Raw genomic sequence first — 68,874 nt, 5'->3', positions numbered from 1 at the left:
TGGCCTCAGCTTCCTTGGCCTGTCGTCCTAGACCCAGCCCCCTGTTGGAATCTGCTGGAATCTATCCCTCTCTGCAACCTGAAGTTGGCCTAGTGTTGTTAGGTACTCCTCCCCTCCAACCCCGCCCTCATCTTCTCTGAAGTCTGGCTGGTGACTGAATAGAAAACTCCCTCCCAGAACTAGCCAGACTCGCTTCTGCACCCTTCTATAAATGTCACAGCTGAGCAGCTAATCCTTTGGGTTTGGGCAGGTGGCTCTGTCATCCCATTCAGCTGCTGGTTGGGAATTTCCTGGGGGCCAGGAAGCCACGTCAGCTGCCTTTGCATTAGCTCCCTGTGAAAGAAAGGAGACTCAGAGCTCTACCAGATCCTTGTGGTCTTTCTCCAAAAGCTCTGGCGGCGCTGGGAGACAGACGGAATGTTGCTACTCTGCCCTGAGGCGCCAACCGAGGCCAAGGGATACAGCCCCCAGGATTCCTGGAGTCCCCTCCTGCTATGACTTTCATGCTTTAGTTTATGACAGCACACACTCTTTTTTTAGCCTATTGCTGCCATAAAACGTATCTTTGTACAGCTTGATGAATTTTTTTTTTTTTTTTTTTCAGATGAAACACACCCTGTGCCCTACACTACACTTGGGGCCTGGAACCTTACAGGTCCCTGGTAGTGATCATATGACCCACTGAGTTAAGTCAGTTGCTGACAGCAGAGGTTTCCTCTCATCTTGCCCTTGCATGGTTTTGGTTAATAAGTGCCCAGTAAGCCTATCATTTTAAGGCTAAATCCCATGCCTTGTGTCCACACAGAAGCTTGATGTTCTGGGCCACTTGAGATATTTGACAGTATATGTTGTGGAGGGAGGGGCAGGGGCTGGGGCTGAGTATTTAGAGTGGCATCTCACAGTCTCCCTTTGACAGCGGTGGTGGGCCCCATGGATTGGCCTCAGTGACAGTGTCACACTTCTAGCCCAGGCTTTGGAATAGAGGATATATGTTTTGGGTGAAGGAGGTGAGGTTAATTCTCTGCAGGCAGAGGCCACCACGGAAATCAAGGAAGGTACAAGCGGGTGACTCACCCTATGTATGCTGACCACCTGCCCCTCTTGCACCTTGGCAGGCGGATCTGATGGCTCCCGGTTGTATGATTGCGTGTGGAGGTACAATTCCAGTGTAAATGAGTGGACTGAGGTGGCGCCCATGTTGAAGGCTCGAGAGTACCACAGCTCCTCTGTGCTGGATGGGCTGCTGTACGTGGTGGCTGCTGACAGCACGGAACGCTACGATCACACCACCGACTCCTGGGAGGCCCTGCAGCCCATGACCTATCCCATGGACAACTGCTCCACCACCGCCTGCCGTGGCAGGCTGTACGCCATTGGCTCCCTGGCTGGCAAGGAGACCATGGTAATGCAGTGCTACCATCCAGACAATGACCTGTGGTCCCTGGTGGACTGTGGCCAACTCCCACCCTGGTCCTTTGCACCCAAGACTGTGACTCTGAATGGACTCATGTACTTTGTCAGGTGAGCCCCCTCATTCCCAGTGTACTATGTTTGGCACACCATCCCTATGGCCCTCCATTTCACAGACTTTAAGGCACGGTCTCACTGTACCTCCCCCCCCCCCCCATTCAGGCTGGCCTCTAACTAACTCACGGCAGTCTTTCTACCTTAGCATCCTGAGTACTGGAATTAAAGGCACCACCATGCCCAGATCCAGGTTTTCTTTCTTTCTTTCTTTTCTTTTTTTTTGGGGGGGGGGTGGGGAGGTCAGGTAGGGTCTCGCTCTAGTGCAGACTGACCTGGAATTCATTGTAGTCTCAGGGTAGCCTTGAACTCACAGTGATCCTCCTACCACCTGTGCCACCACACCTGGCTGCTCCAGGTTTTCTTAAGCCACCTTAAAGGTGATGGAGTTAAGTCCTGCTGGAGCCCTGACATGCATTCAGTGGCTATGTGTGTCCTTGAGAGAGAGAATACTAAGCTACATCCCTGTTTGTTGGTCTTGATGACCTATCTGGTCACAGTCAGGTATTCCCTCCTGACTGGCTCATGGATATCCAAGGAGGTCCTTGAAGCTCCCTTCTGGATGTGTGTGAGCATGAGCACATGTATGCGTGTACATGCGCTGAGTCTGAAGCTGCAGGACCAAGAGGAAAGGAGAGAGTGTGAATAACAATCTTTCTCAGTCTCCTTTTGGTCTGGGTCTTTGAACTGGGAGCCTCTAAGAGTGTGTGTACTTTGCTTCTGGGCCTGCAACTCTTTGCCTGAGCAGCACTGACTTGTCTGCCCCACCTCCTAGACAGGATATTCCTCTCCAGGGTGAGTCCTAAAGAGAACAGAAGCAAGGCCTGGCGTGGTAGAGCACACATTTAATCCCAGCACTCAGGAGACAGAAGTAGGCGAATCACCTTGAGTTTTAGGCCAGTGTGAGACTACATAGTGAATTTCAGGCCAGCTTGGAATAGAGCAAGACCCTACCTCAAAAAAAATTTAGTAAATAGGGCTGGAGAGATGGCTTAGCAGTAAAGCACTTGCCTGTGAAGCCTAAGGACCCCAGTTCGAGGCTCAATTCCCCAGGATCCACGTTAGCCAGATGCACAAGGGGGCGTAGGCGTCTGGAGTTCATTTGTGGTGGCTGGAGGCTCTGGTGTGCCCATTCTCTCTGTCTCTCTCTACCTTTCTCTCTCTCTCTCTCTCTCTCTGTCACTCTCAAACAAATAAAGCTGGGTGTGGTGGTGCACGCCTTCAATCCCAGCACTTGGGAGGCAGAGGTAGAAGGATCACTAGTTCCAGGCCACTCTGAAACTATATAATGAATTCTAGGTCAGCCGGGGCTACAGTGAGATGAGACCTTACCTCGAGAAACCAAAAACTAAATTTGTTAATCTCTCTCTCAAATAAATAAATTAATTTAAAATAATAATAATAAATAAAAGAGAGAACAGAAATGGCACTGCCTGTCATGTAAGTGATTGAGAGACCTGGTGTCCTCATATGCTAAAACCCAAAGGTCTGCTCTGAAAAAATCCTAGAACCTTGGCCAGCCCTAGCCCTGTTATAAAACTGCCTGGCTCTTTTATTGCTCCCCACCCCCCTGCTAGATGTATCTTCAAGGAGGGACGGGAGATGGGTATAAATAGAACTTATGAGCATGCCAAGCCTTCCCTTTAGCCCCTCTGTCCTGGCTGCAGTCGTGGGACCTTTAAGAACGTCCTCCCTGTCCTGTGGTCCTTGAGTGGGATGTGCCCTAAGGCTGTCCTGTCCTGACACCTGCTCACTCTGTTCCTCCAAATGGAAATCTGTTTCAGTTGCTTAACCTCCCAGGTGGAAGCAGGAGGGTGTTGCCCTGCCTGGGTTTGCTTGCTCACTGCACCTTAAGACAGGTGGGAAGAGGTGGCTTCGGCCCCACCTGAATGCCAAGAAAAAGGAAGGCTTTCCTGTCATATAGCCTGTGAGGGGGAGTGGGAGCTGCCGCAGCCTGACTGGACACTGTTGAGACAGAAGGTGCTGGGGAGGGGGTGGTCAAGACCTAGGGCCTGCACTCAACTCTGTGAATGGTGGTCCTACCTCCCTGTTTATGCACTTGAACTCTATGAGCCATGTAACCCTATGGCCAGAATGCTACCTTAGGCTAGAGTGAGACCCTGCCTCAAAACACAAAACAATACAGGAGGCATCAGTGTCTTTGAGGACACTCATCCCGTCCTTCATACACAAGGTACTTTTTTTTCACTCCCCAAGGTAGGGTCTCACTCTAGCCCAGGCTGACCTGGAAGTCATTATGCAGTCTCAGGGTGGCCTCGAACTCACAGCAATCCTCCTACCTCTGCCTCCCGAGTGCTGGGATTAAAGGCATGCGCCACCATACCAGGCTTTTTTTTTTTTTTTTTTTTTTTAATGCACGGTTTCACTCTAGTCCAGGCTGACCTCAAACCCAATGATCCTCCTATCTTAACCTCCTAAGTGTGAGGATCAAAGGCATGTGCCCCCACACTTGTCCCAAGGTGCTTCTTGTGGCTCTGACCCTGTGTCTTCCTCCACAGGGATGACTCTGCTGAAGTGGATGTATACAACCCCACAAAAAATGAATGGGACAAGATCCCATCTATGAACCAGGTAAGTTTCCTGGCCTGCTAGTGTTTTTAGGGCATGGGTGGGTCCTGATTTTGCAACTAGAGTGTCACAACTGAGTGTCTGGGAGACCATCACCATGAAGGGCGGGCCTCCTGTATTGGGCCCTCTCCAGGTGTGACCTCAGTTAATGAAAGGCCTCATTACACTTGCTGACACCAGCTTTCAAGTAGATCCCAAGAGCAGGGTTTATTGAGTTCATGCACTTGACTAACATCAGGCACTCACTACAAGCCAGAGCAGGAGGTGAGGGGCATCTTCTGCCAGTGCAAAAGGCAGTGGGGCTGGTGTGGTTGTGCAACTATCACAGCCCATTGTACTGGAGGGAATAAGCTTAGACAGGAGATCTCTGCAAGTGAACACTCCCTACTCCCCAAGCTGATTGACCTTGGAAACACACTTCTTGGACACCTGTTGCCACTTCCGTCTCTTGCTTATTGAGAAGAGCCGCTGGTCTCTCACACACACCTACCTGTAACTTGAGTTCCACAGGGAACAGAGACCCAAAAGTGGGAAGGCTCAGTGGTATCTGACTAGGGTTGAATCCCAGTTTTGCTGCTGTTGGCCTTACCAGCTTCAGTTTCCCTGTCTATAAGGAGAGAGCTGACAAGCCTGCCCTCGAGATTATGTATGGAGGTTGGGTGTGGAGAGAGACTATGTTGTGGCAGCTGCCCTGACCTCCATGGGGTTGGGGGGGTCACCTGCCACACCAGGTAAGCATGTGGCCCCAGGAGCCTTGTTGGCCTTCCTCCGAATTGAGCTGAGGATGGCTTCCTGTGCTGTATAGAGGAAGTGCTGGACCCTCCCCTGGAGGTTACCAGAGTGGAGCAATGAAGGGGATGCTGCTTGGTCATACCTTGCAGCCTCACTCACAACCTCTGCCTTGGCCCACAGGTGCATGTGGGGGGCAGCCTGGCCGTCCTGGGAGGAAAGCTCTATGTATCTGGAGGATATGACAATACATTTGAACTCTCGGACGTGGTGGAGGCATATGACCCTGAGACCCGGGCATGGAGTGTGGTAGGACGGCTTCCAGAACCCACCTTCTGGCATGGCAGTGTCAGCATCTTCCGCCAGTTCATGCCGCAGACACCTGCAGGGGGGCGTGGCTTTGAGCTGGACAGTGTCAGCAATGACATGGATGTAGGCCGACACCAGCCATCACAGAACCCTGAGGAGCTACACTAGCCCTGGCCTGGCCCAGGGAGGGCCTTGGTGCAGGGGGATCTGGTACCTGTGCACTGAATACCTGGGATCACCAAGCAGAACGCAGGCTCGTGGGTGCTGTGTGAGTCCCAGGATGCATCAATGTGGACATTTTTGTGCCTGTGAGTCTGAGTCACAGCTGCTGGGCTGGAGCCAGTGGTGACCACTCCTCCTGTGGACAAGGAAGAATGATGTCCCTGCTGACATCTCTGCCTCCCAGAGATCATTTCCAGCCTGTGGCATGCAGAAGTGACCTATGCAGTGCACCTCTCCCTGCTGCCACTACCTGGGCTTGCTGCTCCCATCTTTGGAGCAAAGGGCAAGGGTCCCCCTGATTGTTTGAAGACATCCTGGCCTGGAACACTGGGACCAGGTAGATGATGGCCACAATGGAATTCCAAACTCCACACATCCAGTACTGCAGGTCCCTGTGGCCAGCTCCCCAAGTAGAAGGGTATCTGCTCACCTACCTTCGCATCTCTACTAGGATCTCACCAACAGGGTGGGCTTCCCAGAATTGACAACAGGGCTGGGGAAACTGAGCCATGGTGGGAGCCCAAAGGGGGTTCTAGAGGGGCCCATTGAGCTTTCTGTTTATGGAGGACTTCGGTGTCTATGGTAGGTGCTGGCTATCTTCCCCAGGCAAGGAGACTTTTCATAGGGTCATCCCAGGCCAGCAGAGGGTGAAATTCTGCAATGCAAGGTCATGACTCCTTGGGTGTCTGTCACTGATGCCCAGCCAGGCAGGCAGTTGCTGGATCTGGAGTGAAGAATCCTCCTGTTTCTAAAGTAAGCCTTGGGGCAGTGATGGTCCCAGTGGTTGGTTCTGGGTTTGAAATGTTTCCAGTTTGGCCTATACAGAGCCAGAGTGATAGATCAGCTGGCTCTGTCTTTCAGATCCACAAAGCATCATTGCAGAACTCTGCCAAAATGAGTCCCTGGTTTTCACTGGAGGGTTTGTGGATTGGGAGGCTGGGGCCTCTTGAGGTACTGCTATCTCTCTTTGGCTTTGTTATCCCCATTTCTGAAAAAGAGGGTGTTACAACATTTTGTTGGGAGAGGTGACAGCAAATGCACAGAGTTGCCTTTTCCCAGTGAACTAACATGGGCAGTCCAGGGTCAGAATAGTCTCAATGGTGTCATGTCCCTCCAGCCCCTCTTGGACAGGTGTGAGAGGGTGGGTATGCCTTATTCCTCCCAAGTGCCTGCCTGCTCCTTGTTTCATGACTTGCTTTGTAGATGTCATTGTGTTGGGTGAGAAAATTAGGTTCTAAAATGTGTTGCTGGGTGCCTGGCACTAGGAAAAGGCTGGGCATGAAGGGGGTAGTACTATCCCAGCTCAGGCTCACTGTTATCTTTAGAGTCCTTGTGGGAATGAGCAGCAGTGTCCAAGGTATTGTGGCTTGTTCATGGGTACTGTCAGCCCAGCCCTTTCTCAGGCCCATCCTACCCACCTCCACAGCCAAGTGAACCCTTTTGGGGAGCTGCTGAGGCCAGCCAGGTGTGTTGGACTCCGGGGATCTTTTCCATCAGCAGCTGAGGCATGGTAAGGTGAGGTCCCTAGCATGTACCAGGCACCAAAGTTCAATGCTAGATGAAGTGTAATGTCCAGTCAACTTGGGGACAGGGCCACTGTTGTCATGACTTCTTAGGGATTGGCTGAGAGGCTTTAAGCTCTAGATTCCTATGTTGCTGTGATCCAAATACTGTGTTTTGGTGGCCACTTACATAGGGCCTGTGCAGGAAAAGCTTGGGTTTGCATCTCTCTGCGACTGCGCCTGAGCCCCCCAGGTCTCCACTATCACAACACCCTCCTTTTGGATTTAAAAGGCCAAGGATGGAAAAGAGCAGGCATCAGATTCTGCTGTTCCATGGGCTCCAGGCTGTAGTTCCCACCACATAGATGTTTGGGACTGATGCTGAGCCACCTGGGGATGTTGCTACATGTCACGTGTACAAAGCTTTTATCCTTTAAGGTGAAATTAAGTTATGAAAAGTTCCCTGGGTATTTAATGCTGATTCTGTATTTTATATTTATATGACTTCAGAGATGTAGGTAATAAAGGTCACCTTCCTCCAGTGACCACTGTCCAGTCAGGTTTGCATATTTATTTTTGATTATTCTACAGGCTTACATGTCCAGAATCCTAAAGCAGATGCCTTCAATTCCTTTTGAAATAAAAAGTATTTCCTGTACACTCAGTGTCATGTCTATCTTCCTGCTGTGGCTCTGAAAATCCTTCAGGCTAAGGCCAGCAATAGGGAATCAGAAGAAAGGGTCCTGGAGGCAGCAGGTGAAGGGGCAAACTTTGTGACCCTTTCTCTTTAGTTCATCAGGAGGTGGAGAAATGCTGAGAACAGGTGACATCTCAACCTCTGCTTAAAGTTTATGCTCTTCCCCCTTGTACTGCAGTGTGATCCTTGTGGGATCAGTCTTAGAACTGGAGTGGTGAAGCCCCTAAAGGAGGATCCCCAAATAAGCTGAGTTCCCAAGGCTCAGAGAAAAGGAAAATTGGATGGGTGGTCTGAGTCTGAAACAAACTTTCCTAAGCCTCCAACTCCAGGAGGAATTTTAGTGGGGGACGGCCTCCACGTGAGCCCAGCAATGGGATTATACAAGGCTGTGACCATCATTACCACTGATTCAGCCTACTGGGGGGCAATTTCAAAATGTGTCCACCCCTCCTACCAAGCAATCAGAGGTCTAATGTCTCCTCTGATCTGTGGAGGGCCTGGTGATGGTGTCATCCAAAAGGATATGGCAGTTACATGACTGCACGTGATTGCCAGAGCTAGGTCATGAAAGGACCTCATACTTTTGACCTCTGGGATATTTATGCCCAGCCACCAAGATATGGGGAAGCCTCAGCATCAGGTGGAGGGATTCCAGACCCCCAGTCCTCAACCATACCACCTGATAGGCATGAGAGCCATCTTTTTCTTGTTTGTTTTCTCAAGGTAGGATCTCATTCTGGCCTAGGTTGACCTGGGATTCACCATGTAGTCTCAGGGTGGCCTCAAACTCTCAGAGATCTTTACCTCTGCCTTCCAAGTGCTGGGATTAAAGGTGCATGCCACCATGGCCAGCTGAAAGCCATTTTAAGAGCAGACACCAGTTCTCAGATAAGTATTCAGTGGCTTCCTATCCAGCAAGCTTTGCTGCTTAATTTTTGCCTAAGAAGCAAGCAAATAGCACGTTCCTAATACCATGAAGTAGTAACTTTCTCAGGGTCCCAGGGCTAATAAAGAACTTGGGAAGAAATTTAAACAGGCAGTCCACTGTAGCACCCATGTGTATTTCTTTCCATTACTCACTGTACCCCACCACTGCAGAAGCTGAGCACCACCAAGGCTCCTTCACATTCAAAGGTGGGCCTTACCTTCTTGGACAGACCAAGCTAGGGCCCTCTCAATGGATGGGTCCCTTTGTGAATATGTGGCCAACTAGCTTAGCTTGCTTAACTGCTCTAGGAGTGTTCAGGTCCACTCAAGAATGGTTTTACTCTAGCCAGTGGGGCCGTCATCATGGACCCTAGCCACTTGTCTGACTTCAGAGGCTTAGTGGTGAATTCTATTCCACTGGCTGGCATCACCACTAGAACAAGAATGCTACCAGTTTAGCCAATGCTTCTGGTTCCAACATCCTGGAAGAACGAGGAATAGAAGATAACCAGAAAGCCAGAGGCTTGGCCCTCACAGCTGCTCAGATCTAGAGGACTGGGTGAGTACCACGAGGGCTCAGGTGGGAGGAAGGAAGCGATTCACTATAGTCTGCCGCTGATCTAGAATACCAAGCCAAAGACCATCCCACAAGCAAGTCTAAAGTCACATGATTTATTCAGGGATGGATCTAAGGGGTCAGGGTGGGCTATGTGTCACAGTCCTCAGGGACCGCAGCTGTGATGATGAGCGAGGGCTCTAGGACTCCAGGGCTGGCAAAGCTCTCCTCTGCACATAGCCTCTGGCCAGGGAGTTGGGAGGCCAGGCCACCCTGAGCCAGGGACTCCACAATGACCTCAGCCGAGCCCACCTCCAGGTCTGCCGGTGGCTGCAGTGCCACTACCACCACCTTCTCGTCCTCAATAATGAGGTTGCGGAGTTTGCGCTGCCTTGGGTTGTAGTTCTCCACACGATCGTGGATCTCCATATGCCTCCGCAGGTGAGCCTAGGGGGAAGAGCAAGCTCAGAGCTGGGGAGGAACCTGAAGGATAGGAAGGGGGCCCAGGGCTCAGTCCACCTACCTGCCGAGTGAACTTGTAGCCACATTCACTGCACTCGAACTTCCTCACCCCCTTGTGTCGCCTGACATGCACACGTAACTGTTCCACAGCTGCAAGAAGGATGGAGCCACTGGCATTAGGAGTGGGAAACATAGAGGGGATAGGGCCTTGAGATGGGAGATAGGAACCCCAGTGCCCAGGACACAGTCAAGATGCTCTTGACAGGAAGTTCTCCAATTCCAGGCTCTACAGCACCATGCTGAGGTCACAGGTACCAGGGCGGCGCTCCTGTATGACTTCCACTAAGCTTTTTTTCTTGGCACATGGAAAAGGGAAGAACTTTAACAGCTACTCAGAAGCATCTGGAAGCCACATTGCCCCTGATCTCTGTGTAGACTCCAACACCCTCCAACTCAGGTGAACAGAAAATGGAGATAGCCAAGTCTCCACTGTCTCCACAGCTTGCCCAGGTACCTTTGAAGGTCTTGCCACAGATTTGGCAGAAATGAGGCCGGCCTTCCTGGTGGCGGCTAGCCACATGTCTCAGAAGGGGTCCCTTCTCAGTGAAGCGTTGCTCACAGAACTCACAGCTGAAAGGCCTCTCACCAGTGTGGGTGCGGTTGTGTTTGTCCAGGCTGGCTGTGGGGGACAAGGCACGGCTCAGCCACTGGCTTCTGCCTTAGGGAAAAAAGGTGACAGGCCTGGCTCACCTTGGGTGCGGAAGGTCTTGCCACAGAGGTGGCACTGGAATGGCTTCTCGCCTGTGTGTGTGCGCAGGTGCATGTTGAGATTGGCCTTCTGAGTGAAAGCATGGCTGCAGAACTCACAGACATATGGCCTCTCATTCCTGTTCAAAGGGAGATAAGAGGCAGAGGCCATCACTGAGCAAAGTGGTCTCCTTTCACTCTGCTATAGCTGGGGCATGGCAAGCAAGGAGATTTGGGTGGTACCAAGAAAGGGGTACCACCTCTAATCAGGCAGTAGGAGGGAAATGTATGGAGTAGGGAGTCCCAGGAAGGTGAGAAAACCAAGAATTTGCCCAGGGAGGGAAAGCCTTGCCTCAGCCTCACTTTCCCCCTTGCCCCCCTCCAAGCCCAGCAAGCTTTTGTTAGGTTTAGGGTGGAGGCACACTCCTCCACAGGCCTGTGCCCAGCTGCTTCCTTTCTGACAATGCCATCAGCGGGGCCACACTCTGGGAAGGGAGGACAGACCCGCACCTGTGCTTGGCCTTGATATGCATCTGCAGCCCATTGCGACTCGAGGCACGGTGTCCACACTCTTCACACACGAATAGCTTTTCCCCACGGTGCTTGAAGGCCTCGTGCAGCTGCAGCTCTGTCCGGGACAGGAAGCACTTGGCACAGGTAGGGCACTGCAGGGCAGGCGGGATAGGCAGAGGGCCCAGCACCATATGAGGCCTGGGTTGGGCTGTGCAGGAGTCCCAGCATCCAGGCACACCCAGCCCCAGCTGTATGGCACTTACTGCGTGGGGCTTGGGGGCTCCGTGTAGCTTGATCATGTGGCTCTGCAAGTCCTTCTTCTGCATGAACTGCTGGGAGCAGGAGGAACACTGAAAAACAGGCCCAGGGTCACCTCCAGGACAGCCTACAATGGATAGAATGCTGCCATCTGGTGAGATGGTGAAGAGAGGGTGCAGCCCAGATGCAAAGAGGGTCCCTGGCTTCTGGAGGGAGAAGTGCTCAGCTTGCTCACACCATGCCCAGAGAACTGTTGTTACCCTACATGGAGAAGCTGCAGCCACTGGCCTATTGCAGATGCAGTGTCACTGGAAGGGCAAGGCAAGCTCCTGAGCACTATCAAAGGAGAGGCACTAGACACCACCCCAAGCCAAAGGGGACTCTGGGACTGCCACAACCTAGCCCCACCCGACCCATGGCCCTAGGGACAAACTGAGCCTGACCTTGTAGGGCATTTCTCCTGTGTGGGACACCATGTGCACCCTCAGCTCCATCCTCCGGCGGAAGGTCTCCTGGCACACAGAGCACGTGAAGACCTGGCAGTTGAGGAGCAAGCAGGGCCAGCATCAGGGAGGGCCTGTGCCTGTGATGGCAGCCTCGGCTGGGACTTCCACTTGCTGCTAGGAAGTGTCTGCCCGGGGTGGGGGATGCTATGGTGGGAGAGGGCAACATGTAACCCGCCTGCTCTGACCATCACAGAGCACTGCACATTACAAGCCAGGGCCTTTTCAGGCCCAGACAGACTGGGGACAGAGGCTCAGCTGCTACCAACCAGCCTCTGGGAAGAGGAAGGGGGTTAGCCAGATACTACCCACATGGCACAGCAGTGGGGTAGTTAAGGTGGCCCTTCCAGCAGCCATCCTTTACAGAGGATGTCCTGCTCCAAAGTCCAAGGTGGAGCTAGGCCAGGATGCTGAACAAGCAAACTCAATATATCTCCCATGTCCCTCCGAGATTGCCCCTTCTGTCCTTTGGACCTGTATTAGGATGTGGAGTTGATAGCATAGATGTGTGCTTATAGTCCCCACTGGGTAGCCTGGGGCCCTTCCCAGATGGTATGAAAACACAGGTCGGTGTGCTCCTGCCCACAAGTACCTGTTCTGAACGGTTCATGCAATTCCGGGCTTCGTGCTCTAAGAGGTTCTCCTTCCGAAAGTAACACTTCCCACATTTGGAACACTCGAAGGGTTTCTCCCCAGTGTGTTTCCTGCCAGGAAGAAAAGCCAGAGGGGTGTAGGAGCTGAGAGGGTCTAACTCTCCTGACCCAGGACGCCCTCCAGCTTCAGCCACAGAACTGTGCTGTGATGCACAGCAGGCAGGAAGAGGTGTCCTGAGGCCAGCCAGGGCTCAGCATGTGGGCTAATGACAGTCAAGCTGAGCATGCAGAGGAAAGCCCAGGAATCCCTACAGTATGGAGACCCTCAGCAAGGAAGGACATGATGCCCATAGGCCCCTAAGCCCTCTGCTAGAGGAGACATCTGAGAGCCAGGAGGCAACCCCACCTTTGCTAACCTCCCTAAATGGTCCATTAGAGCTCACTAGCACAAAGGCTGTTGGCGAAGCCTAGTGGCAGCCTCTTTCTATGGCTCCACCTTCAACACTGTGGTTAGTCTGCCCACTTCACCTTGGTACTACCAGAAAGTGTGGCTGCTGCAGCCCCTGGAGCCCCATGAGTTACCACTGCTCTCCTGGCTCCCAACCAGCCTTCCTGACAGGTCTGAAGAAAGTCAGAAAGCACAGGGGCCCTCCAAAGATGGGAAAGCCCTCATCCCATCACCTCCTGGTTCACAACCCTCCAGTGCTTCCCTTTTGGTTATTTATTTTGGTTTTTTGAGGTAGGGTTTCACTCTAGCCCAGGCTGATCTGGAATTCATTATGTTGTCTCAGGGTGCCTCCTAAGGGCTAGGATTAAAGGCATGTGCCACTTCGCCCAGCTCAGTGCTTCCCATTTGAACTTGAAAGGTAGGGACTCTCATGAGGGCGTGGGTGGCTTAGTAAGTCTGCCTCTCACTTCAACTGGCCTTGCTCTAAAGTCCCCATCTGTCCCCTAGCCCATCAGGCCCTTACCCCTTACTTCTGCCAGGTTCATTCCTAACTGAGGGCATTAGTGCTGGTTCTTGTTCTTGCCAAGAATGTTCACCTCTGTGGATAACTTCCTTACCCTCCTTCAAGTCTTATCTTCGTGAGAATCCTACTACTGGGCTATATCCCCAGCCCATTCCCAGCCACGTGAGTGGCCTAAGGCAGAAGGACTGAAAGCTTATATACCACATAGGCTGCAGAGTGAATTCAAGGCCAGCCTGAATTAACTGTCTCACAATAAGGAAAAAGGGGGTAAAGCCATGGAGGTTCTGGGGTTTGATACTCGGCACCCAAGAGGTCAAAGAAAAAAAAATCTCATCCTCTTAGTACATTCCCCAGTTATTTGAAAGTGTATGGTGACCCTGTCAGAACACCCCAAGCCTTAGGCCCTGCTCTCCTGCTTTTTTCCATCCTACTCCTTGTTCCTCTTGCTCTATTGAAACAGTATATTTCACTGTAATCCAGGCTGGCCTTGAATTTACAGTAATCCTCCTGCCTCAGTCTTGTGAATGCTAGAATTATAGGTGTCAGCCACCATGCTTTGCTCCTGCGTCCTTCTAAAACCCGCTCACTTCTAGCAAGCTGCAAATTTACTTGTCAGTCTTGTTTCCATCTGTACTGCCCTACCCGAAAGTATTCCCCAAGTTTCCAGAAGCCAAGCACTCCTTTCACCCTCTACCACAAGTGTCCTCATCCCCTTATCCTCTACCATTACAATGGCCTGTTTGGTTTGTTTTTTTGTTTCTGTTTTTCGAGGTAGGGTCTCATTCTAACCCAGGCTGATGTGGAATTCACTATGTAGTCTCAGGGTGGCCTCGAACTCATGGAGATCCTCCTACCTCTGCCTCCTGAGTGCTGGGATTAAAGGCATTTGCCACCATACCCAACACCAGTTTGGTTTTTTGAACTCACAGCAACCTTATTTAGTCTCCAGAATGTTGAGACTATGAGCATGAATCACCATGACCAATTCTCATTTTTTTTTTTGAGACATCTCCTGTAACCCAAGCTGGTCTCAGAACTCACTATTTAGATGAGGATGACCTTAAATGTCCATCCTCCTGCTTCCACTTCCCAAGTGCTGGGGTTACAGGCTTGAGCCACCATACCCAGCTTCAAAGATCCCTTGAAGACACCACTTTCCCTTCCAGTCCTCAGGGTCACCTAACAAACCAGAAACCAAGTTATGAATGAAAGGAGACAGTGCCCTGCACTAGTCTCTTGCTAGCAGTGACTGGGGCATCTGAGAAGAATTTTCATACCCTCAGGGTTCCCCCTACACTGGGCTCACCCAAGGACTCCACTAGTTATAGCTCTCAGAAGGCCAAGCTCAGGTATGGCAAGCCAGTCTCAAGACCAGCTCCAATTCCAGGCAAGCACTGACAACAGGTGTGTAGCACAGCCTGGACTGTTAGGCAAGCATACTGTCATGAACTAGTGAGTGATGTCATGGGTTGGGGAATGGCAGAACTGGAAGGTATGTCATCTAGCTGCTGTCCCCAAAAGCCACGCAGGGGCTCTGAAACAGCACCATCCAAGAGAACGATCTGTGATAATGAAATGCTTGGTCTGCAGGGACCAGGCCACATGGCTAATAAGCATTAAAATGTGGCTGGTTTGTCTAAGGCACTGAATTGACATTAAGAAGAATTACTTGGACTAGAGTGAGACCCTACCTTGAAAAAAAAAAACAGAAAAAAAAAGAATTAAGTTATCTGGGCATGGTGGTACATACCTTTAATCCTAGCACTTAAGAGACAGAGGTAGGAGTATCATTGTGAGTTCAAGACCATTACGGAACTACAAGAGTTCCAGGACAGCCTGGGCTAGAGTCAGACTGTACCTTGAAAAAACAAAAACAATACCAGCCTTAGAGGGCTCCTGCATCTTTAGTCAAATACCATTTATGTTCTACTGATCCACAGCACTAACATCCCCAGAAACACAAGTTGCACCAATCTCAAAGACCAGCATCTTGCCAAAGCCCACATCAGCAGGCTGTGGAAATTCCTACAGTCAGACCTACACTCCAGCTCAAGAGCCAAAGGCTTCTCTCACCTTCTTGGCAGAAGCTAGCTCACAGTCAAAGTCCACAGTGGGCAGAACCTGTTTATAAGGTTCCACAAACCCACCTCCAACAGCAAGATTACAAGAGGGGGAGGGGAGAAGAATCTGACCCAAAGGGAGGTTCCTCATTTCTGATAATCAGAGACCTGCCAACACTAGGCATTATATGGCTCAGAAAGAGCCCCCAACCCTGACAGAGCACAGAAGTGGGAAGTGCAAACTCCTCCCCCAATGTGGGAATAGCAGATGGGAAAAGAAAATAGAAAAACTGAGCATTTACCTGTTGTGGACTTTTAGATAATATTTGCTGAGGAACCTTTTATGACATGTGGGGCATTCAACTGGCACCGCTGTACCTTTTCTGTTCTCAGTAGGCTCGGCTGCTAGGGAACCTGCACCCAGGGCTGGCTCAGCAGCATGGGGCTTTCTGATTACATGTGACTTCCTCCTGGTCAGCACAGTCTCGGGCTCAGAAACGTAATCGCCATCCCCGTCGTCCTCAACTTGTACCACCACTTCCCACTAGAGCAGAGGAGGCAGCAGGAGGGGGTGGAGTCATCAAGTATCAGTAGGGGCTGTGGGGACCCAGCTTTTTCCAACCCAAGCCCCACCTAAGACAATTCTCTTCATCGGAACAGAATCTTGGGTTTGGAAGAAGTGGCGAGGTGCCAGCCAAATTTCCCTATCCAAAAGAAAACACCTCTGACCCTGAGACTGCCCACACCACCCCCCCAAAGAAGCGGGCAACTGTGGACATTTGTGGCTCATAGAAAGATCAGCTGAGGCCATTGGCTCCCTATGCTTTGAGAAAGCCTATTCTATAAAACAGGAATTCTAGCTGGGGGGGGGGCAGACTGCCCCCAGAAAAGTGTCAATATTTTCCACCCTTCTCATGCCTACCCAGTTCTAGGACCCTGGGCATGTACCTCATTACTCTCGCCCTGCAATGGGGCAGCCTCGGCCTGGAAGGACCTTGGGAGCACTTTACAGTCCTCATGCTCTTTGTCCTTTGAGGGACAAGACTTCAGAGCCTGCTTGAGTTTCCCACTAAGAAAGGAGGGGCTGCTCTGAGCAGGGGGATTGAGCTGGGGCCTCAGGGGGCTATGACTTTCTCTGGATTCCTTATCCTTGGGGGCCAGGCCCAGAGTCCTTGAAACTTCCTCCTCCTCCTCCTCCTCCAAGTCATTTGGTTTTTTGAGGTGAGTTTTCATATCCTGTGAGGCAGATGACCCCACTCCACTCTGGCTACTTGGTGCCAGTCCCACTGAGGTTTTTGGCTGGAAACTCTGGCATAACTCCACAGCCTCTGGCACTCGCAACTCCCTGGCTGCCAGGAGCAACTGATCCCGGTTCCCTGAAGTAAGGGCGAGATGACCAGTGTAGAAGAAGTCCAACAGGAGGCCAAAGATCTCAGCAAAACCAGCAGGGAGGACGACATTGCCCCCTGAGCCGTCCCCATAGAGGCTCTGAAAGAAGTGACTGCAGCAGGCAAGGACACTCCAGTGTGCCTTGAACACCAGGCCCCCAACATCTAGGGTGGCATCGCAATACTGCCCCTTCTCCCGCTGTTTGTTGAGTTCCTGCAGAACTCTCACACTGTGCTGGATGAAGGAGCCGTCCATGATCTGGAGGAAAGGAAGGCAAAAAAGAAAAAGACACTGCGGTCAGCCCAAACGTTAGTAAGTGAGAAAGCGCCTGGACCTGAGGAGAAAGAAAGGGAGTTGGACTCTGACAATCACCCGTAACAGGATGAGAAGAGCTGGGGTCAAGGTTAGAGGGTGTATGGGGTGGAATGTAACAGAGTGACAGCCTCCCGAGGGCGGGGGCCAGCACTGGATTGGCTAAAGGAGACAGTTCCGGGTGGTGGGGATGGCGGGGACAGGGCCAGGGGTACTTAGGGTGGGGGGGCGTAAAAATCAAAGTTTGGGAATATGAAGCGGGAGTGATCGCAACCTGATACTCCATGCACAGCTTCAGCACCCCGGGGCTGCGGCTGCGCACAAATAACCCAAGCCCACGCTGCGCCGACAGGTAGCGAGTGGCCGACGGAAGGCAGCCATGCCTCGGTCAGCGGCCCCGGGGGGCCCGCATCCCGGCTTCTGGAGCCCCAAGCCTTCCTCACCCGGCTAGTCTTCCCTGCACCGGCCGCACTGGCCTCGGCCGTGCAGCGTCCACAGCCCACGGACCAACTGCCACTGCCTGACGTGCCCCGCCCACAGGACACCGACGCCGCCGTCGTCGACGCGCCGGACGTGACGTGTGAGCGCTTCGGCCTCTGCGTGACGCCTTGCAGGCGCAGAGTTCCTAGATCCCGCCCCCTCGGGGGAGGAGCCTCGGAGCACAACCAATGAGACGCATGGAAAGCGGGGCCATGTTCCACTTCCAAAGTCGCCTAGCAACAGCAACCAGGCGCCTAATCTAGGACCAGGCTCGGGCTAAATAGAAGTCCCACCCCCTCCTCCCCCAGACCGGAAGCACTGCTAAGAAGTCACAGGTACTTTTCACGTCTTTTATTGGCATCCTCGGAGGACCGGCTGGGAATCCCGGGTCCTTATAACACCACCAGCTGAGACGCAGGAATCCGAAGGTCTCCCTATCCCCGGCCCCGCTCGACCTTCAGCTCTCGGGGAAGCGGAGTCTTCCTTGCAGTCCTCTCGCCCGGTGCCTCCGGGCCCCGCTGATCAGGTGGAGCTACAGCGCCTCGTGTAGTCCTGGATGGAAGCCTGGAAGTGCTCTGTATTGTTGAGGTCGGAGCGGCACAGGATCACATAGCACTTGGGGAGGAAGTAACCACTAAAGCTGCCACTCAGGGTGGTCAGCCGCACCAGCACATCGACCGCGGTCAGGTATTTGCCCTGGTAGATGTTGACCATGGTGAAGAAGGTGATCCAGGAGACGAAGTTGAGGAGCAGGCTGAAGGTGACACATTTGGCCTCGTTATAGTTCTCTGGAAGTTCCTTGCCCAGGTAACTGCAGGTAAAGGCGCTGACCGACAGGAGGACGTTGGAGGTGAAAGCCAGCCGGAAGCCCACAGAGCTGTCCTCTGTGCACTCAAGCATCACCAACTCGGGGAAGCGCTGGTACTCCCTGGTAGGCAGTGGGGTCCACACTGCAAGCCACAAGACACAGATGAACGTATGCAGCGCCGAACTGATGACCACAAAAAGGCCAGCACCATGGTTTTTGACCCAGGCATGGTAGAATGTGGGGACTTTGGTGGAAAACTTGAAGATGATGACGAGTTGGAAAGAGCGGACTGTCAAGCAGGACAGGAAGATGGCAAAACCGAGGGAAAAGAGGGCCTGGCGTAGCAAGCATGTAAGCACCGTGGGCTCCCCGAAGAAGCTATAGAGGCTGCAAGTACCCCCTGCTAGGGAGCCCAGCATCAGGAAGCACAGCCCGCCCCCAGCTGACCTCACAACAGGAGTGTGAAGGTGCCAGGCAAACAGCATAGCAGTCCCAACCACTACCAGCAGCAACAGGGTGCTAGCTGCCAATAGCACACAAGTGATGGGCTCATGCCAAGCCAAGAGCACCACGGTGCGGGGGAAGCAGGTCTGGCTTCCCTCAGGTGCCCATTCTTCTTTTCCACAAGGCTGGCAGACATGGAGGTCTGAAAGGGAAAGAAAGCAAAGAATGTTCTTGAGAGCCAGGTGAGTTGCAAGAAAATGGAGAAAGGTCATGCAGGCCTATAAGATGCTGGCAGAATTGTACCTGGCCACCTAGACTCTGGAGGCACAGTGATTGGGGAAGCCTAGACCAGCCTAGGCCAAGAGTCTCCTCAAAATGCCTGTGTTGGAGTCACCATGCCCAGCTACTTATTTTTTTTTTAATTTAAAACATTTAAGTGTGTGGGGGGAGGGAGGGAATTACCATGGGATATTTTTTTATAATCATGGAAAATGTTAATAAAAATTTAAAAAAAACACTTTATTTAATGTCAGACATAGTGGCACACACCTTTAATTCCAGCAGTCAGGAGGTAGAGGTAGGAAGATTGCTGTGAGTTCGAGGCCAGCCTGAGACTACATAGGGAATTCCAGGTCAGCCTGGGCTAGAGTGAAACCCTACCTCAAAAAACTGAAAATAAAGCTGGGCATGGTCTTGCATGCCTTTACTCCCAGCACTTGGGAGGCAGAGGTAGGAGGATCGCCATGATTTTGAGGCCTCCCTGAGAATACATAGTGAACTCCAGGTCAACTTGAGCTGAGTTGCCTCAAAAAAAAAAAAAAAAAAAAAAAAAGCTGAAAATAAGTAAGTAAGAAAGAAAAGGCTAGAGAGATGGCTTAGCAGTTAAGGCATTTGTTAAAGTGCTTGCCTATGAAAACTAAGAATCCAGGTTCAATTCCCCAGAACCAACATAAGCCAGATGCACATGGTGGCACATGTGTCCGGAGGTTTTTGCAGTGGCTAGAGGCCCTGGCATGCCCATTCTCTTTCTCTCTCATAAATAAATAAAAATAAAATATTTAAAAATAAATGAGATGAAATATGTCCATACCTAATAACAAAATCAAATGCCTGTGTTCATTACCTATTGGAGACACATGTTTTATCTTATGGTGTCAAGGGAGATTTGCAAACAAAGACGGTCTTAACTCTAGTAGTTATCCACATGCCAGTGAGATCAACCAGCCCCAAAGGTAAAGTATTTTCATCTCTCTCCAGCACCAAATTCACCTTCTGAGCTTCTGCTTTGAGATGTCAGAGTCCTGGCTCCGAGGACAGATGATATACATTCCATCCCCAAAGAGAGAGGAAAAGGAAAATGTGGCCCCTGGAATCCAGCTCTGAGTCAAGTTCATAGTTACCTAATGTGTTCCCTGATCTCCACTTTGAGTTACTACATGGAGCATGCTGGCTTTTTTCTGCTGCAGATGTGCTGGACCTACATTTAGGACAAGCTGTTTAGGTACTGATGCTCCTTGGCATGTGCAAGAGAGGAGACTTCATAAAACTAAGGACAGTAACAAGGAGAATTGCTACATCTGTTTGGATAAGAGGTTGAACTCGGATGAGCTCCATGTGTGGGAGCTGTGAGGGGGAGGGGCTCTCTTAACAGAGGACATACCTTTCTGTGAGGTCTTCAGGAGGTGGATTCTACCTGGTCAGAATGCAGTCCAGTGTCAGGTGTCCTCCAACCTGTACCTAACTGACACTTACAGGCCTGTGAACTAAGACCTGGCTCTGGGGCCAAGTGTGCATGCAAACACCTGAGAGAGGTCCTTCCAACTGCAGTAAAGACACTGAGATAGTGGGTCACTCACCACTCCTGTTGAGGAAGGTCCCAGCATCACAGGGCACACACTCAAAGCAACAGTGATAGGAACCCACAACCACTCTGTGGTGCCCTTCAAGACAGTCCATGGTACACACAGATGTGGGCACCTGTAAGAAGTCACAAGTAGATTGGAAATGTAGCTCAGTTGGTAAAATGTTTGCCTAGCATGTATGAAGCCCAGCACCACATAAAACTGAGCATGGCAGCACATGCCTGTGTTCCTGGCAATCAGGAGGTAGAGGCAGGAGGATCAGAAGGTAATTTTTGGCTACTTAAAGAGTTGGAGGCCATCCTGAACTACATGAGACCATATCTTTTTTGTTTGTTTGTTTTGGTTTTTCAAGGTAGGGTCCCACTCTAGCCCAGACTGACCTGGAACTCTGTAGTCCCAGGCTGGTCTTGAACTCATGGTGATCTTCCTACCTCAGCCTCCTAAATCCTGGGATTAAAGGTGTGTACCATCACTCCTCGCCATGACCTTATCTTAAAAATAGGGTTGGAGGGCTGAAGAGATGGCTTAGCAGTTAAGCACTTGCCTGTGAAGCCTAAAGACCCTGGCTCAAGGCTCAATTCCCCAGAACCCATGTAAGCCAGATGCACAAGGGGGCACACACATCTGGAGTTTGTTTGCAGTGGCTGGAGGCCCTGTTGTTCCCATTCTCTCTCTCTCTTGCTTTCAAACAAATAAATAAAAATTTAAAAAACAATAGGGCTGGAGAGATAGCTTAGCAAAAGGACCTTAGCCAAAGGACCTCAGTTCAGTTCCCCAGGACTCATGTAAGCCAGTTGTAGCACAAGATGTTGCTTGCATCTGGAGTTTGTTTGCAGTGGCTGGATGACCTGGTGTGCCCATTCTCTCCCTCTCTCTCTCTCTCTCTCTCTCTCTCTCTCTCTCTCTCTCAAGTAAATAAAAATAAAATATTTTTAAAAAATTAGACCAGGTGTGGTGGTGATGCCAGCCTTTATTCCCAGCACTCGGGAGGCAAAGGTAGGATCGCTGAGTGTTCGAGGCCACCCTGAGACTACATATTGAATTTCAGGTCAACCTGAGCTAGAATGAGACCGATCCTACCTCAAAACAAAACAAAACAAACAAAAAAAATTGGAACAGAAGGGTATGATGGTGCATGCCTTGAATTCCAGCACTCAGGAGGCAGAGGTAGGAGGATTGTGTGAGTTCAAGACCACCCTGAGAGAATACCGAGTAAATTCCAGAACAGCCTGAGCTAGAGCAAGACCCTCAAAAAAACAATAAATAAATAATTGGAGCTAGGGTTGGTGGCACATACCTTTAATCCCCGCACTCAAGAGACACAGGTAAGAGAATCGCAGTGAGTTTGAGGCCACCCTGAGACTACATAGTGAACTCCAAGTCAGCCTGGGCTAGAGTGAAACCCTACCTTGTAAAACCAAAACTAAATAATAATAATAATTGGGGGTCTGGGAAGATGGTTCAACAGTTAAGGCACTTTCCTGAAAAGCCTAAGGGCCAGAGTTTAATTCCCCAGCACCCATCTAAAGCCAGATGTACAAGGTTGCACATGCATCTGGAGTTCATTTGCAGGAGCTGGAGGCCCTGGCACACCCATTTTCTTTGTCTCTCTCTGTTTGCCAATAAATAAATAAAATATTTAAAATATGTATTTTTCAAATAGTGGCACGTCTGTTATGGGGGAAACCAACTGCCCTCTAATTGGACTGGAGGCCTGCTCCATGGGAAGGGAATACATCCCTGATACTGAAAATTTAAAATAGGGGTAGTCATGAGTCCTAGGGGTATAATGTCTGCTGTTGTCTGGCCAAATGTATATACTATGCTTATCAAACTGCCCAGTAAGCACTTCTGTTAATGTTCACACCCTTATATTAATGCTACTCTCACTTTTGGTTGAGAATCTCTTTTCAGATGGCAGTGACCTTGGGACGACTCAGAAGGCATCATGGTGATAGAAAGAAATGACCACAGTGCTCAGTACTGCAATATCTGTATCACACCTTCCAAGGCTCAGTGTCTAATGTGGAAGAGGTGGTGGAAAGAATGTAAGAGCAAAAGGAAGGGCAGGACTCTATACAACATGCTACCTCCAGACACAAAATGGCCTGGATATCCATGACCTCACAGTGCCTGAAACTACCTGCATAAGACCATCATAAGAGGAGGAAAAGATCAAGACATCAAAAGTAAAAGAGAGACTGATTGAGATGAGGAGGGGCTATGATGGAGAGTGGAGTTTCAAAGGTGTAAGTGGGGGAGGGATGGTATTACCATGGGGTATTTTTATAATCATGGAAGCTGTTAATAAAAAATAATTAATTTTTAAAAATCTATATGTTTTTTTTCATCAGGCATGGTGGCACATGCCTTTAATCCCAGAACTTGGAAAGCTGAGGTAGGAGGATCACTGAGTTTGAGGCCAGCCTGAGACAGTGAATTCCAGGTCAGCCTGAGCTACAGTGAGACCCTGCCTTGAAAAAAAAAAAAGTAATAATGATAATAATCAAAATAATCATAAGCCACAGGGTTTCTGCAACCACACAGAAGACTCCAAGTCAAAGAACAGTTCACACATGGAACAGAAGCAATATTCTCCATGCCTCTGCCCTCCAGGCTCACAGCACAGAGGCCCTGGTTGCCAATGGGCATCTGTTAGCACATGAAACTAGGACTGAGCAGAGTAATTATAGCTTCTCAGGCTCTGGGCACCATAAGACCGTTACCTAGTGATGATCACATCCCCTTACCTGGCTGTTGTTCCCATGCCATTTGATTTTTGTCTCATTTAAACTCAGGCGAATTGGAGACCATGTGGCAGAGCCAATGTTGCTGAAGGTCCATGTGAGCCCGCTCCAGTCCCAGGCAATGATAGCATAGTCACTTAGAATGTCTCCATTGTCATCAAATGTCACTGTTTCCTCATGTAGTAGAAAATTCACTTTGTGGATCTGCTCCAGAAGCTGGGACAAACAGATATCATGAAGCCACCATGGACCAGACATCCCAGGAAGCAAGCCCACAGACATCTCTTGGGATTTTCTCCCGGCTGGTGCCAACCCTCCAAAAGTCACAGTTCTTTCTTTAGTGTTAGTGTCCCCTCCCCTCCTTGGAAGACCCTCTACCCTGCTGACCAGTTTCCTGAGAGACGGTCTTTACCAAAGGATGTCTTTGCAGAGATTTTTAGCCTTGATGCACTGAGGCATGGTGGTAGGACAAGGCAAGGCTCAGAGGAGAAAGATTTGTCTAAACCAAGACCAGCCCTCCGTCAGTGGCTCCCAGGGCAGCCAGTGAGCGCCTACTCGGCTTGTCTTCAGGATCGGCTATTTTCCTGGATACTAGGACACTGGCTGTGCTCTTACCTGCCAGGGGTAGACTGGGTCCCTGGAGCAGGCTCCAGAGGTGCAGCGCAGGAGCTGGTGGAGGCCATGGGCCACAGCGTACACCGCCTGGTACACATTGTAGGCAGCACTCATGGAGAAGTTTCCAAGCGCGGGCATGTGGTGTGCCGAGAAAGCATGGCAGTCTCTGCAGAGCTGATTGCTGCTGCACCAGGAGCCCTCGGAGCAAGGCCTAGGGGCTCCCTTTTCTACCTGGGCATAGGCCTGTTCAAACTCCTTCAGGCCAGGGACAGGCCTCTGCTGGATGGCAACACCCAGCACTGTCCCAATGCCCTGGATCCCAGGCACGCGGGCGATGTGTGTGGAAATGGCCCAGTCTTCTGAGGCGATCCACACTTTGCCATTCAGGTTGGCCAGAACCACAGACTTGAAGAACACCGCGGCCAGGTGCCGATTAGAGAACACCACAATCACGGTGGTCCTGACTTGGTCCAGGTGGTCAATCATGGCCTGCATCGACTTGTCACCCACCTTGGCCAAGAAAGGTATGATAGCCTTGAAAGCAATACAGATGCCACGCCGCGTGGCCAGCTCCTCCAGCGCCTGCACCCCAAGCTGTCCGTAGTCACCATAGCTGCCAACCAGCGAGATCCAGACCCACCCGAACTTCTGCAGCAGCAGCACCATGACCTCCACTTGGTACTTGTCGCTGGGGATGGTACGCAGAAAAGAGGGATACTGCCTCTTTGCACTCAGTATCGTGCTGCTGGCCTCGTAGCTGACCTGTGGGGGAGAGGTCCATTCAGCAGGATCAGTGGCATCAACCTTGACTAAAGGGCCACCCCCCAGCATCTGTTTAGCATTGTGCTAGGTGTGAAATACAGGGAGGATAGAGAACAGGAGAGCAGTCTCCACTAAGGAGGATTCTGAGAGAGGTGTGGGCCTCTGCCTGGTGGACCACATGGAAGGGACACATGTTCCGAGCACACGGAGCAAACTGTGTCCACAGGGAGTAAGGTGGGCACTACAGAAGTTTCCACTTGGCCAGAGGTGATTAGCATGAGCAGGCCAGCATAGGAGGTCAAACTGAGGGGCTCACTTTCATCCTGAAACGGCGTGCTCTACTTCCAGGGAGGAATGTGAGGGAAAGGCCCAAGACTAGAGTAGGGAAACAGCGGAATCATCTAGATGACTGTGATGGTCACTCTCTATTGTCTACTTCACAGGACTAGACCATAGGAACAAGTCCCTGGTCACATCTGTGAGGGATTTTTCTAGATTAGGTGAAATGGGAGGGCCCATCCTATGGGCAGCACCATCCAATGGGCTAGGTTCCTTAGACTGTAAAAACAAGAGAGCTTGAGCCGTCACGGTGGTGCATGCCTTTAATCCCAGCACTCAGGAGGCAGAGATAGGAGGATCGCCATTAATTCGAGGCCACCCTGAGATTACATAGTGAATTCCAGGCCAGCTTGGGCTAGAGACCCAACCTCAGGGGCTGGGGGTGGGTGGGGGAAGAGCTGGCTGAGCATGTGCCATTCATCACTTGACCTCCTCAATGTGGGCTGAATGTGACCAGTTCCTGCCAGCCTTCCATGATGGACTCAAATAAACTTTTATTCCCCTAAATTGATTTTTTTTTTTTTTGAGGCAGGGTCTCACTATAGCCCAGGCTGACCTGGAACTCACTCTGTAGCCCCAGTTTGGCCTCAAGATGATCCTTCTATTTCAGCCTCCCAAGGGTTGTGATTAAAGGTGTGGCAGCCGGATGTGTTGGCGCATGCCTTTAATCCCAGCACTCAGGAGGCAGAGGTAGGAGAATCACCATGACTTCAAGGCCACTCTGGGACTACAGAGTGAATTCCAGGTCAGCTTGGGCTAAAGTGCGACCTTACCTCAAAAAAAAACAAAAAAAAAAAAAAAAAAAAAAAAGGTGTAGGCCACCACGTCCAGTTCTTTTAAATTGATTTTTCTCAGATATGAGAAGGTAACTAACACAGTGATGATCTCTAAAAAGTGACGGATTTAGCTAGGAATGGACTATAATCCTAGCACTTCCAAAGAAGGATGATTTCCCACAAGGGCTAATGTGGGGAAATCATCTGGAAGCAGCCCTTGGAGAAGCGGGCAGGGGCTTGTGTAATGTGATTGAAGAGAACAAGGTGGGGGCTGCAGAGATGGCTTAGTGGTTAAGCGCTTGCCTGTGAAGCCTAAGGACCCCAGTTCGAGGCTCGATTCCCCAGGACCCACGTTAGCCAGATGCACAAGGGGGCGCACGCATCTGGAATTCAGGATTCGTCTGCAGTGGCTGGAAGCCCTGGGACGCCCATTCTCTCTCTCTGCCTCATTCTCTGTCTGTCGCTCTCAAATAAATAAATAAAAATAAACCAAAAAAATTTTTTAAAAAAGAGATCAGGTGGGGCTGGAGAGATGGCTTAGCAGTTAAGGTGCTTGCCTGTGGAAGCCTAAGGACCCAGGTTTGATTCCTCAGTGCCCAAGTAAAGCCAGATGCACAAGGTGGTGCATGCATCTGTTTCTTTTGGGGGGGGGGGTGGTCCGAGGTAGGGTCTCACTCTAGTCCAGGCTGAACTAGAATTAACTATGTAGTCTCAGGGTGGCCTTGAACCCACAATGATCCTCCTACCTTTGCCTCCCGAGTGCTGGGATTAAAGGTGTGTGCCACTACGCCCGGCAAATAAAATATTTTTAAAAAAGATCAAGGTGGCTAGTCTAACCTCAGGGGATAGCAGCTCCCACCACCCCCACCCACCCCAGCCCATGCTGGCCTTGTAGAGGGGAATCTCAGACTCCAGCTTACCAGGGGCACCAGAAAGGGGCTCAGCAGGGCAGCAGTTGTGACAGCGTGGTTGGTATTGTCAGGCCCAATGACTGCTACCACCTTGGGGGAGTAGTTGTAAAGGTTCTCTTGCACCTCTATGTGGCCAGTGTCCCATAGGGAGAGCGCCTGCAGTGTGGCATACACATTGGAGGACTCTGAGCACACGTCATACAGCTCGTATCCCAGGGTGATGTTGGGCAGCAGGGCTGTGGAGTTGTTTATCTCCTCAATGCTGAATCGCATGGCCTGGAAGAGGTGGTAGCCATGGCCATTGAAGCTGTCAGGTCTGTGGGAAAAGCCCAGCGAGAGTTGAGAAGGTTGAGACCCCCACCTACCAAGACCCTTCAGACTCAGCATCTCAGGCTTTGGAGGCAGAAAGGCACCTCTGAGGTCATTCATTGTTCAAGCCTATGCAACAGTGACCTCAGCAGGGCCCTTGAGGAATACATAATTTCAAGAGGTGTTAACAGTCCTAGGGACTAAAAAAAATTGGCAACAGTAACAGGTTTCTGAACATGGAATTACCAAAAAGCAACTCAAAAATCAAATTTGGGCAGGCCGTGGTGGTGGACGCCTTTAATCCCAGCACTTGGGAAGCAGAGGGAGGAGGATCACCATGAGTTCAAGGGCACCTTGAGATTACATAGTGTATTCCTGGTCAGCCTGGGCTACAGTGAAACCCTACCACGAAAAACAAAACAACAACAACAAAAAAATCAATCAGGCTGGAGAGATGGCTTAGCAGTTAGGGAATTTCCCTGTGAAGCCTAAGGGCCCAGAACCCACGTAAACCAGATGCACATGGTGGCACATGCATCCGGAGTTCATTTGCAGTAGCTAGAGGACCGAGTGTGCCATTCTCTCTCTCTCTCATAAATAAATGAAAAAAATAAAACATGTGGGGTTGGAGAGATGGTTCAATGGTTAAACACTTGCAAAGCCTGGCAACCCTGGTTTGATTCTCTAATACCCACATAAAAGCCAGATGCGGAAAAGCAGTACAGGGGTCTGGAGTCTGCAGTGGCTGGAGGCCCTGGCACACCTATTCTTATATAAAAAACATCAAACATGTAATGAATTTGAATCTGAGGTGTTCTGGCAGTGCTCACCCATGTTGCATCCTGTGACTTCACTTGGTTCTGAACACACAGTGCGTGTCCTTTGCACCATAACTGTCATCACTTCCAGCATCATGAATGCAGCCTGGAGTAGCTCAGATTTGAAACTATTGTATGTTATACACTGTAGTGCTTTACTGCACATACAAAGTTTCTGCTCTTACAGAAGTATAATGCTTTAATTATGGAAATTAAAGACTTGCCAGGCATGGTGGCACACACCTTTAATCCCAGCATTCCTCCAGAGGCAGAGACTAATTCCAGGTCAGCCCGGGCTAGAGCGAGACACTACCTCAAGAAACAAAAGAAATTAGCTGGGCCTGGTGGCGCATGCCTCTAATCCTCCCAGCACTCGGGAGGCAGAGGTAGGAGGATTGCCATGAGTTTGAGGCCACCCTGAGCCTACATAGGTAGCTCCAGATCAGCCTGGACCAGAATGAGACCCTACCTTGAAAAAGAAAGAAAGATAGTAACTTCCTACCATCATTCTTCAGTATGTAAGCATCACATTAGTATATCTTGGGACTAGATTGTGCTAGAGGAGTTTGATATTGATCTATTTATTCATTTATTTTTTAGCCCAGGCTGACCTGGAATTCACTATGTAGCTTTCAGTGGCTTTGAACTCATAGCGATCATCCTACCCAGCCTCCCAAGTGCTGGGATTAAAGGCGAGTGCCACCATGCCCAGCCCTATTTTATTTTATTTTCAAAATGTATTTAATTAATTTATTTATTTGAGAAAGAGGCAGAGAGGGAGATAATGGGCATGCCAGGGTCTCTAGCCACTGCAAACGAACTCCAGATGCATGCACCCCCGTGTGCATCTGGCTTACATGGGTCCTGGAGAATCAAACTGGGATCCTTTGGCTTTGCAGGCAAACACCTTAACTGCTAAGCTATCACTCCAGCCCTTATTTTTATTTTTAATTATTTATTTTATTCTATTTTTTTGATTTTTCAAGGTAGGGTATTACTCTAGCCCAGGCTGACCTGAATGCACTGTAGTCTCAGGGTGGCCTAGAACTCACAGCAATCCTCCTACCTCTGCCTCCCAAGTTCTAGGACCGTTTAAAATATTTTATTTTATTTTAATAGTTTATTTATTAGAGAGAGAATGAGCACGCCAGGGCCTCTAGCCACTGCAAACAAACTCCAGATGCGTGTGCCACCATGTGCGTCTGGGTTACATGGGATCTAGAGAATCAAACCTGGGTCCTTAGGTTTTACAGGCAAGCACCTTAACTATTAAGGCATCTCTCCAGTCCTAAGTTTATTTTCATTGTTTTTGAATTTTCACAAAAGGGAACTCTAGTTCCCCAGGCTGGCATTCAACTCATGGTGATCCTCTAGCCTCAGCTTCCTGAGTGCTGGGATTAAAAGTGTGCCCCTACTTATTTATTTATTTTTGGTTTTTCGAGGTAGGGTCTCATTCTAGCTCAGGTTGACCTGGAATTCACTATGTAATCTCAGGGTGGCCCCAAAATCACAGTGATCCTCCTACCTCTGCCTCCCAAGTGCTGGGATTAAAGGCATGGGTCATCACACCCAGCTTTTTTTTTTTTTTTTTTTTTTTTTGGTAAATTTTATTTTTATTTATTTGAGAGAAAGACTGAGGGAGAAAGAGAGAGACAGAGAGACTAGCAGAGCATCAAGCCACTACAATGAACTCCAGGTGCATGGAACACCATGTCCATCTGACTTAAGTGGGTACTGGGGAATTGAACCTGGGTCTTTAGACTTCATAGGCAAGCGCCTTAACCACTAAACCATCTTTCCAGCTCCTCACAACCCCCCCTTTTTTTGAGGTAGGGTTTCCTTCTAGCCCAGGCTGACCTGGAATTCACTATGTAGTAGTCTCAGGGTGGCCTCGAACTCATGGTGCTCCTCCTACCTCTGCCTCCTGAGTGCTAGGATTAAAGGTGTGAGCCACCATGCCCAGCCCTTCCCCTACCCCATATATATATACATATATATGTATATATATATATATAATTTATTTATTTGCGAGAGAGAGAGAGAGAGGGAGAGAGAGAGAGAAGGGGAGAGAGAGAGAAAAAATGGGCTTGCCAGGGCCTCCAGCCACTGCAGACAAACTTCAGAGGCATATGTCCCCTTGTGCCTCTGGCTTATGTGGGTTCTGGAGAATTGAACTGGGATCCTTTGGTTTTGCAGGCAAATGCCTTAAATGCTAAGCCATCTCTTCAGACCCAAATCTATAGCCTTATTAAGACAAAACTGACAGTATGGTATGGAGTTTGCATTTAAACAAAATTGTTAGACATCCAAAATGATTTAACAATGTAGCTGTAGATGATACCAAGAACTGATGGGTCTCATGATTCAAGACAGAGCATTTTGGATGTCAATTAATCTGAAGATTTTATTTTGTTTTTCAAGTGAATCACTACCCTAATATGGAAGTTAACTATTTCCTGAGACCAGGACTTTTTAAGTATTCAACCCTTGAATGGACTCAGTGAAGTTTGTGCTGTTAGAGACTGAACCCTGCCACTAAGTTTCAGAGTTCAAAGTTGAAAAAAAATAGGTTCCAAGAGTTTTTCACATTAAGAACATGCTTTCCTACTTCCTATGCCTCCCTCTGCCCTTCCCACAATGCTTTAGCCAGTGGCTTGGATGGACAAACTGGTATTTATAACTTCATGATTGGAAGAGAAAGGGTCTTATTTTTCCTCCTAATTGTGTTTTTTTTTTTTTTAAATATATTTATTTGCAAGCAGTGAGATACAGAGAGAGAGAAAAAAATGAATGACATGGGCACACCAGAGTCTGCAGCCACTGCAAACAAACTCCAGACGTATGTGTTCCCTTTTGTAGATCTAGCTTTACATGGGTACTGGGGAATCGAACATGGATTGTTAGGTTTTGCAAGCAAGCACCTTAACCATTGAGCAATCCCTCCAGCCCCCTCCTAATTTCAATATTAGCACCTCTAAGGCACAAGGAAATGCCTCCAATGAAAGACTTTCCTGCTTCAGTTTCCATCTTTAAAATTATAGCTTTGGTTAACTTAGGACCTGGCTTTGTGCTTTAAGGGCAACGTGAAGTTCAGGTAGGGAACATTATAGCTTACCCCCCATTTATTTATTTTTTTTTTAATTTTTTATTTTATTTCATTTTTTGAGAGCGACAGACACAGAGAGAAAGACAGATAGAGGGAGAGAGAGAGAATGGGCGCGCCAGGGCTTCCAGCCTCTGCAAACGAACTCCAGACACGTGCGCCCCCTTGTGCATCTGGCTAACATGGGACCTGGGGAACCGAGCCTCGAACCGGGGTCCTTAGGCTTCACAGGCAAGCGCAACTGCTACGCCATCTCTCCAGCCCACCCCTCATTTATTTTTGAGTTAAATTCTTACTCTAGCCTAGGCTGATCTGGATCTAACTCTGCAGTCCCAGGCTGGCCTCAAATTCATGGTGATCCTATTACCCCAGCCTCCTGAGAGTGCCAAGATTAAAGGTGTGCACCACCGTGCCTGGCCTCAGTACTCCTTGTACACAAAGTTCTTCAGTTATATGAAACCAGTTTTCTTTTGCCCTCTTCACAACCATTTTTCCCAACCAGCTCATCGGTAGCCTATATCTGGTCTTTATATATCAGGGTTCCAGAACCTTCCTTCTAGGCCAATGGTCAGCCAGTAGCTGGGCCCAACAGCATTCTGAAGTCTCTACTGAGTTCTTTAAAAGGAAGGTATCAGGCTGGAGAAATGGCTTAGTGGTTAAGGCACTTGCCTGCAAAGCCAAAGGACCATAGTTCAATTTCCCAGGATCCATGTAAGCAAGATGCACAAAGTGGCACATGCAATCCAGAGTTTTGTTTGCAGCAGCTAGAGGCCCTGATGTTCCCGTTCTCTCTATCTCTCTTAAATAAATACATTTTTAAAAATTTATTTTTTTTCAATTTTTTGTTTTTCGAGGTAGGGTCTCACTCTAGCCCAGGCTTTAAACCATGTGTGGTGGCACACATCTTTAATCCCAGCACTCGGGAGGCAGAGGTAAGAGGATTGTCATGAGATCAAGGCCACCCTGAGACTATAGTGAATTCCAGGTCAGCCTGGGCTAGAGTGAGACCCTACCTCGAAAAACAAAAATAAACTAAAACCTTTTTTTTTTTTTTTAATTTATTTATGTGTGTGTGAGAGAGTGAGGTAGAGGTAGAGAGAGGGCTGGAGAGATGGCTTAGCTCTTAAGGCACTTGCCTGCAAAGCCTAAGAACCCAGGTTTAATTCCCCAGTACCCACGTAAGCCGGATGCACAAGTGGGACATGTGTCTAGAGTTCTCAATTGCAGTGACTGGAGGCCCTGGTGTGCCCATTCTATATCTGCCTCTCTCCCTCTCAAATAAATAAATAATTTAAAATAATTTTAAAAGCAAGAGAATGGCATACCAGGGCCTCTACCCATTTCAAACAAACTCCAGATGTATATACGTGGGTACTGGAACTTGGATACTTAGGCTTTGTAGGCAAGGGCCTTAACCACTAAGCCATCTCTCCAGCCCACTTCTGAACCTCTTACCTTCAACTCCTGAGTGCTAAGATTACAGTAGTATGTCATTACACTGAGTTTCATGTGATGCTGGGGGTTAAACCCATGGCATCATGCATGGTAAGCAAGTATTCTACCAACTAAGCTATATATCCTACTGGTCCCACACTCACCTGTCACAGAAGGTAACCTGGGGTTGGCTTCTCACCTGTAGATAGTCAGAGTGGAGGGAGAACAGGCCTGCGAGGAGGTAATCCCCTGGAAGGCTGAAGCCAGGAGATGACTCCGTTCTGTGGCAGCTTAAAGCCAAGCTCCCGGAAATGGAGAGCTGCAGGCCTATCAGGTGAGCTATGAGGAGTAACATGCTGGCCAGATGCCCCTGTGCTTGGCATGGCTGCACCGCACATCTGACAAGACAGGACCAGCTGCTTAAGTACACCTGCAAGAATGCTTAGCAACTTCATGCTAAGTGGGATTGGAAGCCTGGTAGTAGAGAGCAGGCTGTTAAGACTTGGCCTTCCGGGCTTGTGTTTCCACTCAGGAACCAAGGCCACAGATGCAAACCAGGCGGTCCCCAGCGACCCTTCCTCTGGACGGTTGTGGGTTCTGTTCTTGCTCTGGTGCCTTTGGCTTCACCTGGCTCAGGAAGGGAGCCCTTGGGGGTGGGGCAGGGAAAGGCAGGATGTGCAGAATTGCTACCGGAAAGATGAGGCCATCCTCCTGCCTCAACCTCCTGAGGAACTGGGACTACTGGCTAAACCATTTCCACTAGCATGCTGCACAATTTAAAACTGATCCGTTTATAAAGACCGCTTTGAGCTGATACCTCCACTCCTAGAACCCCGTTCTCAAGCATTTAAAGTGTGAGCAAATCAGTGTGAGCTACCCAGGGTCCTGCAAAGACAGATGTATGCAAACCAAACATATGCAAACACTCTGATTTTGTTTAAAATGCCAATCATGGAGGGCTTTTTTTTTTTTTTTTTGAATCTGCAGGAAGGAAAAAAAAAATCCCAGGTGGATTTCCGGAGAGATGGCTCTGTGGCTAACTAAATTCAGGGTTTCTTGTTTCCCCCTTTTCAGCCTGCCGGGCTGGGGATTTTGCATAATGTAAATGGCGCTGGGACCGCAAAGCCCTCCCAAGGCTGCCTGGGGACTGTGGCGTGATATCAAGAATAGCCAGCAGAGGGCGCAGCAGCTCCAGACGCGTTCCTCTGGGCGACGTAACGGCGCGTGGGGCGGAGCGACGGAGTCTCGCGAGGTTCTCGCTCTGGAGGCAACTACGGTGCAGCATGGCGGAGTCAGAGGCACGGCTCAAGCTGAGTCCCGGGCGCTCGACGTGGCTCCGGGCCCGCAAGGCGCGGTCCCAGGTCGTTTTCAGCCGTCGGTGCCATCGGCGGCTCGGAGGCGTGCACCGATGCGAGCGGCGGCGTTTGCTGCGGCGGCGGCTGCTGCAGGCCCAGGCGGCTGGCGCGGACTGGAAGGAGAGCGTCAATCTGGGGTCGGACAAACCTACGACCCGGAAGCACAAGGCCTCGACCCCTAGCCCGGTTCCCTGTCGGGTACCGAGCCCGACAGCATTCCCTACGCCAGCACCGAGCATCCCTGCAAAAGACGCGGGCCAGTTAGTGCGGACGGTGGGCTTGGGCCGCATGGTGTTGATGCTGCCGGCCGAGGAGGTGGGTCTCACCCGGAGCTGCCCGGGAAAGAGCGAGGACCGCGGTCCACTGGCTGCAAGTCGGATTCGAGTCCATCCTCCTCGCAGCGGTAACAGGGCTTCCTGCTTTAAAAAAAAAAAAAAAGTCCTAGCCGAAAGGGCTTTTCATACTAGAAAAATTAATAGATCTCATTTATGCGGCACTAATGTGCCAGGGTCTTAAAAAGATGTTTTCAGGTGTTGGAAACTATTAAGTGCACTCGTAGCTCTCTGTGGGCGATTTTCGCCCTCTCTCTTGTGTTTGTTTACAAACCAAGTTACTTGCCATGAAGTTAATGAGGCAGAGCCAAGAGTCAAAACTGGGGCAGCCTGACATGGACTGTGCTTGGGATACTCAGGAGCCAGAAACTTGGCAAGCTGTGCGTCTTTTTCGTTAATTTTTGTTTGCGCGCGCGCGCGCGCGCGCGCGCGTGTGTGTGTGTGTGTGTGTGTGTGTGTGAGTGTGTGTGAGGCACCGTCACCTTGTGTGTCTGGCTTTTGTCGATCCTAGGGAATTGATCCTGAGTCCTTTGGTTTTGCGGGTTCTTTGAGACAGAGTCTTATTACTGCAAAGGAATTGTGAGATTGCAAATGAATGTCAGATCAGGAGGTCCATGAACTTGAGCTTGGGATTCTCCTGGCTTTGCCTTTTTTTAATTTTTTCTTTTTTGTTATTTGTTTTTTCGAGGCAGGGTCTCTCTTGGGTTCAGGCTGCCTTGGAATTAACTATGTAGTCTCAGGGTGGCCTCCAACTCACAGCGATCCTCCTACCTCTGCCTCCCGAGTGCTGGGATTAAAGGCGTGCGCCACCATGCTCATCCCCCCCCCCCCCCAGGTAGGGTCTTGCTCTAGCTCAGACTGGCCCTTAATTCACTATGTATTCTCAGGGTGGCCTCAAACTCATGGCAGTTCTACCTCTGCCTTCTGAGTTCTGGTATTAAAGGTGTACACCCCCGCGCCTTGCTGCCTTCCATTGTTTTCATCATACGTGCATGTGTCACGTGCATTCAGCTTTATGTAGAGGCTGGGGAATTGAATCTTAGCAAGCAAGTGCCTGTAACTGCTGAGCTATCTCAGCCCTGCCTTATGGTTGCCCAGGATGACTAGAACTCAGTCTGTAGCACAGGATGGCTTTGAACTCAGGGCAGTTCTCCTACTTAGCCTCCTGGGTGGTGGGATAGAAGGGGTACATCACCACCCCTGCTTGGATCTTTGATACTTTAATAACAATATCCATGATGTTTTTTCTTACTGTTTTTTTTCCCTGTTAGGGTTTTACTTTTAGTGGGGTCTGCCGTGTGACCTGCCTCTATGGCCAGTTGGAAATATATGGTCATACCATGGGCCATGGCCAGCCTGCCCAAGATGTCTTCTCTACCTATACCCACGCATACATAAGTATCAACGCGCTTTGTTACCAGATGCCTGAGAAGAGTGAAAAGGAGATCAGAAGGGAAATTCGGGCTCTGCTGAAACCTCATCTGAAACTGGGTACTTTGCTGACGGTCTTCCGTAATATGGCTAGTGATGTTATATGCTTGCTGGGGCTCAGGCAAAGTGCTTAGCACTTTTCAATAGCTCTTGAAACCCTCACAAGGGTTCTGAAAAAAAAAAAGTATTATTTTTACCATTTTGCACATGATACAAATTTTCCAAGGCCATGAAGCTAACAGTTGGCAAACCTGGATTGGGTGTCTCCGTCCATATGTGGAAAAATCAATCCTACTGTGTTATATCCTCAAAGGCGCAAACGGGTCAGCAGAGGAGATGGTAGTCCTGGAGTGTGGCAGAGTGACTGCTTCTGAGGTGTTTATTTTTCTCTTTGCAGCTGACAGACATTGGGTGCTAGAGCACTTTTCTCCTCTGTATTCTGTCATTTTGCTGGAGAAGCTGAAGAGCCCCCTTGTGAACTTTATAAGCAGCTACCCAGGCGTGTCAAGTGTGTTCTTGCAAGAGGTAAAGCCGGACTTCATTCAGCTTTGCTGGTTACCTGCACTAGAGAAGTCAAGCTAAATGGCTGTGCAGGAGGTTCTCTTACTGCGCAGTCTGTCCATCCTGGGAGTAGGGTGGGTGTTTTGGAATGTCACGCCACGCTTAAGCATGGCAGGAGAAATGAATGAGGGGAGAGGTGGTGGTGCTGTGGAGATGGAAAGCGTGGCAGCAACTGTCATGTCCACCACGGGGAGTTTATTTGCTTCCAAGGCCATGTGACCTTGGGAGGAAGAACCAGTTTTTTGTTGTTGTTTAGAGCTTATTTTAAATTATATTTTATTTACTTATTTGACAGAGAAAGGCAGAGAGAGAATGAGAATGAGTGTGCCAGGGCCCCCAGCCCCTGCAAATGAACTCCAGATGTGTGTCCCCCTTGTGCATCTGGCTAACATGGGTCATGGGGAATCGAACCTGGGTCCTTTGGCTTTGCAGGCAAATGCCTTAACTGCTAAGCCATTCTCCAGCCCTAAGATTTATTTATGAGAGAGAGAAAGAAGCAGATAGACCGTGGGCACACCAGGGCTTCTACCCACTGCAGTTGAACTCTAGATGCATATACCACTTGGGTATGGGGAGCAGAGTGTGCATTGGACTTATGCTGGGGAATTGAACCTGGGTCCATAGGCTTTGCAAGTAAGTGCCTTAAGTATTAAGCCATCTCTCTAGCCCTTGTTTTTTATGAGGCAGGTCTTACTCTAGTCCAGACCTGGAACTCACTCTGTAGTCTAGTATGGCCTTGAACTCATGGTGATCCTCCTGTCTTAGCTTCCTATCAAACTGGGAATAAAGATGTGCCCCATCACACCTAATACCATTACTTGGTGATAACCTGGTATCTGTAGGTAGCCTTGAACTTAATCCTCTTGCCCCAGGCTTGCTTGCTTTTTTAAGTTTTCTTTTTTTGTTGTTTTTCGAGGTAGGGTCTCACACTAACCCAGGCTGACCAGGAATTCACTATGTAGTCTCAGGGTAGCCTCGAACTCATGAAGATCTCCTACTTCTGCCTCTTGAGTGCTGGAATTAAAGGTGTGCACCACCACGCCTAGGATTTTAATATTTTTTATTTGAGGGAGAAATAGGGAGAGAGAGAGAAAGAAAGAAAGAAAATGGGCACACCAGGACTTCTAGCCAGTGTAAACAAACTCCAGATGCATGTGCTCCCTTGTGCATCTGGCTTACATGGCTTCTGGGGAATTGAACCTGGGTCATTTTACTTTATAGACAAATACCTTAACTGCTAAGCCATCTCTCCAGCCCCACGAAGCTCCTTTTTTGGATTTTGGGTTTTATTTTTTGTTGTTTTTTCAAGGTAGGGTCTCGTTGTTGCCCAGGGTCATCTGGAATTCATTCTGAAGTCTCATGGTAGCCTCGAACTCCTACCTCTGCTTCCCAAGTGCTGGGATTAAAGGTACCAAACCCAGCTCTTAATTTTGCTTATTTATTTGAGGGAGAAAGAGGCAGAGAGAGAAAGCGAGAGAAAATGGGCATGCCAGGCCTTCCAGCCACTGCAAAGGAACTCCACATGTATGCACCACCTTGTACATCTGCCGTCTGTAGGTCTGGAGATTCAAACCTGGGTCTTTCGGCTTTCAGGCAAGCACTGTAATCACTAAGCCGTGTCTCCAGCCATTACTGTGTGTGCACACATGCGCATGCATGCATGCCAGGTTCTCTTACCTCTGCAGATGACACTAAATGCTTCTGCCACTGCCCTTATGTGATTGTTGATGAATGGAACCTGGACCAACAGACTTTGCAGGGAAATACCATTGACGGCTGAGCCATCTCCCTAGTCCTTTTTTTCTTTGGTCAGGGTCTTATGTAGCCCAGTGTAGCCTGGATCTTGTGATTATCCTGCCCCAGTACTGCCGTCGGGACTACAGGAATGTACTGCCTTTCTTGGTTTATGTGATTGATGATCCACTGCAGAGCACAGCAGCTTGTTCAGTGCCTCAGCGGAAGGAATCCTGTCAGGAGGAAGCCTTGGCTTCTTGAGACACCGTGGGTCAGATGCACTCTGTCTGTCTGTCATTCTATCTGTGGGAGGAGGTGTGTGTATCTTTGTAATGCACCAGGGCCTTTGGTCTCTGCAAACAAATTCTAGACCCTTGGTGTCACTTCACTTTTTGTCTGGCTTAGTGGGTGGTTGTGGAATTGAACCCAGGCTGGCATGCTTTTTTAACCACTGAACCATCTTCCCAACCTGGCATTCTTTTTCTTTTGAGACCAGGTGTCATGTGTCTCAGGCTGGCCTAACACTTACTATGTAGTCAAGGATGACCTTGAGCTTCTGATCATCCTGTTTCCACTTCCCAAATTCTGGGATTACAGGCATGGGCCACCATGCCTGATCTATGTGGTGCTGGTGGTAAGGCCAGGGTTTACTGCAATGCAAGCAAGCATTCTACCAACTAGCTATATCCCCAGTGCCTACATGCAGTCTTTTTTTTTCTTCTTCAATTAAATTTTGTTTTTATTTGAGAGAGAGAAAGAAAGGCAGATAGAGAAAATGGCTGCACTAGAGCGTTCAGCCACTGCAAATGAACTCTAGACGCATGCACTACCTTGTGCATCTGGCTTATGTGGGTCCTGGGGAATTGAAACTGGGTATTTGGGCTTTACAGGCAGGTGCCTTAACTGCTAAGCCATCTCTTCAGCCCCTCTTTTTATTGTTTGAGAAAGGATTTTGCATGTAGCCCAGGTTAGCCTTGAGCTCATTATGTAGCCCAAGCTGCCCTCAAACTAGTGATCCTTCTTTCTTAGCCTTTCAAGTGCTGGGATTATAAGAGCTACCATGGCAGGCTCATACAAGCTCTTCTGTGGTGTCTTTGTCCTCTGTGCTTTTGATCTCGTGAGGGTGTGCTCTTCTGTATGGTGGGCACATTCCTGGTGAGCCTCCCTTAGTTCCATGCCGGTCCTGTGGTTTCCTCCCACTCCTCTTAGGACACCAGTGCACCTTTTCACACCTGTCCTCCACATCCCTTCAACTTTTTGCATATGGCTTTGTGGTTTGCTTTATGTTGTTGAAGCTTGTCCTTATTCATCCCAAAGCATCAGCCTAATCTATAGCTGTGGGTCCACTGTTCAACTTCTCATGGGCAGCTTCAGGAAGGGCGTTGCCAGACTTTCTGATGGCTTAGATTTGGGGTGGTGAGAGCAAGGGAGGGACCTTTTATTTATTTATTTTTGAAAGATATTTTAAAAGAGAGAAAGAAAGAGGCAGATAGAAAAAATGGGCTCGCCAGGGCCTCTAGCTGCTGCTAATGAACTCCAGATGTGTGCATCACCTTGTGCCTCTGGCATACGTGGGTCCTGGGGAGTTGGACTCGGGGCCTTTGGCATCTCATACAAGCACCTTAACCACCAAACCATCTCTCCAGCCCCCAAATTTCCTTTTAAGAACTATTTACACTTAGCAGAATGTGATGGTGCACACCTTTAATCCCAGCACTCGGGAGGCAGAGGTAGGAGAATCCCCATGAGTTTGAGGCTACCCTGAGACTACATAGTGAATTCCAGATCAGCATGGGGTAGAGTTAGACCCTATCTTGAAAAAACAAAGCAAAAATAAAAATTAAAAAAATTACATTTAAGCTGCGTGTGATGCTGCACGCCTTTAAATCCCAGCACTTGGGAGGCAGAGGTAGGAGGATCACTGTGAGTTCATGGCCACCCTGAGACTGCATATGAATTTCAGGTCAGATTGGTCCAGTATGTGGGTAGGGGCCATGCCAGGATCCCCTGCAGCTGCAAATGAATGCCAAATACATGGGTCACAATTTGTGTCTGACTTTACCTGAGTACTGGAGAATTAAACCTGCCAGGCTTTGCCAGGCCATCTCCCAAGGCCCAAAGTTTTTGTAACTTAGAACTCTATTAGGTTTAAGAGAAATATGCAGGTTTGTATTTTTTCCAACTTTCCTTAAAATTTAAATTGTTGTACTTCAGAATCCTCCTACGAAGATTAATTATGAATATGTAACTCTGAGGTCTGTTGGCATCAGAAGACAAAAAAAGAAAAAACGTATTTGCTTAAGTGAGAGCGCCTTTTCAGCACTGGAAGAGTTAGTCAGTGTTTGTTGTGGTGAGTAACCTACCTTGATGAATTTGGAACTACTGCTCATATTTAGTGTCCTAAAGACTGGCTGACGCCAAGGCTTGATGTTTGTTCTGCCTCCAGAAGTGGATGGCTGCCCTGTCATCTTGGTGTATGGAACTCAGGACATTGGAAAGTCCACTTTTATCCGGTACCTGGTTAACCAGTTGTTAAATAGGTAAGAGTGCCTTGCTATTCACATTGGCAGATTGCTAGGTTTTTGCAATGAAATAAAAATGTGGAGAAACTTTGAGGCAGGGTAAGTCTATTGTCCAGGCTGGCTTTGGAACTCAGGCACTCCCTTTGCCTCTTCTTCCCCAGTGCCACAGATAGGGATAAGTCACCATGTCTGGTTTGATTGGAGAAACGTTCTGGGAATACACCCTGACTTGTAGAGTTACTACACTTCCAGAGCAGCTCAGCTGGGCAGTGACACCCTTTCTTGTCCTCTTCATGGAAGACAGTGACAGCTCCAGGACAGGCTGATCCAGCCTTGCCTATAGAGGAGGAGGAATGTGGTCTCAGGATTATGTTGGGTCTGGTCTGGGTGTCATTTGCAAACTTAAAGAGCAGGGGTAGTCTTGCTCTGATGAGAGAGAGAGAGGGAGAGAGAGAGCCAGATAGAGAGAATGGTGGTGCTATTGCAAAGAAACTCCAGATGCATATGCCACCTGGTGAATCTGTCTTACGTGGGTCTTGAGGAACCGAACCTGGGTCCTTTGGCTTTGTAGGCAAGGACCTTAACCGCTAAGCTATTTCTCTAGTCCCATCTCCCTTGTTTTCTTTTTGAGAGAATTGCTTTGTTTTTAAGGCAACACAGCATGCGTGTTTAAGTGGATGCTGGCCATGCCTGTACTATGACAGGCATCTTGGGATTTCCCACTTAGAGCTACATAGGGTGGGTTGTACCATGTCTTTTCGTAAAGTCGTCGTCATGTGCTTCTCTCCCTTCTGCAGGGTAAAGCGAGTTACGGTTTCCTTTCTTTTTTAAAATTTTTCAGTATTTCCTGCGTTGACTATTTGGAATGTGATCTGGGGCAGACAGAATTCACTCCTGCTGGTTGCATTTCTTTACTTAACATTACAGAACCAGTTCTGGGTATGTATTTATATTTCTTTCTTGCTTGCTTTTTTTTTTTTTTTTTTAAGGTAGGGTCTTGCTCTAGCCCAGGCTGACAGTATGTAGTTTCAGGGTGTCCTCAAACTCATGGCAGTCCTCCTACCTCTGCCTCCCAAGTGCTGGGATTAAAGGTGCCTTCTTTTTGTTTTTTCAAGGTGGGGTCTCACTCTAGCTCAGGCTGACCTGGAATTCACTATGTAGTCTCAGGCTGGCGTGGAACTCATGGTGATTCTCCTACCTCTGCCTCCCAAGTGCTGGGATTAAAGGCAAGCACCGCCAAGCCTGGCTCCTTTTTTTTTTTTTTTTCTCAATTTTTATTAACATTTTCCATGATTATAAAAAATATTCCATGATAATACCCTCCTCCCCCTACTTTCCCCTTTGAAATTCCATTCTCCATCATGTCCCCTCCCCATTTCAATCAGTCTCTCTTTTATTTTGATGCCATGATTTTTTTCCTCCTCTTACAATGGTTTTGTGTAGTAGTGTTAGGCACTATGAGGTCATGGATATCCAGGCCATTTTATGTTTCGTGGGAGCACGTTGTAAGGAGTCCTACTCTTCCTTTGGCTCTTACATTCTTTCTGCTACCTCTTCAGCGTTAGACTCTGAGCCTTGGAATGTGTGGTCGAGATGTTACTCAGTATTCTAGTCACTTCTTTCCAGCACTATGATACCTTCTGAGTCATCCCGAGGTCACTGCCATCTGAAAAGAGAAGATTCTCTACCCAAAGTGAGAGTAGCATTAATATAAGGGTATGAATATTAAGAAAAGTGTGTTCTTTTTAAGATTTTATTTTTATTTATTTATTAGAGACAAAGGGAGAGGGAGAATGGGTGTGCCAGGGCCTATAGCCACTGCAAATGAACTCCAGACGCATGTGCCACCATGTGCATCTGTCTTATGTGGGGCCTGGAGAATCGAACCTGGGTCCTTAGGCTTCATAGGCAAGTGCCTTAACCGCTAAGCCATCTCTCCAGTCCTCTCTTTTTCTTTTTCTTTTTCTTAAGGCATGGTCTCACTGTAGCCCATGCTGACCTGGAATTCACTCCAAGTGCTGAGATGACAGGCATGTGTCACCATACCCACCTGTATTTCATATTTCTTTTTTTTTTTTTGCAGTATTATTTTAATTTATTTATTTGAGTGCAGCAGAGAGAGAGAGAGGGAGGGAGGGTGGGAGGGGAAGAGAGAGAATGGGTGTGCCAGGGCCTCCAGCCACTGCAAACGAACTCCAGATGAATGTGCCACCTTGTACAACTGGCTTACATGGGTCCTGGGGAATTGAGCCTCAAAATGGGGTCCTTAGGCTTCATAGGCAAGTGCTTAACCACTTAACCACTAAACAGTCTCTCCAACCCTTATTATTATTATTATTATTATTTATTTTCGAAGTAGGGACTTTCTCTAGCCCACACTGACCTGGAATTCACTATGTAGTGTCAGGGTGGCCTTGAACTCACAGTGATCCTCCTACCTCTGCCTCCTGAGTGCTGAGATTAAAAGGTTGCACCACTATGTTTTTTGTTTTTTTGTTTTTTTTTTCCGAGGTGGGGTCTCACTCTAGCCCAGGCTGACCTGGAATTCACTATGGAGTCTCAGGGGTCCTTGAACTCATGGTGATCCTCCTATTTCTACCTCTCAGTGCTGGGATTAAAGGCATGCGCCACCACACCCTGCTGCGTGTACCACTATGATTGGCCTTATTGTTATTATTTTTTCTTAGTTTTATTTATTGAGAGAGAAAGAAGGAGGAGGGGGCAGATAGAATGGGTGCACCAGGGCCTTCAGCCACTGCAAATGAACAAACTTCAGATGCATGCATCACATTGTGTATCAGGCTTATGTGGGTCCTGGGGAATAGAACCTGTGTCGTTTGATTTAGCAGGCAAGTGCCTTAGCTGCTAATCCGTCTCTCCAGCACCTTATTCTCTCCCTCATTTTATTTTATTTTATTTTATTTTATTTTATTTTATTTTATTTTATTTTATTTTATTTTATTTTATTTGTGTGTATGTGAGAAAGAGATTTTATTGACTTTATAATACTTAAAAGAAATGGTGGGCTGGAGAGATGGCTTAGTGGTTAAGGCATTTCTTGCAAAGCCAAAAGACCCAGGTTCAATTCCCCAGCACCTATGTAAGCCAGATACATAAGGGGGTGCATGCATCTGGAGTTCGTTTACAGTGGATGTTGGGTCTGGCATACCCATATTCTGTCTCCCTCTCTCTCTCAAGTAAATAAGTAAAAATTAAAAAACATAAAAAAATTAAAAGTAATGGTACTTAACCCAAACTTCTTTATGAAAGTATAAAATATGGGGCTGGGAATGTAACTCAGTCCCAGCACTGGAAAGGCTGAGGTAGAAGGATCACAATCAGTATGAGCCTGTGCTACAGAGTGAATTTCAGGTCAGCCTGGGCTAGAATGAGACTACCCCTGGGGCAAATATATGTGTGTGTGTAATGAAACATGAGTATATATTTGCTAAATCTGTGTTCTTTGTGTAACTGTTCCCCTGGCCTCCAAAAACCAGAGCATGTTTCCATTGTAGGAAAGGGAGCTGTGTCTTATTTTTGTTCTGTGTAAATTAGAAACACACCTTGACCTAATACTGACATCTTATATATAACGTTCTGTAAGTTAGCTGAGAAATGAGTATGGATGAAATGCTGTTAGCAGTCTCCAGAGTTAATTGCAAATTTTCCTTAGTTATCCTGTTTCAGAATGCAATATAAAATAATGTCTGCTTTTTTTTTGTTTTTACAAGGTAGGGTCTCACTCTAGCTCAGGCTGACCTGGAATTCACTATGTAGTCTCAGGGTGGCCTTGAACTCACAGTGATCCTCATACCTCTGCCTCCTGAGTGCTAGGATTAAAGGCGTGTGCCACCACGCCAGCTCCAAGAATTTTTTTTTTCTTCCAAGGTAGGATTTCACTCTAGCTCAGGCTGTCCTGGAATTCACTATGTAGTCTCAGGCTGGCCTTGACTCACAGCAGTCCTCCTACCTCTGCCTCCTGAGTGCTGGGACTAAAGGAGTGCACCACCATGCCAGGTCTATTGAGGTGGGGTCTTCTTGCTCTAGCCCAGGCTGACCTGGAATTTATTATGTACTTTCAGGGTGGCCAGCAACTCTCAGCAATCTTTCTACCTCTGCCTCCTGAGTGCTGGGTTAGGATTAGGGTCCGTGTGGATAGAATCTTGCATTTTAAGTTTTTAAAAAATTTCACTTATTTGTAATTTCATTCTTTTGGGTTTTTGAGATAGGGTCTCACTCTAGCCCAGGCTAACCTGCAATTCACTATGTAGTCTCAGGGTGGCCTCACATGGTGATCCTCCTACCTTTGCCTCCCAAATGCTAGGATTAAAGGCATGAGTCACCATGCCTGGCAAATCCTGCATTTTAAAAAATTTGTAATATATACAGATTATAGTCATACTTTTACCTGTTCCTTAGAGTATGATTCAAGGATACTAAATCCATTCACAATGTTGTGGAACCCTTAAAGCTGTCTATACCTGACAGCGATTGACTCAAATGAAGCAGTGTCCATTATACAACCCCTAACTCTTCCCTTAGAACCATTCACAATGTTATGGAACACTTATCACTGTCAATAAATACCTGACAGTGATTATTTCAAAATGAAGCAGTGCCCATTAAGCTTCCCTGTGCCCTATCACTTGGTAATCCTTGGTAGTAGCTTTCTAGTTTTTCTGCCTCTTTGAATTTGTCTGCCCTCCATCAGAGAAGTGGAGTCATTTGGAATCTGTCCTGTTTTCAGTAGCATAATGCTCTCAAAGTCATTCATGTTAGAGAATATATCAGAACTTCTGGAGTTCAGGATTTGGTACTTAGCACCGAGGAAAAAAAAGAAAACCCAAAACTTGTTGGATATGATGGTACACACCTTTAATCCCAGCATTTGTGAGGCAGAGGTAGGAGAATTGCCATGAGTTCAAGGCCTCCCTGAGACGACATAGTAAATTCCAGGTCAGCGTGAGCTAGAGTGAGACCCTACCTAGAAAACCCAAAGTAAAATAAAACTTAATTTCCTTTTTTTTTTTTTTTGGTTTTTCTTTAGCTGTTCAAATGTTGATACACACAGGTTCTGTGTGCACAGCAGAGCTTTAAAGAACAGTAAAACACAATTCTCAGTTTTTATACAAGTTGAGGAAATTATTTCTTTGCAGACACCAGAAGTCCACAGTAAGTCAGAATGCACACACTTCTCTTTGTATCTCCAACACCACCTCAGCCTCTATGCCTAGTTTCAGTTTTGAGGTAATCCTCCTGCCACAGTCTGCCAGGATTCTGATGTGTAGCACCATACCTGGATTAGTCAGGGATTGCTGAAGGTTATTAATTGAACTTTCATCAGGATGTAATCCCCACAAAGGTAGAGATTTTATTTTATTTTATTTTATTTTGTTCATTTTTTATTTATTTATTTGAGAGTGACAGACACAGGGAGAAAGGCAGATAGAGGGAGAGAGAAAGGTTGGGCGCGCCAGGGCTTCCAGCCACTGCAAACGAACTCCAGATGCGTGTGCCCCCTTGTGCATCTGGCTAACGTGGGACCTGGGGAAACCGAGCCTCGAGCCAGGGTCCTTAGGCTTCACAGGCAAGTGCTTAACCACTAAGCAATCTCTCCAGCCCAAGATTTTATTTTTTATTTCTAAATACTAGTGTATGATCTAAGGCTTGCATTCAAGGTTGGTAAATTAACATGAAACATTTATTTATTTATTTATTTATTTATTTACTTTTTTATTTGAGGGTGCAGAGAAAGAGGCAGGTAGAGAGAATGGGCACACCAGGGCTTGTAGCCACTATAGATGAACTCCAGGTACATGTGCTACCTTGTGCATCTGTCTTTCCATGGGCAATGGGAATCAAATCTGGATCCTTCGGTTTCGCCAACAAATGCCTTATCCGGTAAGCCATCTTCTGCAGCCTGGCGATGTATTAATTTGTTCACAGATGTGCCCCAGGTACCTTGAACAGGTGTAGCAGACAGTAGTTAAATGAATGGCTATTATCAAGACATAATTGTGATTAATTGGGTGTATAAGACTGATCATGTCTTTGCGTAAGTTGAAAGCTTAGTTTCCAAAAATGGAATTATAGGTGCTTCTCTCAGATTTCCCAAGGATTTTTGGTAGGGGTGGTAGTGTAACAAAACCCTCCACACTGCTCTGGTAGCCCTGGCTTAATTTCTTCAGTTTGGTAGTATTGGGGATGAAACCTCTGGAGCATTATGCACTTAGTCACTGTGATCTCTGTCTTCCTAGGACCACCTTTCACCCACCAGAGGACACCACAGAAGATGGTATATTATGGGAAGACGTCTTGTAAAAATGACTGTGAGAATTACATTGAGATAGTCAAATACGTATTCAGCTCTTACAAGAAAGAGTCCCCACTTATCATTAACACGATGGGCTGGGTGACAGGTAAGGCCATGTACAGTCATTATAAGAAAAACATACTACATATTGGGATTGCATGTGATTTTTTTGGTACATGTATGTGCTGTATAATGATCAACTATGGATCTCCTCACATTTTTGGTATTTGGAAATAGGATCTCAATAGCCCATGAGGTAGTCTAGGATGACCTTGAACTTCCTAATCCTCCTGCTTCCATCTCCCAAGTGTATGGAATTGCCTGAGTGTGCCACCATGTCACACTCCCTCCCTACGTAGCTCAGGATGACCTTCAGCTTCAGATCTCTGCCTCCCTCTTTTTTTTTTTTAATTTTTATTAACATTTTCCATGATTACAGAATATATCCCATGGTAATTCCCTCCCTCCCCACCCCCACACTTTCCCATTTGAAATTCCATTCTCCATCATATTACCTCCCCATTACAATCATTGTAATTACATATATACAATATCAACCTATTAAGTATCCTCCTCCCTTCCTTTCTCTTCCCTTTATGTCTCCTTTTCAAGTTACTGGCCTCTGCTACTAAGTATTTTCATTCTCACACAGAAGCCCAATCATCTGTAGCTAGGATCCACATATGAGGGAGAACATGTGGCACTTGGCTTTCTGGTCCTGGGTTACCTCACTTAGTATAATCCATTCCAGGTCCATCCATTTTTCTGCAAATTTCATAACTTCATTTTTCTTTACCACTGAGTAGAACTCCATTGTATAAATGTGCCACGTCTTTATTATCCACTCATCAGTTGAGGGACATCTAGGCTGGTTCCATTTCCTGGCTATTATAAATTGAGCAGCAATAAACATGGTTGAGCACGTACTTCTAAGGAAATGAGATGAGTCCTTTGGATATATGCCTAGGAGTGCTATAGCTGGGTCATATGGTAGATCAATCTTTAGCTGTTTTAGGAACCTCCACACTGTTTTCCACAATGTCTGCCTCCCTCTTGAGTGCAGAGTAGTGGGATTACCAAATGCACTACCCACCTTTACCACTTTTTTTTTTTTTTTTTCTTTTTCTCTTTTGGATTTGGGAACAGAGTCTTGATATGTAGCTCAGGCTAATCTCAAGCTTATGGTGTTTCCCAGGTGCTAGGATAACAGGTGTATGCTGCCGTATCTAGTATTATATTTATTTGTGATAAAAACATTTGATACCTTTCTGCCAACTTTTTGAAATCTATAATGCCTGCTTCTTTCTTTCTTTCTTTTCTTATTTTTGTGGGGGGAGTGGGGGTTCGAGGTAGGGTCTCACTCTAGCCCAGGCTGACCTGTAATTCATTATGGAGTCTCAGGGTGGCCTCAAACTCATGGCCATCCTCCTACCTCTGCCTCCTGAGTGCTAGTATTAAAGGCCTGTGCCACCATGCCCAGTTTTGCCTGCTTCTTTCTTTCTCCTGTTGAACTCTAACTTAATGCTCCTCTTCCCCTACTTGTGACTGCCTTTCTGCATTTATAGTATGTGGGATAACTTTTTTTTTCCCCAGGTACGGACTTGTTCTAGCTCAGGCTGACCTGGAATTAGTCTCAGACTGCCCTCAAACTCAAACTGCACCCCATGCCCAACTTGAAGATAATTTAAAAAAAAATTCTTTGTTTAATTTATTTACTTGCAAGCAGAGAGTGAGAGAAATAGAAAAGAGACAGACAGAGAAAGGGCACACCAGGGCCTGTAGCCACTGCAAATGAACTCCAGACACATGTATCCTGTGTGCATCTGGCTTACGTGGGTCCTGGGGAATCGAACCTGAGTCCTTTGGCTTTGCAGACAAATGTCTTAACCACTAAGCCATCTCTCTAGCTCCCCCCCTTTTTTTTTGAGTTAGGGTTTCACTCTAGCTTAGGCTAACCTGGCATTCACTATGTAGTCTCAAGGTGGCCTCGAACTCACGGCAGTCCTTCTATCTTTGCCTCCTGAGTGCTGGGATTAAAGGTGTGCGCCACCATGCCCAGCTAAATTCTTCTTAAATATTTTATTATTTTTGCATGTGCCATCTTGTGCATCTGGCTTACATGAGTACTGGGGACTTGAACCTGAGTCCTCTTTAGGCCTTGTAGGCAAGCACCGTAACCACTAAGCCATCTCTCCAGCCCTAGAGATAACTTTTATTTGTTTATTTAATTTTTATTTATTTATTTGACAGATAGAGAAAATGAGTGTGCAAGGGCCTCCAGCTGCTGCAAATGAACCACCTTGTGCATCTGGCTTATGTGGGTCCTGGGTCATCGAATCTGTGTCATTTGGCTTTGCAGGCAAGCGCCTTCACTGCTAAGCCATCCATCCAGCTCGATAAATAAAATAGTAGCCTAGGGGCAAGGGATGTAGTTCAGTTGTTAAGAGTATTGGCCTAGCATGGATGAAAATCTGGGTTCAGTTCTCAGCACCTCATAAAACTGAGCATGGACCTAGGTGTGGTAATGCATGCCTTTAATCCAACATTCCGGAGCCAGAGGTAGGAGGAGTGCTGTGAGTTTGAGGACACCCTGAGACTACAGAGTGGATTCCAGTTCAGCCTGGGCTAGAGCTAGACCCTACCTTAGAAAAACCAAAAAATAAAAATAAGATTGCTCAGTGGTTAAGGCATTTGCCTTTGTTAAGATGCTTCAGTGGTTACGGACATGTCTGTGAAGCACTCATGCTCGACTCTTCAGGCACCGTAAGTCAGACACAGCGTGACACAGCAGTGCGAGGTTGCGCATGCGCACAAGATGGCGTCCACATTGGAGTTCCATTGAAGTGGCCTGCAGGCCCTGGCATACCCGTTCGTTCTTTCTTTTTCTCTCTCTCATACAAAAAATAATTATTATTAGGCTGTACATGGTGGCGCACGCCTTCAATCCCAGCACTTGGGAGGGAGAGGTAGGAGGATCACCGTGAGTTTGAGGCCTCCCTGAGCCTACGTAGTGAATTCCAGGTCAGCCTGGGCTAGAGTGAGACCCTACCTCAAAAAAAATTATTCAAAAAAATTTTATTTGTTTGTTTGCAGGGAAAGGGAGAGAATGGGCACTCCAGATGCATGCATTACTTTGGGCATCAGGCTTTAAATGGTTACAGGGGAATTGAACCCAGGTTGTCAGACTTTGCCAACAAACACCTGTAACTGCTGAGCCATCTCCAGCCCATGGGTTATGTGTGGTATGCGTGGTTTTTTTTTTTTTTTGTTGTTGTTTGTTTGTTTTTTTGTTTTTTAGTTTGTTTGTTCTGTTTTTTGTATTTTTTGTTTTATGAGGTAAGGTCTCAGTCTAGGCTGAGCTGGACATTCAATTGCAGTGGTAGAGACCCGAGGCCCTAGTGTACCAGTGCACTCATTCTCTCTTTCTCTCTCCCTCTCTCTTTCTCTTTCTCTTTCACTTTTGCTTTCTCTCTCTTACACACACACACACATAATTTTCAGGTCTAGAGTGAGACCCTACCTCGAAAAACCAAAAAAAAAAAAAAAAAAGCTCTCACTTGGTTGCCCATGCTGATGTTAAACTTGCTGTGTAGCCCCTGGGTATCATTGAGCTGCTGTGCTTCTCTCATTCCCCTTACAGATGAAGGGCTTCTGCTGCTTATTGATCTGATCCGCCTGCTGTCTCCTAGCCATGTTATTCAGTTGAGTTCTCCCAATAGTAAATACATGCCCACCCTCACCTCAGAGTATGTGGATGACATGGACGGCTTGTACACAAAAAGCAAAATCAAAAGGAGATACCGAGGTTTTCAACTTCCAGAATTTGGAGACAATTTGGAATTTATTGATGAAGAGAAAGACTCAAGCCCTGTTTTCTTCACTGGACATAAGCTAATGTGTGTGCGCTCAGAGTTCTTTTTTTGTAGCAAAAATGCAAGAAATAGGTAAGTGAAATGTCATTTGCCTAAAGAATTTTGTTTTCTACAGTTGAATAAAGCATTCTATTCTCTCTTCCTGAGCCAGGTATCGTGGCGCACGCCTTTAATCCCAGCGTTCAGGAGGCAGAGGTAGGAGGATCATTGTTAGTTTGAGGCCACCCTGAGACTACTTAGTGAATTCTAGGTCACCCTGTGCTAGAGCGAGACCCTGCCTCAAAAAGAAACAAACAAACAAAAAAAAAAAAAACGAAAAAGTGATGGAAATGTAGCTCAGTTGGTAGACTACTTACCTAACATACCTGAAGCCCTGTATTTGATCCCCATCACCTCGTAAAGTGGGGTATGGTGACATATACCAGTAGTCGCAGTAGTGGAGTGGAGGCAGGAGGATTAGAAGTTGAAGGTCTCATCAAAAACAAGTTCATTCTCAGCTATAGTAATGAGTTTTAGGCTTCCTGGATTCCATGAGACCCTAACTGAATGAATGAATCAGTAGATGAATGAATGCATAAATACAAAGAAAAGAGTACTCCTAAGGTTTTTGATATTTCATCTTTCACAACTATGCATTTAAAGAAGGGGAATGAGGTATTTACAGTGGAAAAGTGGTTTCAATTGCTGGGAGAGCTTGGTGGTCTTTTTAGGCCTCCTGTTTGGTTTGGTTTGGTTTTGGTTTTGGTTTTTCAAGGTAGGTTCTCACTTTAGCTCAGGCTGACCTAGAATTCTCTATGTAGTCTCAGGGTGGCCTCAAACTCACCGTGATCTTCCTTCCTCTGCCTGCCGAGCGCTGGGATTAAAGACTTATACCACCACTATGTCTAGGTAGGACTTGCTCATGTTAAGTTGGAGATTTTTTTTTTTTTCAGTGCTGGGTGCTCTGCCAGTGAGCCACACCCCAGCTTTAATGTGTGGACATCTTTGAAGCGCAAAGTCAAGTCCACTGTGCTATTCCAGATGTTTTCTGTTTGATGGCCTCCCTTCAGTTACTAAGTGGGAGGTGGAGTGTTAAAAGTCTCTACTTATATCCCTCTGCTTTACTTTTCAGGGATTCCTATAACAGAATTTTCCGAGATCTGGCAGTATTAGGTTACCTTAGCCAGCTGATGCCTCCACTGCCAAAGCCACTTAGCCCTTTACACGGTCTGACACCCTATCAGGTAATCGGAATGCTGGGAGAAACCGTCTTTGTTTACTGATTAGACACTTCCTTGGCTGCCTATGCACCAGGCACTCTTCTGTCCTATATAACTCTCCACTCTAAATCTTCACAACAGCCCTGTGATTTCCCCCATTTTTGAAATGGAGAAAGTGAAATAGAAGCTGAGTTACCTACCAAAAGCTGCAGAGCTGACATTGGTTCTAGGTCGGCCAGTTCGGCATGGGCATGGGTGTACTTCCATGTGATGTCGATTACCTGTGCTTTCCTTTTCTTTTTGGCTTTGTGAAGTAGGGTTTTGCTCTAGTCCAGGCCGACCTGGAATTCACTATGTAGTCTCAAGCTGGCCTCAAGTTCTAAGCGTCCTTCTACCCCTGCCTCTGAGTGCTGGGATTATAGGAATGCACCACTTTGTAGGCAAGTGCCTTAACCGCTAAATCATCTCTCTAGCCTGATCCCACATTCTTTTTCTCAGCTAACAGTGTTTTATTTTGAAGACAAAACAAGTAGCATTTAACTTAACCAAATTCCAGAAAAAAAGACTGCCGGGTTTTATACAAGAGAAAATTGCTCTCAGGTTTCATCTGAAAACTGAAGCCTTTGAAGAACAGTTTCTGCTTGTAGTGACATGGGTCAGGTGTGTGTCTAAGAAGTTGCTTTATGTTTGTGTCTGTGGAGACTTATGTATAGCCAGAGTGAAGCAATGCACAGTGACATGGCGAGTGGTCAGATTGACTTACCTATACTCTGATGTGCTCCAGCTCTGCCTTGAGAAGTAAAGGGATCAACCAGCAGGCCGTTTTACAAAGAACTTTGATGTCAGAGAACACTTCTAAAAGTCTAACATAGATTCAAAGTAATGGCTAAAGTTATATACAGGGAGGGTTGAGGGGCAGTTTGTGTTTTCAAAGGCAGATTTTAGCCAGGGGTGGTGTCATGCTCTTCTAATCCCAGCACTTGATACATGGAGGATCAAGACTCAGAGTGATTTTGGTTGCATAATGTGAAGCCACCCTGAGACTATGTAGTGAATTCCAGGTCAGCATGGACTAGTGTGAGACCCTTCCTTGAAAAACCAAAGAAAAAAAAAAGAAAAGAGAAAACTAAAGAGAGCTAGAGTGATGGCTTATTGGTTAAAGGCGCAAAGTCAAAGGACCTAGGTTTTATTCTCCAGGACCCACGTAAGCTAGATATCCAAAGTGGTGTACGTGTTTGGAGTTAACAGTGATTGGAGGCCCTTTTTTGCTCTCTTTTTAGCATTATTCTCCAGTTTATTTTATTTTTTATTTTTTTATTGGAAACTTTCATAATTGTAAACAATATCCCATGGTAATTCCCTCCCTTGCCTCGCTTTCCCCTTTGAAACTCTACTCTTCATCATGTCCCCTCCCCCTCTCAATCAGTCTCTCTTTTATTTTGATTTCATGATCTTTTCTTCCTATTAGGATGGTTCTGTGTAGGTAGTGTCAGGCACTGTGAGGTCATGGATATCCAGGCCATTTTGTGTTTGGAGGAGCACGTTGTAAGGAGTCCTACCCTTCCTTTGGCTCTTACATTCCTTTGTTTTGTTTTTTGTTTTTGTGAGGTAGGATCTTGCTCTAGTTCAGGTTTACCTGGAATTCACTCTGTAGTCTCAGGGTGGCCTTGAGCTCATGGTGATTCTCCTACCTCTGCCTCTCAAGTGCTGGGTTTAAAGGCATGCACCACCAGGCCTGGCTCTGACTCTTAACATTCTTTCTGCTATGTCTTCTGCCATGGACCCTGAGCCTTGGAAAATCAAATTTTAAAAAACTGGGCTGGAGGGATTGCTTAGCAGTTAAGGCGTTTGCCTGCAAAGCCAAAGGAGCCAGGTTTATTTCCCCAGGACCCATGTTAGCCAGATGCACAATGGTGCGCATGTGTCTGGAGTTTGTCTGCAGTGGGTAGAGGGCCTGGCGTGCCCGTTCTCTCTTGCTGTCTTTCGCTCTCTCCCTCTTTTTGTGTCAAGTAAATAAAAATAATATATTAAAAAAAAAAAGACTGGAGAGGTGGCCCAGTTTCAGTTCCCCAGTACACATGTAAAACCAGATGCACAAAGTGCGTTTGTCTGGTTTGTGTATAGCAGCAAGAGGCCCTAGTGTTCCTATTCATACTCACTCTCTGTCTCTGCTTACTGATAAAATTGTTAATTGACTATTTCGTGTGTGTGTGTGTGTATTTCTATATATATATTTTTTTTTTGATTTTTTTTTTTTTTTTTTTTTGAGGTAGGGTCTCACTGTAGCCCAGGCTGACCTAGTATTTACTCTGTAGTCTCAGGGTGGCCTCAAACTCATGGCAGTCCTCCTACTTCAGCCTGCCAAGTGCTGGGATTAAAGGCATGTGCCACCGTGCTCTGCCCCTGGTTGATTTTTCTTTCTTTATTTATTTATTTAATAAAAAGGTTGTACTTTTGGGCTGGAGAGATGGCTTAGCAGTTAAGGTGCTTGCCTGCTAAGCCTAAGGACCCATGTTCGCTCTCCAGATCCCATGTTAGCCAGATGCACAAAGTTGAGGCAAGTACAAGGTTGCATATGCCCACTAGGTGACTCAAGCTTCTAGAGTTAGATTTCAGTGACTGAGGCCCTGGCATGACAATTCTCTCTCTCTCCTCTCTGTTTCTCTCTTTCTGTTACTCTAAAAAAGATAAACAATTGAAAGTTTGTACTTTATATCTCCTTTCTGCCACCCCTGTTCTGCTGAGTGTCTTCCTCTGTGGAGTTACTGATAATCATCATGTTGACCTAGCCAAGTCATTCATTCTGGCGGGTGTGGGGAGGGGTACATGGTCCCTCAGGTCATTCCCACCCACACTGAGTCTCTCATAATTTTTCTACCCCCTCTTCTGCTTTGTTCTTTGAGCCTTGGTGGGCATGATAGAATTGGATTTAGGGGCTGAAGAGATGGCTCAGAGGTTAAGGTGTTTGCCTACAAAGCCCAAGGACCCATGTAAGCCAGAAGCACTAAGTGGCGCATATGTCTGTAGTTTGTTTACAGTGGCAGGAATCCCTGGCAACCCCATACTCATTTTCTCTGTTGGTCTTTGTCTCTCTTTGTCTCTTTCTTTCTCTGTTTCAGATGAAAAATGAGTAAAATTAAAAATAAAAAAAGAAAGACATTTGGTTTAGTGTTGAGTTCTTTCTAGCCTCTGGATCTCTGTTTTGATAAGTTTGAGTGACCACAGTGTCTGTTGCCATTTCCCTGGAACTGGTTTTCAGGCTAGCCATGAGAGAAGTATTCATGTCACCGCTTCCTCTGCAATGACTTGTTCTGAGCAGATGAAGTAGAGGTAAAATAAATTTTGTTCTGTTTTCTGAAGTAGAATCTCACTCTAGCCCAGGCTGACCTGGAATTCACTATGTAGTCTCAGGCTGGCCTCCACCTCAAGGTAATCCTCCTGCCTCTGCCTCCCGAGCGCTGGGATTAAAGGTGTGCATGCAGTTACTTTTTAAAAATGAAAAGAGAAAAGCAGCCAGATTTTACATAGTTATATAGCCTTGAACCTTGCTGTGTTGCAGTGAGAAGGAGACACTTGCCTGATGGAAGTTGATCTTTTTCATGGCACACAGGAGCTCCTGCTCATCTTCCTGCTCGCCTCCATCTCCTCCTCACGTATCTTGATCCTACATTTCCTGCAGTTCCTCATCAGTCAATGTCTTGGCTACCTCCTTAGCCACAGGCCTCAGATGTCTTGAATGACAACTCTTCACTTGCTTAATCAAGTGCTGTCCTTTGCTCTGGTCCTGTTAGCTTAGGTTATTGTATTTTAATGAGAATAAGACCAAAGCCTGGGACTTGGAAATTTGGAGTGGACCTGGAGCCCCCCCAGGCACCCTGCCTGAAGAGTTCAATCCACTCTATTTTTTGTGAGCAATCTTGCAAGTGAGCCATTATAGTACACACTTAGAATTTCTTCCCTTAGGAGACAGGTAGGAAGATTATAAGCTTGGAGTCAGCCTGGGCCATGTAGCAAGTTATTATCTAAAACAAAAAGTCTTTCAAAGTAGAAATTTGTAAGATGCACATTTATTTTCTACAGGTCCCTTTCAGTGCCGTTGCACTCAGGATTATTCATTCTGATGTCGCCCCCACCCACATAATGTACGCTGTGAATGCCAGCTGGGTTGGCCTTTGCAAGATTGTGGATGACATGAGGGGATATACGAAGGGGCCCATCCTGCTGGCCCAGAACCCAATATGTGACTGTTTGGGCTTTGGTGAGTCAAGGGTAAACCATGTTCCTTCCCTGTAGCAGTGAGTCCACTTCTACTTGAACATGTCTCAGCTGAGGAGGTCAGGAAGGAATCTGACCCTTTGTTTCTCCTGCAAGCTTCTCTGAGTCTAGGATTCCCACTGGCCTTGGCTTATTCTCTTCTTCCTGGACACCTTTTCTAAGATTATCTTTTCTGTTGCTAGAGCTTTAGCTGGATCTGTAGGTGAATAGCCCTTCAGCACAGCCACACCTGCTTTCAGACACATTCAATGGACACCTGCACTGAGGCCCTGGTGGGTGTGGCCCTGAACTACTCCATCCTTTCACAGGCATGCATGTGATCCCTTCCAAGACTGTTGTCATCCACTACTACTCATTCCCTGCCTACTGTGCTGTATCCAGCCTACTGGCAAATCTGGTAACTGCTATCTTAAAAAAGGTTGGCTTTCTCTATCTCTTCTCCCTGTGTGAACCAGCTACTTGCATGGGGTTACCATTTCTCTCTTCAAGTCAATCCCTGCAGTCAGGGGACCTGACCAGATATAATTGTGCCACACCATGCTTCCATTGCACAGGTGAAGGTCTGCATGTGATCTCCAAGTAACTTTACCAAGTCTACCTCAGAAAAGTCAGTGTTTTTGGAGTTTTGGAAAGGTGCTAAAACTATGTAACTGCAAAGTAGCAAAACCTAAACAATGAAATGCACTGTTGAATTTGTGCAACACATTGAGAGCCCAGTGTTCACAAGTACTTCCATAGAAGTTGTATCCTTTGGTACCAGCCATAGAGAGGAAATGGGTGGTTGAGAGCCAGAGTCTTTGAATGCTCTATGTGGCGGCTTTTTTCACCTTAATTACAATTCAAGGCCTTCACGTTAGCCCATTTTGGTTCCTAACAGCTGAACAGAAAAAGTTCAAGAGTCTTTGAGTTATACTTTGTATTTCCAAAGCAAAGCAGACTAGAAATTCAAATCTGTTGTCAAGGCCCTTCTTTAGGTTTTAGTGGTGGGGAGTGTTAGGTGTCTCTAGCTAGGCTGACTTCACTGTTGGTCTTGAAGGCATCTGTAGAGGCATTGACATGGAGAAGCGGCTGTACCACATCCTCACCCCTCTCCCCCCAGAGGAGTTAAGGACTGTCAACTGTCTGCTCATCGGGACTGTTTCCATTCCACAGTGTATCTTAACAAACCAGGTAAGCATGGTAGGGACAGTGTTGGGGTCCTCAAAGTGTCTAAGATCATGAGTTCAGTCACAAATAGTCAGGAGCCCTAGAGTAGTGCCCTTACTGCAAGAGGCAGGATGAGGAGCAGAGGTGGACCCCACAGGACTGCACCCCTGAGGAAGTCTTCAGAGGCACCTATGCTTGCTGGTCACAGTATGCTGCCATCATCTCTCATGGTTGTTGGTTGGTTGGTTTGTGGAGTCTAGTTGGACAGAGGAGGTGCAGACATGCCTGTGGCTGGCTGCTGCCAGGGCACTTTGATGAAGGGAACTAAGTGTCTCAAGATCCAGAGGTCCATATCCCTTCTCCCTTTCATGCTGGCTCTCCTGGGAGGGTGCACTTGCTGCTTGAGGTGAGTCTGGACTGTTTCCATGCAGTTTCTTTGTGCTTCCATTTCAGCATGGGCTCAAAGGTGCAATTCCTTACATCACAACAGATTACAACTTTAAACTTCCTGGAGCTTCTGAGAAAATTGGACTAAGAGAAGCTAAGCAAGATATAAAGAAACTATACCCTAAGCATGGGTTTTATCAGACTTTTCTACCGGGAACTGTTTCTGTACAGTCTGCTGTCAGCAAGCTGGGTGCGGTTTAGTGGTGTGTGGGTGGTGGTCTTATGGGCAGTAGGAGAACACGCTGCCCTAATAAGCAGCAGTTTCTCACACTCCCCCTTCCCTCCCCTCCCCCTTTTTCTAAGTAATTGTTTTGTTTGTTTTTTTTTTGTATTTTTACATTTTATTTATTTGCATGGGTGGATAAGCATGCCAGGGTCTCTTGACGCTGTAAAGGAACAGTAGACGCATGCACCACTTGATCCAGCTTTACATGGGTGCTGGCAAGTCAAACCTGAGCCAGCAGGCTTTGCAAGAAAGCACTGTTTTAACCACTGAGCCACTTCTTTGGCCCTTTTTATTTTTTAGACAGACTCTCATGTAGCCTAGGCTGAACTCAAACTCCTGATCCTTCTGTCCCTGCCTCCCAAGTGCTAGGATTACAGGTCTGTGGTCTAGAACTTGGCACTGGTTTCCTTTATGGTCAGTCATGTGATTAATACGGTGTGTTTTCTAAAGAGACTTAAAGCTATGGGAAAAGTGTACCCCATGAAAACTGGAAGAAGCCACTACTTTCCTCAAGTTCTTCAAGGACTTGCTTATTGGAATGAGGATAAAATTAATGAAGGAAAAGCTGAGTGTGGTGGTACACGCCTTTAATCCCAGCACTCAGGAGGCAGAGGTAGGAGGGTCACTGTGAGTTCAAGGTCACCCTGAGAGTATATAGGCAATTCCAGGTCAGCCTGTGCTAGAGTGAGACCCTACCTTGAAAAAACAAAACATGCAAAAAGTTAGTGAAGCCAGTGGTGCAGAAATGTACCAGGAAGGAGTTGGTTGAAGAGTGGGAGACATGCTGACCCACAAGATCTCAGGTTAAGAATACATAGGCTGGCCGGGCGTGGTGGCTCACGCCTTTAATCCCAGCACTCGGGAGGCAGAGGTAGGAGGATTGCCATGAGTTCAAGGCCACCCTGAGATGACAGAGTTAATTCCAGGTCAGCTTGGACCAGAGTGAGACCCTACCTCAAAAAACCAAAAAAAAAAAAAGAATAAAAAAAAGAATACATAGGCTGCTGTGGTACAGGCTGACCTGGAATTCACAGTGTAGTCTCAGGGTAGCCTCAAGCTCACGGCAATCCTCCTACCTCTGCCTCCCGAGTGCTGGAATTAAAGGTGTGTGCCACTACGCCCAGCTTATTTTTAATATCAAGCAGAGAAAATGATTTCAAAAGACAATAAGTGGCCGGGCGTGGTGGCGCACGCCTTTAATCCCAGCACTCAGGAGACAGAGGTAGGAGGATCGCCGTGAGTTCGAGGCCACCCTGAGACTCCATTGTGAATTCCAGGTCAGCCTGGGCTAGAGTGAGACCCTACTTCGAAAAGACAAAAAAAAAAAAAAAAAAAAAAAAGACAATAAGTGGATCAAACAGATCTCCTGCATAATGATACCTAATCAGAGATACTAAGTCAGTGAACAGATAAGGAAAAGAACTGTGAAAAGTGGGAGTGTCTGGAATAGGGACCATGCATGATCACTTAAGTCACATATATATATTTTGGTTTTTCAAGGTAGGGTCTCACTGTAGCCCAGGCTGACCTGGAATTGACTGTATTTTCAGGGTGGCCTCGAACTCACGGTGATCCTCCTACCTCTGCCTCCCGAGTGCTGGGATTAAAAGCGTGTGCCACCACGCCCAGCTTACCATCATATTTTTAATACTATGATTCATTTTCTGTCACATACACATTTGAGAGTTCACTTAGCCTGCTGAGCCTCATGAAAAAAACAGGCCATAAGGACAGTTCAGTTTAACCTGGGGAAATTCTAAAGAAAATGTCAGGGACCTTGATTAGAAGCTATTTTGGTGTAGATGAAGGTTCAAGTAAGGCTAAGGAGAGAGTCCTCTACCCCCTGAACAGATGATCTAGGAATGGGGACCAGGCCTTCTGTGGGAACTTACTAGCTACAAGGATGCCCCAAAAAAGACTCCTGTTAGCAGCTAGCCACCTTAAGGCCACATCTGGTGTCCCAGAAACAAAGCATGGAGCAGTGTGTACAAATGCAAGTGTGATTGGTTTTGCCATCTGTAAATAATCTTCAAAATGCCAGGCATTCTGGCTGTGGCTCTTTTCTGACATGAGAAACTATAGGAATGCATGGGACACAGAATGGCCTACTTACTGAAGTACTGTGTGGTGTCCAGTTTGCTGGGCAGATTTCTCCATGGGTCCCCACAAACTGGAATGCTTTCACCCAGCAGAGTCTCTTCCACACTGCAGCCTACGGGCAGGTTGTTGACACTGAGGTGCTTGATGACTCCATTGGGGTCAATTATGAAGAGATCTTTTAGTGCAATGCCAGCACCTTCCAACAGCACACCATAGTCCCAGGATACTTGCTTCATTAAATCTGACGAGTATGATGTTCAGGTGGCCCAAACCACAAGTCTTCCTTGGTGTATTGATGCAGGCAAGATGACTAAAGTAGGAATTCACGGATGCTGCAACCACCTTACAGTTCACATCATGGAATTCGTTGGCTTTGTCACTAAAAACAACAATTACCATAGGATACACAAAGATAAAGTCTAGAGGATAGAAGAACAGTGCCAAGTATTTCCCCTTAGTCATCAAGGCTTTTCTCTGAACATTCCACTGACAAGGGCTGTACCCTTCAACTAGGGTGCATGCCTCACGGAATGTGAGGCAAAGTTTTACTGGGTAAAAAGAAAAAGAAGAAAGCTGGTACATCAGGTCTGCATCCCAGAGTTCAGAATCTCAAGATGCAGCCCTGATCAGTTCATTGTTGCTTTTATTGGAAATAACCACATGATATTTATACTAAAAATAGGATTGGGAGTTAAACCACAAAATTACATTCTGTTAAATAAGGGGGGCCGTCTGTTATAAGCAGTCACAAGGTTACATAGGTGGAATTGAGGCAAGAAACATTCTATGCTATGTAATCACAAAGATACTTAGAAACAGATACAGGGAGGTCATGGTACATTGTACAGAGGGACCATCCCATTCCTTTCACTTTCCATTTCCCCAGTCAAATCCTTGACTCCTGAAGAACAGTGTCCAGGGTGTTATCATCTAGGGGGATGTATTGTGTCTGTAATAACATGAGTTTAACAGAATTTACTTTATTCTTTATATATTTACTTAGAGCATTAATAATGCAGGGTCCTATGGTAAGGCCTAAGAGCAGTAGTATCAGGGGGGTCAGCAGTTGAGAGAAGGAAATTTAGCCATGGAGACCAGCTCAACATAGACTCATGTTATTGAGAACTTCAGAAACAAGTCATTATGTAATCCCAGTCTGGTCTTGAACTCACAATGATCCTCTCACCTCTGCCTCCTGGGTGCTGTGATAAATTAAGGATGTGTGACACCACACCAACTCTTAAATGCTGTTCCCCCCCCCCCATGTTTTATTTTTATTTATTTGAGAGAGGCAGACAGAATGGGTGCCAGGGCATCCAGCAATTGCAAATGAACTCCAGACATGTGCCACCTTGTGCACCTGGCTTATGTGGATCCTGGGGAATCAAACCTGAGTCCTTTGGCTTTACAGGCAAGTGCCTTAACCACAAAGACATCTCCCCAGCCCTTACATGCTGTTTAAACTGTGAGTGCTGGGGCTAGAGAGATGGCTCAGCAGTTAAAAGCACTTTCTTGCAAAGCTCAGGTTAGATTTCCCAGTACCTACATGATGCCAGGTGCACAAAGTGGAGTTCTTTTGCAGTGGCACCAGGTCCTGACACCCATTCTCACGTGGTGGCACATATATCTAGAGTTGGAGGCCTTGGCGGTCCCTTTCTCAAATAACAGTCCACTTACTAGTCAAGTCAATTGCCTTGCCAAACCTAAAGATTTGCCAGGCATGGTAATGCACACCTTTAATCCCAGTGCTCAGTAGGCAGAGGTAGGATTGCTGTGAGTTTGAGGCTACTTTGAGACTATATAATGAGTTGCAGACTTGAGAGAGACCCTACCTTGAGAAACCAAAAAGGGGAAAATAAAAATAACTTTGTAACAAATGGGGTTTATTTTCCATTACCCAGGTAAAGCCAGATGCACAAACTGGCCCATGCATTTGGAGTTGGTTTGCAGTGGCAAGAGGCCCTGGTGCACCGATTTTCTCTGTCTCTTGCAAATTAAAACAAACGCAAACTCATCTCTGAAAAAATTAAAAGAATAAGGTCAGTCGCCATCAATGAAGAGAAGATGTCACCACTAGAGGGGGTTGTTGGCCTTGGTCAGGCAACTGGGTACCCTAAGCAGGCTTTCTGAAGCAACTTGGATATTCTAGAGACCCAGTTGTAGTCAGCTCCACCATAAGCCTGGGAAGACTGTCCACATGGTTATCTGTGTCAGCATTCATGGGGAGGCTGAGATTAGGCTGTGTCATTCACTTTTGGGCTTTGGCTCTTTTTGAGGGTTTTTATGTGTAGCCCAGACTGTCCTCAAACTCATGCTTGATCCTCCTGCTTCAGTGTCCTCCATGGGAATCTTTCAGTATGGTTTCTATGGTGAGACCTATTTTTAATTTTTTTTTTTTTTTTAATTTTAGAGGGTTGGTGCGCCAGGGCCTCAGCCAATGAAATCGAACTCCAGACACTTGTGCCACCTAGTGGGCATGTGCAACCTTGCGCTCGCCTCATTGTGCATTTGGCTTAAGTGGGATCTGGAGAGTAGAATATGGATCCTTAGGCTTCGTAGGCAAGTGCCTTAACCACTAAGCCACCTCTCTAGCCCCTATTGCTTAAAATAGTTTTCATTGACAACTTCCATAATGGTAAACATTATCCCGTGGTAATTCCCTCCCTCCACTCACCCTGGTTTTTGTGTGTGTGTTTTTTTTCTCACTGTAGCCCAGGCTGACCTGGGATTCACTATGGAGTCTCAGAGTGGCCTCGAACTCATGGTGATCCACATCTGCCTCCCCAGGGCTGGGATTAAAAGCGTGCACCACCACACCCGGCTTATTTATATATATTTATAATATATATATATATATATATATATATATATATTGTTTTTCTTCTGTTTTTTTCTTTTCATGGTAGGGTCTCCTTCTACCCCTTACTGACCTGGAACTCACTATGTAGTCTCAGGCTGGCCTTGAACTCACAGTAACCCTCCTACTCCTGCCTCCCAAGTGCTGGAATTAAAGGTGTGTGCCACCATGCCTGACTACATTTTATTTGTTAGGGGAGAGAGAAAGAATGGGTGTGCCAGGGCCTCTAGCCACTGCAAGTGAACTCCAGATATATGTGCCATTTTGTGTACTGTCTTTATGCAGGTACTGGGGAATTGAACCTGGGTGGTTAGACTTGGCAGACAAGTGACTTAGCCACTGACCAATTTCTGCAGCCCCCAGTGAGACATATTGTAAGGATACTATAGAGCAGTTTCACAGAAAGTAGAAACCTAAGTTATCAGTTTTTGTGGTTCTTTAAAGTCAGTTTTGGGGTATATTGAATTCAGGGCCTTACCCATGTTAGGCAAACACTGTACTGAGTTGTTATATCCTCAATCCTAGTTGGTTTTATTGTTTTGTTTTTGTACTTTTTGTTTGTTCTTTTTTAAGGTGGGAACTTATGCTAGCCCAGGCTGATCTGCAATTCAGTATGTAGTCTCAGGATGACCTTGAACTCATGTGATCCCCTACCTCTGCCTCCCACGTGCTGGGATTAAAGGCATGTGCTACCACACCCAGCAATCCTACTTTTAAAGAATTACTAATTTTTTGTTGTTGTTGTTTGAGTTAAGGTTTCACTCTAGCTCATGCTGACCTGGAATTCACTATGTAGTCTCAGGGGGGCCTTGAACTCATTGCAGTCCTACCTCTGCTGGGGTTAAAGGTATGCAAATGAGAGCCATTTGTAGGATAAGGAGACATGAAAATCAGTTTGAAAAGATTCTCAGATTCTAGGAGTTAACTTCCAAAATGAAGTTGGTTCTGGTGCTCCCATGTCCTAAGGTTAGGCTTTCTTAGAAGCCAGGAGATCACTGTACTCCGCAGCCATCACTTGCAAATTAAAAACTCAAGACTGTGAAGAGGGCTATTTGAACAAGCCCCTCAAGTGCCTTGGATTGATTGTGCTTTTCAAGTATCTGCCTTGCAGTGGTAAACAGAGCAGTGGAAACTCCAGGAGCCCAGGGAGGCTGCATCCTCCATTTGGTCCCCTCTGGTTTCTCCCAGATGGTCTGATAGCCAGATGACTTGAGCAAGGGTCCCTTTTGTTATACAACATATACACACACACATATGTTTATTATGTATGATATATATACATAGATACTTATATATACATACATTAAATATAATGTACATTATATATACACACTCTTAGTCCAGGTTGGCTTCAGATTTGTGGTGATCCTCCTGCCACAGCCTCCCGAGTGCTGGGATTATAGATGTGAGGCATGATGCCTGGTTTGATGCTTTTCTTTCAGTTACAATAAGTAAATACATCAAACAGGAAATAATAAAAGTTCTCTTGGACTTTAAAAACGATTAGGAGCCAGGCATGGTGGCATATACCCTTAAATCCATCCAGTACTTTGTAGGCTGAGTGGTAGAATTGCTGTGAGTTTGAGGCCAGCGTGGGCTAAAGTGAGCCCCTACCTCAAAAAAGTCTCACAAACATGTTTTTGAAAGTATCAAGCATAGCAGTTCTCTGACCAAGGGCATGAAAAGCAGGCCAGAGCCAGCAGTGTGCCACACTAAAAAGGCCCCAGAGTGAGCACAGCCTTGGGAAATCTCCACCAGCATCCTTTGGAACAGGCACTGCTGAGGGGAAGCTGCCCTGGCAGCACTGCCCCCTGACAAAGTAGAATCTCCTGTTCCAAGCTGAGGAAAGGAAAGCAGTGTCCTGTCTCCAGCTGTCCTGGACCTGATGCCCCACACTTGGTGTTTACCAAAACTTCCAGCTCAGACCTTAATCAAAGCCGCTAGGTGCCCAAAGCCCACTGGGGAGGGGAAGAAGCTGGTGTGTGACCACCTTTATTTATTAGTTGAGTTGTCACTGGAGCCACTTCACTTTGGGCCATCTTGCAGGACTGAGAAGTGCTGGGCCTATTGTGTCAGAGCAGATTCTGCTTTGTTAGTAAACTTCTCCAGGTTGGAATCAGTCACCTTTGAGGACTCAAGCCAGCCTGGCCCTTGCTGTGTGACCTCCCTGAACTCCAGTGGACCTTTCAGCTCCCTGTCTGAGTCATGGCTTCATTGAAGTTGAACATCTGGGAAGACAGCTCCTCTTGTTCCTTGGAGAAATCTGCCATCCAGGTCCTGTTTGCCATCTCTGCTGTTTGCATTTGAATTGGCTGCTCTTCACTGGGCCCATTGTGGGGCTCAGCTCTCTCACTGCATAACTTAGTGTGTTTACTTTTTTGAGTATTCCTTTTTTTACAATTAAAAAAAAATGTCCATGTGTGTGTGTGTGCACACATGTGGGCATGCCAGGGTCAATTGTTGCTGCACATGAACACCAGATGCATGCAGCACTTCTTGCATCTGGCTTTACATGCATGCTGGGAGACAACCCTGGCCAGCCGGCTTTGTAAGCAAGCACTTGCGACCACTGAGCAGTCTTCCCAGCCCCAGTGTGGTGTGTCCAGGAGCTTGCTCCTGCCGTGATCATGGCATACTCATCCCTTCTGTCCAGCAGAGGAGTCCCTCAGCATGTCTCAGCTTCCCCTCATAGAACAGGGCACAAGTTCTGCTGTCTCGTGGCCCTAATGCACTTCATCAGAGCCAGGACTCCTGTTCATCTCTGCACCCAGCATGCAGGTCTGCTGCTCTGTCCCTTGCTCATTCCCTGCCACATCCACCTAGAGAATGTGCCGTAGTCTCCCTTTACAGGGTTCCAAGAAGAATCTGGAAGAAGGCACGAGAGCAAGAACGCTTACAGTTCATAAATGTTTGCCCAGAGCCCTTCAGGCACTGCCCATGTTGGTCAGCTTGATGGCATCTCTGGCTGAATAACCAGGTGCTCCTGCAGCCCCCCCCCCCCACCACACATACCTGCTCTGCACTTGTTCTCCATTCACATCACTTGGCCATCTTGTTGAGCAGATTGAATAGCTTCCTGTTACAGATGGGATAGCTTTCAAGCCCAGACTGCGGGAGCCAGGAGGGAAACATCCTGGGAGGCCATCACGTAGATCCCTTTAGATGCACTGAGTTTTATCAGACTTGTTATATGCACCTTACCACTTCCTGTCTTCCCATGTACAAAACTACTCTGTCTCCCCCGCCCCCAGTCAAAAAAAATTCTCTAGGTTCAAGGCCAGCCCGAGACTACATAGTGAATTCCAGGTCAGTCTGGGCTACGGTGAGACCCTACCTCGAAAAAAAAACCCAAAAAACACTCTAGGGGCTGGAGAGATGGTTCAGCAGTTAAGGCTCTAGCTTGCAATGCCTAACGATTTAGGTTCAATTCCTCAGTACCCATGTAAAGTCAGATGCACAAAGTGGTGCATGCATCTGGAGTTCACTTGCAGTGGCTAGAGGCCCTAGTGGATTTATTCTGTTTCTCTCTCCTTGCAAGTAAATAAATTTTGATTAATTTTGGGGGGATCTGTTTCGAGTTAAAGTCTCGCTTGCTAGCCCAAGACAACCTGGAATTCACCATGTAGTCCCAGGGTGGCCTTGAACTCACAGCAATACACCTACCTCTGCCTCCCAAGTGCTGGCATTAATTAAAGATGTGCACCACCATTCCTGGCTTAAATTATCTTTTAAAAATTATTAATTTTTATGTATTTAGAGAGAGAGGGGCAGATAGTACCTTAAGAGCTAAGCCATCTCTCCAGCCGTACAAAAATTATAAAGCAAGGCATACTGGTGGTGCCTGCCTTAAATCCCAGCACTTGGGAGGCAGAGGTAAGGGGATTGCTGTGAGTTTGAGGCCAGGCATGGTGGCACACTCCTGTACTAGCACTTGGGAGATAGAAGCAAGATCAACCATTCAAGGTCAGCCTTGGCTACAAGAGACCATGTCTCAAGCAGCTTCACCTTCTTCAGCCACTGCATGAACTCCAAGCGCATGTGCCACCTTGTGCATGTGGTTTACATGGGTCCACAGGAATCAAACCTCGGTCCTTTGGCTTTGCAGGCAAGCACCTTAATCTCTAAGCCATCTTCTCTGGCCTTTCCTTTTCTATTTCCTCCTTTACAGGACATGCTTTCTTCTAAGCTCAGCTGGAGCTCACTTGCTCTTCCACCTCCAGCTCACCATGCTAATGGTATTTCAGTCACCTCAGAGCAGGTGGGCCTTGGGAAGGAGTACTGCTTGGAAGACTGTGTAGACACAAGCAGGTCCATCTCCATATCATTCTCCTAATCTGAAGCTCTGAGGGTGAGACTGTTTCACTGTCTTGCCTGGACAGGCTGTCTTCAGGGTGTGAGGGGAGAAGTTGCAAGAGTTCTGGGTTTGTTGGAGCCACATCATCAAAATCAATAGCCCTTTGTGGTTAACCTTCTGTCCGTTCCACTAAAATGCAAGATTTCTATAGTGCCAGTCCCGTGTCCCCTTGGCCTCAGGGCTTGCCCCTCACCATTACTGCATTGGATCTTGATGGAGAGACCAGGAAACATTGGGGCCTGGAGTGATAAGTCCGTGTTCTTTCAAAGATCAGCTGGTAAAACAAGCACAGCCAGCCGTGGTGGCACACGCCTTTAATCCCAGCACTTGGGAGGCTGAGGTAGGAGGATTGCCATAAGTTTGAGGCCACCCTGAGACTACATAGTGAATTCTAGGTCAGCCTAGGTTAGAATGAGACCCTACCTTGAGGAAAAAGAAAAAAGCACAAAAGATAAAGAAACCATAGCTCTGCTAATCCTGTGTGATCTTTATGATTTTCTTACATTACTTAATTGATGGTTTGGTTTGGTTGGTTGGTTAGATTTGGATGACAGTGCTCAAAGCAGGCTGTGATGTTGGAGCTGAGTCGAGGTGGATAGGGTAGGGTCTCACTCTAGCCCAGGCTGACCTGGAATTCACTATGTAATCTCAGGGTGGCCTCACACTCATGGTGATACTCCTACCTCTGCCTCCCAAGTGCTGGGATTAAAGGCGTGCGCCACCATGCCCTGCCTCTTTCTTCGTAGATCCTTTAATCATTCTGCGTCCACATTCCTGAGTGACGAGTGAGGTCTTCTATAAAAGACTTAGCCTTTGGGACTAGGGAGATACCTAAGTTCAAGGCACTTACTTACAAAGCCTATTGGCTTGGGTTCAATTCCTCAGCCACCCAAGTAAAGCAGGACAAGCATTTGTTTGCAGCAGCAAGAGACCCTGGTGCATGTGCGCGCGCGCGCGCGCACACACACACACACACACACACACACACATAAATGGCTCAGCCCACTGTTCAGTATGTGGACTAAAGAATGGCTGGTAACTCCTGTGTGTGACCTGTCCCTTGTGGTTGTGAACTCTTGGAAGGCAGGCAGCGCCAAGACTGGATCCCTCACAGAAATGTTGGAATGGTGCAGACATTAACTGTGGAGTGCCCAGCTCCTTGCCCCATAGCCTCACATAGACTCACCTTACTTTGCATTAGCTGCCCAGTTCCCTGTGTGCAAGCACGCTGGAGAATCAAGTTTGATGGCTTCCATTGGCAAGTCAAACCTTCACAAGCCCCATTTATTGCTTTTAAAATTCTAGGTTTGGGCCTGGGGGATGGCTTAGTAGTTAAAGATGCTTGCTTGCAAAGCTTCCTGCCAACTTGGGTTTTATTCCCCAGCACCTATGTAAAGCCAGATGTACAAAGTGGCACATGCGTCTGGAGTTTGTTTGCAGTGGAAAGAAGTCCTGGCCCACTGTCTCTCTTTTTCTCTCATAATTTTTTTGTTTGTTTGAGTTTTCGAGTAGGGTCTGTCTCTAGTTCATGGCTGACCTGGAATTCACTATGTAGACTCAGGTTGGCCTTGAACTCATGGTTATCCTCCTACCTCTGCCTCCCAAGTGCTGAGATTAAAGGTGTGTGCCACCACACCTGACTTCATAATTTTTATTTTTATTTTTTTTTGAGATAGGTTCTTGCTCTAGCCCAGGGTGACCTGGAGTTCACCATGTATTCTCAGGGTGGCCTCACCTGGCATTCTCTCATAAATAAATTTAAAAAAAAATTTTTTTAGGGCTGGAGGGATGGCAGAGCAGTTAAGGCATTTGCCTGCAAAGCCAAAGGACCCCAGTTTGACTCTCCAGGACCCACGTAAGCCAGATGCACAAGGGGATG

The 68,874-nt window shown here is 47.3% G+C and overlaps 4 protein-coding genes and 1 pseudogene across 6 annotated transcripts in view; 2 read left to right on the top strand and 3 right to left on the bottom strand.

Annotated features, from left to right (window-relative positions):
* Klhl21 (kelch like family member 21) overlaps window positions 1-7,533 on the top strand; it is a 9,554-nt gene extending 2,021 nt beyond the window's left edge. Inside the window, exons 2-4 of the mRNA XM_004657683.2 lie at window positions 1,116-1,521; window positions 4,044-4,116; window positions 5,026-7,533. Of these exons, the coding sequence (XP_004657740.1) occupies window positions 1,116-1,521; window positions 4,044-4,116; window positions 5,026-5,319 (773 nt within the window). The 3' untranslated portion in view covers window positions 5,320-7,533. The remainder of the gene's footprint in view (window positions 1-1,115; window positions 1,522-4,043; window positions 4,117-5,025) is intronic.
* A 1,624-nt stretch (window positions 7,534-9,157) lies between these two features.
* Zbtb48 (zinc finger and BTB domain containing 48) lies at window positions 9,158-17,407 on the bottom strand. 2 transcript variants are annotated; one of them, XM_045151300.1, is made up of 11 exons: window positions 17,307-17,407; window positions 16,111-16,809; window positions 15,465-15,706; window positions 12,131-12,242; window positions 11,479-11,571; window positions 11,041-11,127; window positions 10,775-10,929; window positions 10,268-10,404; window positions 10,032-10,196; window positions 9,579-9,667; window positions 9,158-9,502 (listed from the first exon to the last, which is right to left on the bottom strand). In XM_045151300.1, exons 2-11 carry the CDS (start codon window positions 16,804-16,806, stop codon window positions 9,206-9,208), a joined length of 2,073 nt encoding a protein of 690 aa, XP_045007235.1. In that variant the 5' UTR covers window positions 16,807-16,809; window positions 17,307-17,407; the 3' UTR covers window positions 9,158-9,205. The 2 variants fall into 2 exon arrangements, with proteins under 2 accessions (XP_045007235.1, XP_045007236.1); XM_045151301.1 differs by having other exon boundaries at window positions 11,041-11,106.
* A 435-nt stretch (window positions 17,408-17,842) lies between these two features.
* On the bottom strand, window positions 17,843-32,761 carry Tas1r1 (taste 1 receptor member 1). Of its 2 annotated transcripts, XM_004657685.2 has the most exons (6): window positions 32,436-32,761; window positions 26,617-26,923; window positions 23,820-24,581; window positions 23,208-23,420; window positions 20,452-20,572; window positions 17,843-18,797 (listed from the first exon to the last, which is right to left on the bottom strand). In XM_004657685.2, the coding sequence occupies exons 1-6, from the start codon at window positions 32,624-32,626 to the stop codon at window positions 17,866-17,868; spliced, it is 2,526 nt and encodes an 841-aa protein (XP_004657742.2). In that variant the 5' UTR covers window positions 32,627-32,761; the 3' UTR covers window positions 17,843-17,865. The 2 variants fall into 2 exon arrangements, with proteins under 2 accessions (XP_004657742.2, XP_004657743.2); XM_004657686.2 differs by lacking the exon at window positions 23,820-24,581.
* Window positions 32,762-33,554: 793 nt separating this feature from the next.
* Window positions 33,555-57,825, top strand: Nol9 (nucleolar protein 9). The gene is made up of 12 exons (XM_004657399.2): window positions 33,555-33,941; window positions 35,230-35,449; window positions 35,787-35,914; window positions 39,899-40,034; window positions 40,131-40,224; window positions 41,048-41,145; window positions 46,464-46,625; window positions 50,160-50,463; window positions 51,503-51,614; window positions 55,671-55,848; window positions 56,902-57,035; window positions 57,465-57,825. The coding sequence occupies exons 1-12, from the start codon at window positions 33,555-33,557 to the stop codon at window positions 57,657-57,659; spliced, it is 2,148 nt and encodes a 715-aa protein (XP_004657456.2). The 3' UTR covers window positions 57,660-57,825.
* A 313-nt stretch (window positions 57,826-58,138) lies between these two features.
* On the bottom strand, window positions 58,139-60,329 carry LOC101604462 (annotated as a pseudogene).
* Window positions 60,330-68,874: the final 8,545 nt, after the last annotated feature.

Source organism: Jaculus jaculus, chromosome 5 (genome assembly GCF_020740685.1).
Source record: "Jaculus jaculus isolate mJacJac1 chromosome 5, mJacJac1.mat.Y.cur, whole genome shotgun sequence".
In the NCBI taxonomy this organism is placed as follows: Eukaryota; Metazoa; Chordata; class Mammalia; order Rodentia; family Dipodidae; genus Jaculus; species Jaculus jaculus.
Note: the sequence above shows the minus strand (reverse complement) of the source record. Positions and strands in the feature narration are given on the sequence as shown.

Coding starts and splice junctions, on each gene's coding strand:
- Zbtb48 (XM_045151300.1), bottom strand. CDS start 16,806: ATGGACGGCTCCTTCATCCAGCACAGTGTGAGAGTTCTGCAGGAACTC. Junction 11,128..11,478: donor CAGGAGAAATGCCCTACAAG/GTCAGGCTCAGT, acceptor CCTGTTTTTCAG/TGTTCCTCCTGCTCCCAGCA. Junction 9,668..10,031: donor CTGTGGCAAGACCTTCAAAG/GTACCTGGGCAA, acceptor TCCTTCTTGCAG/CTGTGGAACAGTTACGTGTG.
- Tas1r1 (XM_004657685.2), bottom strand. CDS start 32,626: ATGTTACTCCTCATAGCTCACCTGATAGGCCTGCAGCTCTCCATTTCC. Junction 24,582..26,616: donor GCCCCTTTCTGGTGCCCCTG/GTAAGCTGGAGT, acceptor TCTCCCCCACAG/GTCAGCTACGAGGCCAGCAG. Junction 23,421..23,819: donor ACCCAGTCTACCCCTGGCAG/GTAAGAGCACAG, acceptor TGTTTGTCCCAG/CTTCTGGAGCAGATCCACAA.
- Nol9 (XM_004657399.2), top strand. CDS start 33,555: ATGGCGGAGTCAGAGGCACGGCTCAAGCTGAGTCCCGGGCGCTCGACG. Junction 40,225..41,047: donor GTTAACCAGTTGTTAAATAG/GTAAGAGTGCCT, acceptor AAAATTTTTCAG/TATTTCCTGCGTTGACTATT. Junction 46,626..50,159: donor CACGATGGGCTGGGTGACAG/GTAAGGCCATGT, acceptor TTCCCCTTACAG/ATGAAGGGCTTCTGCTGCTT.